The sequence below is a fragment of the Primulina eburnea genome, chromosome 11 (genome assembly GCF_022965805.1).
Source record: "Primulina eburnea isolate SZY01 chromosome 11, ASM2296580v1, whole genome shotgun sequence".
NCBI lineage: Eukaryota > Viridiplantae > Streptophyta > Magnoliopsida > Lamiales > Gesneriaceae > Primulina > Primulina eburnea.
The window spans coordinates 11,579,332-11,651,420 of NC_133111.1; the positions used below are offsets into that span (position 1 = coordinate 11,579,332).

Sequence of the window (72,089 nt, forward strand, 5' to 3'; positions counted from 1 at the left end):
GAGTTGAAATCAATTCATTGTTCTCATTTTTCACTACAGTTATTCCTCCCTTCTTAGGCACTACTTGTACTGGTGAAACCCATGAGCTATCAGATATAGCATAAATAACACCAGCATTTAACAATTTTAACACCTCAGCCCTCACAACCTCTTTCATTGCAGGAATAAGCCTTCTCTGATGATCAACATAAGGTGAATATGACTCCTGCATCAAAATTTTATGCATACAAACAGTAGGGCTAATTCCCTTATATCAGCAATTGTCCATCCCAGAGCATATTTAAATTCTCTCAACACCCTCAACAATTTTCTTTTTCAGTACAAGTAAGAAAAGAAGAGATGATTACCGGATATGTTGAATTTTCACCTAAAAATGCATAACAGAGGTGACTTGGAAGTTCCTTCAATTCAGGGGATACTTTTGGTACCTCTATAATTGCATCTTCAAGTAGTTCTACATTATGCACATCAATCTTTTCTTTAGGCAATGTATCGAGAGCAAGTAACTCTTCTTGCACGTCCCAATCATCTTCATCCAATATAGACGCCGATTCCAACAAGCATCTTTCCAAAGAATCTTTCGTCAATCTACCTGCACCAACATGAGATACACATGAATCAATTACATCAATACTATTACAAGTACTTACCACATTTGGTTCCTTGATTGTGTTGTAGATGTTGAACATGACTTCTTCTCCACCTACTCTCAATGTAAGCTCACCCTTGTGCACATCGATCAAAGCTTTTCCAGTGGCCAAAAATGGCCTTCCAAAGATAAGTGGGGTGTCCTGATCTTCTTCTATATCTAGAATGACAAAATCAGCAGGAAATATAAATTTGTCTACCTTTACCAGAACATCCTCCACTATACCCCGTGGATATGTAAGTGATCTATCCGCCAGCTGCAAGGTAATAGTGCTAGGCTTCACCTCGCCAAGCTCTAAAGTCCTGTAAATGGAAAAAGGCATTAAATTAATACTGGCACCCAAATCACATAAAGCTTTATTTATTCTAGAACCACCAATAACACAAGGGATAGTAAAACTCCCTGGATCTTTGAGTTTCTGTGGTAGTTTCCTTTGAAGTATGGCGCTACACTCTTCTGTCAATTTCACTGTCTCAAACTCATGCAACTTTCTCTTCTTTGACATCACATCTTTTATGAACTTTGCATAGTTTGGCATTTGTTCTAACGCATCAGCAAATGGAATGTTGATGTGAATCTTCTTGAAAATTTCCAAAAATTTGGCAAATTGCTCATCCAATTTCTTCTTTTTGAACCTCTGCAGATATGGAAGAATTGGCTGAAATACCGGAGGTTGTTCAACTTCAGCTTCAGCTTTGGAACCCTCAGTTTCGACTTCTTCAACAGTTACCTCCTTTTCATCCTTATCATTGGAATTTTTACCATCAAGTTCTTTTCCACTCCTCAAAGTTACTGCCTTGCACTGCTCTTTTGGGTTCACCTCTGTGTTACTGGGAAATTGCCCCTTGTTCTGATCTTTTAGAGCATTGGCCAACTGTCCGATTTGCGTTTCCAAAGATTTCATTGTAGCACCCATGTTTCCCATGTGAGTCTCCATATTGTCAAGACGAGATTCAGTTCTCGCCATCCTTTTTCCAGACTCAGCAACAAATGTACCTACCAAATCTTCAAATGAAGGCTTTCCCTCCCCCTTTGATGTATTGAACCTCGGTGGAGGATTCAACACATTCTTATTATTAGCATATGAAAAATTTTCATGATTTCTCAAACCAGGATGATACGTGTTAGAGGGAGGGTTACCTATTGTTGATATAATGAGCCTCATCAGGAATATGTGGTTCTTCGGTGACAACAGATGCATTTTCAACCTCTGATGAACTAGCCTTGTTCATTGCTGCAATTTGAGTTGTTAAAGCTGAAACTTGAGCTGTGAGTGATGTAATAGGATCTATGGCATAAATTCCAGCTTGCTTCTTCACTCCTGATCTTTCAGTCGGCCACTGATAACTGTTAATGGTCATCTGTTCAAGCAAATAATATGCTTGATCGGGTGATTTGGCAAATATCGTTCCACCAGCTGCTGCATCAACAGTGCCTCTTGTCTGTCCATTCAAACCATTGTAAAATAATTCAATCTGTACCCAATCTTCAAAACCATGGTTTGGACATCTCCTCAACAATTCCTTATATCTTTCCCATGCCTCATATAGTTGCTCAAAATCAGTCTGCCTAAAAGTACTTATCTCGATTTTTAACTGTGCAGACTTTGCAGGTGGGAAATATTTTGCAAGAAACTTAGTTGCTAAATCCTGCCAGGTAGTGATACTCCCCAAAGGAAGCGATTGGAGCCATCCTCTTGCTTGGTCCCTAAGAGAAAAAGGAAACAAACGCAATAGAATTATATCATCAGAAACACCATTTATTTTTACCGTATCAGTAATTTCAAGGAATGTTCTGAGATGTAAATGAGGATCTGCAGTAGCGGCTCCCCCAAACTGATTCTGTTGAACCATGTTTATCAACGCAGGCTTGAGCTCAAAGTTGTTTGCATTAATCGTTCCTCGTGCTATACCAGAATAATGAGCATTCAATACCGGCCTAAAATGATCTCGGATGGGTATTGCAAGGGGTGGATTTTCATTGTCTCTGTTTTCAGCCATTGCTAGAATCTCTTCTCTTCTTGCCTTTCTTAACCTTCTTGCGGTTCTTTCAATCTCAGGATCAAAGATAAGCAAGTCAAGATTTTGCGATCTTCGCATGCACTGTCAAACAAAAATAATAAACAAATCAGTGTTTAATGTAGTATAATAAAAATAGCTCTAAATTAAAATCTAGACTAATTGGTAACAATACTAATATAAATTCAAATTTTACACTCCCCGGCAACGGCGCCTAAAAACTTGTTGCGTGTTTTCTTTAATGCTCGCAAGCGCACGGCGTCAAGTTATAGTAAAATGTAATTATGAGTACAAGTATCGATCCCACGAGGAATGTAATTTCTAAATTTATATTAATGCTTGTAATTAGAATAGTCTCGATTTTATTTAGAATAATCAAATAACAGATTTGTTCGTATCAATGACTGAATTGTAAATAAATTTAATTTTAATACCAAATAGAGTTGAACAACAATGGAATAAAAGATCTAGAGGTCCGATTTCACGCAACTATCCACCATGTGTTATTTTGTGTAGCTATATTATAATTGTCCTTCTTATTCATTAACCAAGAATTCCATAATTATCTACTCCCTCTCTCGAGTGCTAAGTAGATACTAATTATCTAACAAAGGATTGCAACGTCTCCGTCAACAATCGATAATTAAATAACACAACAAGCGCTAAATTCTTTTAATGGATTCCATAGCAATATATGTGCTCTCGAACTATATAAATACCATCGATGTATTTTTCCCTTTCTTGATTATAAATTCCCTTTTTCAAGTGATAATTTATAAACATACAAATCATTCAAGATATGGCCAATAAAATGAAAGCATTAAGATTGGAAAAACACAAATGAACAATAAAGACAAATTATATAGCATAAATCATGAGTCTCAACACATGGTTTCTAGTTTTGTTCCATCATTCCTCTAGAATTAAGATTTAGTTCATAATAATAAAAATAAAACAACAACACATAAACATTAAACAAGACATATCAAAATAAGAGTAAAAATAAAGAAAGAACTTAGAACAAGAGTTTTGGAGTGTATGAAGTTTTTGTCCAAAGATGTGCAAGAACTTGTTGATGATGATCTTCTTGATCTTCAATCTTCTTCCTTGTAGCCTCCACCCTTTTCCTAGCTTCTCTCCATACCCTAGATGATGAAAAAGAGATCCCTTTTATAGTCTAGACAAGATATCCCACGTAGCACACCATTCTCCCCTCCTTTTCCTCAAAGTCTACAAAGTTTCACAATTTCCGGAGGAATGTTTGTGCATGACCGCGGGTGCGGTAGTGTAAGCACCGCGGGTGCGGTGTCTTTTCGCCAAAAATTCTGTTGCTGCATAGGTGACACCACGGGTGCGGCGCTTGCATGACCGCGGGTGCGGTCATGCCTCGGCAGTTGGCGCGGGTGCGGTAGCATAGGCAGCGCGGGTGCACTGTTGCTTCGTGTATCTTTGTCCTTTGCACCTTCTAATTCATCACTATATCACTCCAAACTCTCATTTCTAAGCTTCCAAACTACAATAACAAAAACAACAACATATCAAATAAAACCTGCTCAAGAATCACAAAATTCCAAGTTAAAAACAAGTAATAAAAGTACAATAAATTGCACTTATCACATGATCAAACAATTCAAACTGACTCAATCTACCCTGTTCCCAAATATCTTACGCTCTGATACCACCTAATGTGGGGTCCCCGGGTCCTGATATCTAATACTAATAATTTTAAATGTAATCAAACCAAACGATTTAATAAAATACATAATTTCTTGTTCACAAACTGACATAAAACATCGTAAGAATAATTTAAATGTCTCAAATGTTTGAAATAAAATTTTCAACATGCCAAACTAAAGTAGTGAACCAAAGAAATCCAAACATCATCACATAGCTCCTAAGACCCGAGAATCCCACTCTAACTCGTATCTCCTCGCCTGGAGCTGGACTCTGGCATCCCAAGCCTCGCCTCACCTACCGTCAAGCACGTGAAAACAAGAGGTAGCCGACATGCCGGTGAGTATAAACCCAGTATGATACAATCAATAACATATGAGAATTAAAATTTTAAATATCTCATATACAATTCATAAAGATGCAATATAATGCAATGCATGATCAGAAGCTGTGGGCTATCAATAAATCTCAAGATCAAGTGAATCATCTGGTCATAGAGTACCCAAGGGAATAGAATCACCCAACAACAACCACCGACTCATCCGCTCGAGGTGGTGTGTTGTGTTCTACAATCCCAAGACTATGGTGCGCCTATAGAGAGTGTTCAGGCCATAGCAGCGACCTCCGCATACACTATGCCAACTCAACTATAGCCCCATACGTCTAACAAATCAATAAATCAAGGCGACCTCCGCCATATCAAATCTGAATAGACAAGTGGCTCAATATGCAATGTAATGATGCAAATCAATATCATCATTTCGATATAATAATAAACTCATCTCAAGGCCACAATCATCATCAAATCACAAATAGTTCATCGAGTCATAGAGTTTTCAATTTTAAAATAAAAATGATACTTTTACCTCGTATGTTATCGACCGTAACATACCTTTCTAATATTACCAAAAGAAGATCGAAATGTGTAGATGAGAAGTCTTCAACCTCTGAATTCTACTATAACTCAAGAACTCGGATCATTTATCAAAACAGAGTAGTTTCTGTTCCAAAATTCATAATCAATTCAATACGGCTTCAAATCAATAACCGCAATTTAGATATTCAAGAAAACTAAAATTCCAACAATTGCGTAAAGAAATAATCCATATCATTTCTTAACCGTAATATGAGATAAAAATATTCATTGAATCATTTTGTCAAACACTTGGCGTGCATGCTAAAGAGTTAGCTCCTCTTCAATTCCATTTCTTATCAAAAATATCAATACATACAATGCCATCAACATCTCAATAATCATCAACCCATATCAATTAATCCATAAACCAACACCATCAACAAACCCATAACATCTCCAACACCAAAAACTAAGAACAAACTAGACCAAAAGCTTACCTTAGCTTCCTTGAACCCAAAACTATCTTGATCTCACTTCAATAATCCAACAAAATGCTTGAATCAAAGGAAGGAAATGAAAGGAAAAGGAACCCTAGCTCCCTTGCTCTGAAGAAATCGAGAATGAGGGAAAGAAATGAGGGAAAAATAAACCAACTCATATATTTAAGAACTTAAATCCAAAAACACGACTTTACTGTTCACAGACCGCGGGTGCGCTAAGCCTTGGACCGCGGGTGCGCTGTGCTCTCGGCATCACAAACAAAATTCCAGGGCAAGGACCGCGGGTGCGCTCGAAATTGTACCGCGGGTGCGCTCATGCTTCGGTCCTGCCACCGCGTACTCTGCGCACTGCTTCTTCAAAGATCGCCTCCGAAACGCCTCTTCCCGTCCGAATTAGAAAAAGTGGTAAACTACCAAGTTGTAGCTCTATGTCTTATCTTGACTCCCTCAAAATTGCAGATCATTTGTAGGTCTAAGCAAAAAGTTATGCCAATTCTCCCAACACGTGTCATTGTAGGAACGACGGTACGCACGACACACTTCGGGGCGCTTTTGGCTCGTCTTCCCTAATGATTTGAACAAAACTCAAAACTGGAAAGTTATAGCCTTATGTCTCATCTTTCTAATGGAAAAGGCCTCACATCAATTGGATCAATATACAAAATATTATGCTAAAAACCACAACTACTGCCACATTTTTCATATCGTTTCTGCACGTCCATTACCTATATAGCTCAAATTCAACCTTTGATTCTACCCACCCATTATCTATTCCATTCTATAACATCATTATCATTCATACCATAACGTAAAGCCAAGAACCATCCCAACTACTGTCATATTATATCAAAATTCGGGTATTACAACAACTGGGCGTATGTTTTGTTATATTTTGTTATAATTTGAAATTATGGTATTGTGAGAATTGAATAGAATTCATATATGTTGTTCTTGTGATATCAGACATTGTATAATCGAAACCGGATTGAAGAACGGATGCCGTATATAATTGTTATGATTTTTGGAGTTAATATTATTGAGAATCAATATCAGAATTGTATCATCGTTGAGATTATGAGTTGTATCGATATTGATTATGAGTTCTTGTATTATATCTATGATGTTGGAATTGACGGGGTTACTGAAGACTGTACTGTTATGCCGTCGAAACATCTGTGGGTTGATATTGATCAGATTCAGTAGTGACTTCGATTATATCATGATATCGTCGATATGGATCAAATTGTATCTTGATTCGATATAGATCAGAACAGGCTTTGAGTTAAGAGATATATTGACACGGTCTATTTGATACTGTTATTTCAGATTTGATATGGACAGACTTGACTTCGATACTTCGACTTCGTCAGACCGTGAAGATAAATGTATAAATTAATGTTGAGTTGGGATTGCACAACTCAAGTGACGTTTGAACTTGAGTTTCCCTAAATCACATACTATTTGTTATAATTTGCATTGACTTGATTTGATATGATTGTTCTATGGATTTATAGAGAGCATGTGCTAGACGAGTCTCGACGAGTAATCTTGTGACAGAAGTGCCTGATAGTGGCGGGATCGCCACGGGCACATTGCACGATGTCACAAGATAGTATAGGAATCTTGGGAAATATGTGCCTGATAGTGGCGGGATCGCCACGGGCACATTGCACGATGTCACAAGATAGGATATTGGCGATAGGGCCACAGTCCATGACGGTTAGGTCAGGACACTGGATGTTTGGTTATATTGACGTGAATAGAACTAGAGTCTTTTCTATTACTGTTGGTCGATATAGGAATACCCACATCTGGAAACCGGGATCCCTAGACTAGGATTGAGTCTAGTCTGAGTCGTGGAGTCACGAGTACGATTGATAGTTTATATTGAATTATGTGGGTTATGTTCCTGAATATGGTACATGTTGATATATGTTCCTGATGTTGGTACATGTTTAGAATAAGATTTATTCTTGATATGGATTTATAATCTGATTTGGATACATGTTATGAATGTCTGTTATATGCGTTTGTATTAATTATAATATTGCATGTATACATGATTTATACTGAGAATGTAATTCTCACCGGAGTTATCCGGCTGTTGTCTTGTTTGTATGTGTGCATGGCAACAGGTGGGATGGGATCAGGGTCATGAAGAGAACGAGGCTGGACTAGATAGCGTGAAGATCCGGGCTCCAAAGCAACTTAGGATTCAGCACTAATACATAGTTGAACCTAGTTGAATTCTTGTAGATAATACAAGATTTGTATGTTTATGTTTGATTTCACTACGTTCCGCATTTTAAAAAAAAAAATTAAACCATGTTTCTAATAATAGATTGATTAATTCCTAAGAATGATTAAAATTGGAATTAGCGTCCGGGTCTCCACACCACCCCAAACCCCACACTTTCACACAGCCACTTGCTGATTTTCTTTCACCCCAAATTCCCCTCAAATTATACACGACACATACACACATCAATTTGAAGAGGAAAATTCGAACAAGCTTCAAGTAATTCAAGCCAAGATTCTTGCCCCATTCAATCGTCAACGAGAATTCGTGCGTTTAAAACACTAAGACACGCCATATTCTTCCTTTACTCATCATCACACCATAGTATTTGTTTAAACATGTTTTGCATGTAAAACAAGGGACAGTTTATTTTATTTTCGTTTATGCATCAAAGGTGATTTTCAAAACTTGATTTTTGTTCCAAAAACATGATTATTATGTGGTTTAAGGGGCTGCCATGATTAGAACTTGTTAGGGGCATGTTTTATACATTAAAAAGAGTCCTAGAACACCACCACAAGCTGCAATCGTAGAGAGCAAAAGCTGGAACCGAAGTTGCATGATTTAAAGATCAAGGTGCGGTTTATGGGGTGAACCAATGCATGGCTTGGCTTTGGCTCGACTGCATTTTTTATAAACGTAGAACTAGTAGCGAAAGCGGGAGGGATGGGGTTTCTCTCGCTTTTGGCATAGCGGGCCCCTAGTGGGAGGCTCGCCAAAGCTTGGCTAGGACGTGGTTGGGTTAGGAGAGGAGTCCTAACCACGCTAGGACTCGATTTAGATGGCTAGGGAAGAGTCCAAGTGCACAAGGACTCTTCCCCAAGCTACCCGAGAAGAGAGCAGCAGCGTGGGGGTTTCGTGGCTGGGGTCAGGGTCCGGGCTAGGCCGGTTAGAGGCCTAATAGGGTTCATAAGGGGATGGGCTAGGTGTTGGCTCAAGGGCGAGGGTCTAGGTTGGGGGCGCGAAGGGTCCTCGATCGCGTGAGAAGTTTCTCGGCTGCTGCAATCACCTGGTTGCAGGAAGCTTCGGCGTGGCTTAGGGCTAGGTTCTAGGGGTCTAGGTGGGTCCTATAGGGTCTAAGGATGATGTACCAGGGTTGGGACAGGGGCTGGTGTTGTGTGGTTCAGGGAGGGCACAAGAAAAACCTGCAAACGTGAGAGGAGCATGAGTCGCGCGCACTGCCTGTCTTTGGTTCAGTGGTTTGATGCTTCGGACCAGGGGCTGGGCTAGATGGGCTGGGTCTGGGCGTGGTCCAAGGAAGGTTAGGTTCATGAAAGGTCACGTGGTTCATGGCTAGAGGTGTCCTAGGTTGGCTAGGAGTCCTTATGTGCTTAGGAGTCTCACACACACACATGCAGATTTTGGATGAGTTTCCACAAGGTTTTGAGCGGGCCAGGGCTGGTTTTTTGGGCTGGGCTTGGTCAGTAGGGTCCCTAGATTGGTTGGCTAGGTTTTGGCTTGAGGTGGCTCGGGCATGGCTCGAGTAAATTAGGAGATGGCTCGGTGTATTCGATAAGGTGTTAAAAACTAAAATAATAAAGCTAAAATGGAAACCATGGGTCCAAGGGGGTGGTTTATGGCTCAAAAGGGTAGGATAAATCATAAAAATGTTATGTTTAAAATTTGGGATCAAAATAACGAGTTTTGGATTTATCTGGGATTTAATCGTCGCACGAAACGTTAATTAAAGAATTAATTGAAACGCCTAGTTATATGCTTTATAAAATTATGGAAATTTTTTTATCTAACCTCAAATAATTATTAAAAGTCTAAGTTTTTAATTTTGGAATTTTATATTAAGGTTTGGTTTAATTCGGGATTAAAAGCATTAATACGTCACATTTAAAGATTAATTTAAAAGTCCTCGATTTAAGCTAAATAAAAATAAGAGAAAATTCATGTAAGCTTAAATAATTATTTGGGACATGTTAGAGTCAATGAAATTAAGAAAATATCAAAAACGTGAAATTTTACGTCCAGGAGTAAAACAATATTTTTATGCCTAAAAAATTATTAAACGACATGGCAGTGTCCTGAATGCTGTTTTATATGCTAATATGATTATTTTCAATGATTATGGATGTTTATATGTTAATATATCAATTTTAAATGTGTATGGATTTTTAAGATGTTAATATGTTTAATATTTTATAATTTAATAGGCTAAAACATTTATTTTAAATGTTTATGACTTAAATGTTTATTTTAAATATTTATGATGTTAAAATATTTATTTTAAAGTGTTCATAGATGTTTATGATTTTTAATATGTTAAATTATGATTTTTAAAATGTTTATGGATTTTATGGTTTAACGTGGACATTTAAAAGACATGTTTCATGCTTGGTTAAAACGAAGAAACGATATTATATGCATGTTTTATTAAGTGATGTAAATATGAAATGTTGAAGGACGTGAAGGGATTGTGACTAAATACGATGATATGTTGGAAATATCGTGAGGGTTATGGTCGCAGTGGGAGCCCGACGATCGTGTTTCTTTGGATACAGATATGAATACGAATATGTTAATACGTTGGCCAAGGCCCAGTTGATCGGTGAGAGTGTCGCTGGTATCTCCGCCACCCAGTACTGTGATTTTCTCTAGATGGATCCATCTCCCAATACGTTTAAGAATACGAGTCACAATCACGATCTGAATTCAACAAACATGAATATGAATATGAATATGAATACGAATATCAATATGAATACGTTAATATGAATATGAATATGTTGACATGAAAGTATTTACGAAGAGTTTATGGGCATGTTTATGTTTAAAGTGATGCATCATTACGAAAATGTTTTTATTTAATGTTTATGCATCACGAAAATGTTTATGAAAATGGATTTGTTTAAAGTTTATGCATCTTCATGAAAACGATATTTTAAGTACAAGTATTTTTCACTGTTGTATGTGATCTGTATACATAGTACTCGTTATCGAGAATATGATATGTTGAGTCTTTAGACTCACTAGATGTGATTGATGCAGGTGATATTGATTATGAATATGATAATGGAGGTCTTGATGGATGATTTTGCTGGACTGAAGGTGCACATAACCCGATGACCGATGCTAGTTTTCCGCACTAGTTATGATTTATGATTTTAAGTTATGTTAAAGATATTTTTATGACTTTTATTTATTTATGAGTGGTTTTTGAGAGTTTATAGTATGAGCTATACTTTTCAAATGTTATTTTTAGGTTTAGAAAATGTTGGATGATTTTATGCTATTTCATTTGGTTTTCAAATTATAGTTGGTGAATTATTTTTAAAATGATGTCAAAGTATTTTTAAAGTATATATATGTATTCGGCCGATTTAGTAAGAGGGAAAAAAAATAAAAATTTTCTAGCACGTTTTAAGAAAACGAATAGTAGACGTTTCAGAACAATTAAATCTAACTTCTAATTATTCAAGCGACGTGAATTCTAAATTCGACCATCGGTTCTAATATCCTAAAACAAATATAACGCCAAAAAAAAAAAAAAACTACTTGAATTTGAGGAATAAACCTATGATATTATTTATATTTTCAATAAACGGTAGAAATTTACAAAACATAAAAATATAATACATAAAGTTGCTGAAATCTAAAACATGAGGAACTATAATGCTAGAAATATGCTGGAAATTTTGAAAACTAATACTTGAATACTGAAAATTAGCAGAGAGCTATTTGCATATTTTTGTGCGTAGATTTGTGTGTGTAGACCCCTGTGTCGTTTAATTCCTTTCTTCTGACTGCTGTGCATTTTACTCCACTCCCCCAAGATCTCCTCTTTCTGCTCCACTATATCCTCCTTGTTTCACGTCTTTTGACTTAATCAAACTAATTTAAATTATTGATGGGCTCATTCTTTTTTTCTTTCCTTGGACTTGGGCTTGTTTATTTTGGGCTTCTATAATTAAATTGAGCTTCCATTATTTAAATTGGGCTTTCATAATTTAAATATTTTAGCCTAAACATTTGCCCCCGCAAGCATTGGCCCATTGTGCCAAAATTCTTGTATGTAAGCCCGGTTCAACTCATTTATTTGTAGCGGCCCGCAATTGTTCTTCCTGTGAAATGGGCTCGCAGTGGTGGGCCAAGCACCCAAGCCCAATTTTCTATTGGACTTTAAGTCTCACTGCCTCTTGGAATTTCCTCATACGGATTCAAACTCAAACTCTTCAGTACCTTTTCTTCTTCATTTTCTTCCTTACTTGTCTACTACTCTTTGCTGCCACTAGAAGATAGCTGCCCCTTAGAGCTTGCTCGCTTTCCTTTCCTCGTCGTTTCTTCTACTCTATCTTGCATAATCCCGCACCCTCACTTTCTTCACTCAGTTTCTGGAGTTGAAAATCTGACCACAATCCCTCTTCACTCGTTTCTTTTTCCCAAACCACATCACGGCTATAGGCTCTTCTTCATAGCGCCTCCCTGGTTCGAACTCCGCGAGTGCATCTTCTACGCAAATCACCATCTCAGCTTCACCTTCGTCCCTTGTTTCTTCCACTACGCCGATCGTGCCAACCCATACGTTATTTTGATCACCATTGTGTCTCCATGGTGTTTGTGAATTTGCCTAAACAAGAATACATTAAAATTTTGTCATTGTCATTCTTCGCTAGACCGACGCTCCAACTGTCGTGGTTCCTCGGTTCACCACTGCCCTTTATTTCTTTTCTAGTATCGAGTTCCTGTGGGGATTTGGGTGGTTTTGTGTACCCCACTGACAAACAACTTATTCAAGCCATGTGTTGGCATAACTCCTCGCTAGATCACTGGCTTTCTTGTTTAATAAACGTGCATATGACCATGAATTGGCAGCCAAGAGGTAACTCTAATATTTTCTTTGTGTATTGCACATCACTTGGGTCACATTCCCTCTACCCAAGCAGCCATTTGCATGCATTGCACTTTAGTTGGACCCCTTTCCCGTATACACGTTTACTTGTTGTTCTTGCATGTGGTGGCTCCGCTTTATATTTGTTGACTCTTGGTTTGGTGTTGTGGTTGTTGGGTGATGGATGTAGAATGAAGATGAGTTTGTATGTGATGTTGTATATGAAGGAGTTTCTATTCGTTCTTAATCCAATTAGCCCAACTCACTTCAATAGCTTCAAGCAAAACCATAGGTTGACTTAAAACTCCCCGCTCATGATTATTTCCTCACCCGAGTCCCTAATGAAACCAGATACCTCCAAAATGATGAAAGTGGCCTACTGGCCTACTTCATTTGATCAGTTTCATTATTGAACCATAAACAACAAATATTTACATCAGTGACCCTAATGTCTACATCACATGAAGTCTCAAAATAAATAACTACACATATACAAAAGTGGCTAGTAAATAACTACTCTTATATCAAAACATAACTTCCACGCCCTTCTGTTGTTTGCATTGTGTTCTCATTCTGCTCGGCTATTTCTTCATTCTTTGTTGTCTAGTTTGGTAAACTTTAACTCCCCATTATTTGAACTCTTTCCAGCCATATTTTAGGTGGCCTAATGGTCTATTTCCCATGTTCAAGATTTCTTTTCAAGAATCCAGAGATCCAGCTCTCGATGTGCTACTATTCTAACCATAAATTAACTCACAAAAGTGGCTCTGGAGCTTATTCTCGCTACCATATTTCAAAGTACGCAAGAGAGGATAACCAAAAGGAAGAATATGCTAAAATGGCCATAAGGCCAACTCTCCGCGGAATAAAAGTTCATCTCGAACTGATACTCGCTTTCTCACAAGCTGATCAAATCTTGCTTAATTCCTTCTTCCATCAATGTGATCACATATACCATCTTAGGATCATCAAGCTCCCCTAAGTTGATCTCTTCTATTGGGTCTTGTACCTCATGTTGGCCATCTTCCACTTGAGATGAGGCCATCAATAACTCGTCAATTTGAAGTAACATCAACTGGGAGAACCCCAATGGTCTTGGTGGGTTCCCCTATAAATGCAGCAACATAAAATTCTGTGGGATTATGTCTTCTTCACATTTGCTCAAAATTTTCTACATCGTCACTGACAAGACACACTGTCGAGCCATTGTCGATTAACACTTTGGACACTAGCTTGCCATTCACTTGAGCCTTGATGTATAAAGGCCTTATGTGCTTAGTCATAGTGGCTGATGGCTTTTCAAAAATAACCTGCTTAGGCTTGTCAAGGTGATTTTCTCTGATGATAAATCCTAAACCTCCTTTGGAGAGTTTTCTGCCAACCTTGACCTCTTCAACTACTACATCTGACATTGACTCCTCACACTCTTCCTCAACAAGTTTAAACCTTTCAGGTAGGTATCACCACTTCTGTGGCACAATCCACAGTGATGTGAAACTCCCCAATACAAAAATTGATTGTTTTTCTTCTTTGATCATCCTCCTCACTTGACAAATCATCGTCTAACTAACTTATCCTCATTAGCTGATCTTCCAAAATTGAACTAACTCCCCACGTGATCTCCGGTGACTGGAATATCAATTGTGGGTACATTTCTCAACTTTGCAGACTCTTCTCTCATTGCTTCCTACAAATCAATAGAACAACATATAATGATCAAATCAATGCATACAATAACAATAAGTATGTGATTTAGGGAAACCCAAGTATATCCTACTTGGGTCGATCTCTCAATACCATATTGACTTATACTCTTGTCTTCTCGATCTGACGAAGTCGAAGTCTCGAAGTCAAATCTTTCCATGTCAAATCTGGAATGATAATATCAAATAAACACAATATCAATATACAATTCAATTCACGGCTTGATATGATCACTAAACAAATCAAACATTATCTGATTAATGTCACGACAGAACGATACAATCATAATCAATACTGAATCTGATTAACACCAATCTACTGATGCTTCGACGGTATGATAATACAGCCTTGATAACCCCGTCAATCTCAACATCACAGACATACTATCACGAGACATAATCAATATCAATACAACTCATAACCCCAACGATAACATATCATAATCTCAAATCGGTACCATCTCAGTCATCTCACTTCAGAAAATCATAACAATTATATAATCAGTCTGTTCTTCGATCTGATTTCAAATATACGATGTCTACTATATCAGAAACACCATATATGATTCGTATTCAATTCTGACAACATCATAATTTCAAACAATATCAAAACGTAACAAAACTTACGTCCTGTTATAGTTGTCGTCGCTAAGAACTCGGTACTGTACTCAGATTCAAAATCAGACGAGCGGATTTTTCGTAAATCACGATCAAAATCAGAACTTGCTTCTTTCGTTCCTTTCTTTCTTTTGCTTCTGATAAGAATACTGCTTATTCTTTATATATATATATATATTATATATATATATATATATATATATATATATATATATATATATATATATACACACATGCGTTGCTTACGGTTATGGCAAGTGGCTTGTTCTTGTTTTGCATGCCGCGCGCATATGCGTTGGAAGTTCTATCCGGAAATCAGCTGCTGGACTGCTCGCACATATGCGCGCACATAAGTCGCGCATATGTGCGAGACCTACTGCCTCGTGCATTCTATTCCGCCGGCGCATATGCGCGAGGTCCTCTGGACAATCACTTTGGTTACTGGACACCTCGCGCATATGCACGCCCTCACGACGCGCATATGCGCGGGGTCTTCTTCCAAACCCGCGCATGTGTGCGCACCAGATCGCGCATGTGCGCGGATGGCGTCTCCCTCGCACATATTTCGCGTCTTTTCTCGTCTTTCCCAAGTCTGGTTCATTTTGTCTATAATCACATCAATTAATCACTAAATCATTTCAGATTAACAAGATAAATTTCCCGGGCCTTACATACATACTTGAGCATACATAACATCATTTTGCGTAGAAATATGTTTCAAAGCAAGTGACCCATACATAAATACGTCTGATCAGACTAAACCACAGTATTGAGCTGACAGGGAAGATCCACTGTCACATACATGAGATCCATGTTCATAATTTAATGGGTGGATTGGTCCCTGGTCATACTTTACCGCTTTCCAACCCTGATCTAAACCCGTTCATAATTTAACGGGGTGGATTGGTCCCTGGTCATACTTTACTGCTTTGCAATCTCATACATAATTTGGTCAAAAAACATTTAGCATACCTCAAAAACTTAAAAGTATTTTCTTTGCACGTCATACTTACTTGGTGTTGAGGGATTCGTTGGATCTCGCTTGGGGCCACTGCTGCACATACTAACATGAATTCGAATCCTTATCTTGCATAACTTAGACGTACATTCATGCTCACAACCAAGAATGACAAAACATTCTAAATCTCTCGGGAATTGACCTCGTTTAATCATTGTACTAATTCATAACATCAAACCCCAAGCCAGGGTCCGGGAAAGGGTCCGGTACCCTCTGGACTTGCAAACTCGCGAAAATCACTAACTTATTGATTCATTCTTCCATTCCAAGCCTATGGACCATGAACTAACACCTCAAGACTCATCCTATGATGCTATTACATTGATTCAAACCCGTACAAACACCTCAAACGTCCTCAAGCATCGACAAGCACTTCAATACAACAATAACCCGTAATTCGACATCATTTAGCTTCCTACGATTTCTATTACATCCCAAGCCATTCCCGACCCAAACGAACTACCAAATAAAACCTAAATACATCCCATAACATATAAAAATGTAGTAGCACAAGCCCGGCGGTGCCCAACAATGCCTGCAACAATAAAACTTCAAGAACACATCAACAACACATTTTCAGAAAACGCAGTTTGAGCAGTCCCACGAAAACTATCATAGCTCACTCATTTCCTGAAAACCGACCGAAAAATCGAAGTAGTTAAAACGACAGCAAATTCGTGTTTTGAGATCCAAAAACAGTTTCAAAAGTCATCCAACTATATTTGCTAAAACTTATTCATAACATACACTTGTTTTTTCATACAATACACATAAAAATCATTACTATGACAAGATCGATTCAAGAACGAAAGAATATACATGCCTTTTGATATTAAAATTTACCGAACCGACGATACCAAAGTGGGGATGAATGAGGGTTGATCCAGGATGAACGTGGCACTATTTCCTTGAAGAAAAATAGGTGAAACTTAGCTGGAAAAGTTCAGAGGGAGGGGCGGCTACTGATAGCTTAAGAACCCTAAGCTTTTCTCTAACAAAAATGAAATGAAGGGCAAGGGAAATGTGTGTGTTGATAGCCGAAGTGCGTGTGTGTAAATGTGGGTGTGCGTTGAGTTTAGATTTAGTTTAGGGAAAATTTGTGCTTAATTAGCTAATTATCATGCTAATTAAAATACTAACTAAATTATCAAATTAATTAAAATACTAACTCCTATAAATCTTGAATAAAATCTCCTAGCTTAAAATGAAATGCACAAGTTCTAAATCTTTAAATTTTGAAATCATAAAAATCACCTAATAAATAAATTAGGCTTTTAAAACGCTATAAACTAAATAAACCATTTAAAATTCTCATTTCTAACTTAAAATAAAATAACGCATTTTAAAATTACCAACATCGTCGTCGGTCTCTAATTATCGATCCCACGTCGAATAATCGTCTGAAACATGAAACTCAAGAAAATATTTTAACGTGTATCATATACACGTAAATAATTCAAAATAATGCAATTGTATAAATCATGCATCGCTAAGAAAATCATTTTTAATTAAATAGATGATTTAACATTTAAATAAATGCATGTGTTTTACGTGTACTGAATTTGGGCTCTACACTAAGTCTCCCATTGTGGCAGAGGAGTTGGAAGAGTTGTGGCAGAAGATGAAGATTTTGGAGGGGCAGATGGAAAGCCAAAATAATGCTCGGGTAATCAATAAGAGATGCCCTTTTGTTGATACCATTGTCCGGGAACCTCTGCCCGGGCATTTCAAATCTGCGAAAATAAAGGATTATGATGACAGTGTTGATCCTGAGGAGCATTTTGTCTGATTTGAGAATATGGTCATGCTGCATTGCTATGGGGATAGAATCAATTGCAAAGTTTTCTTAACTACTCTGGTGGACTCGGCCCTTTTGTTGATACCATTGTCTGGGAACCTCTACCCGAGCATTTCACATCTGCGAAGATCAAGGATTACGATGGTAGTGCTGATCCTAAGGAGCATTTGGCCTGATTTGAGAATATGGTCATGCTGCATTGCTATGGGGATAGAATCAAGTGCAAAGTGTTCTTAACTACTCTGGTAGACTCGGACCTTTTGTCGATACCATTGTCCGGGAACCAGAACCTCTTCCCGAGCATTTCAAATTTGCGAAGATCAAGGATTATGATGGCAGTGCTAATCCTGAGGAACATTTGGCCTGATTTGAGAATATGGTCATGCTGCATTGTTATGGGGATAGAATCAAGTGCAAAGTGTTCTTAACGACTCTGGTGGACTCGGCCCAGAGGTGGTTTGAAGGATTGTCCCCTCAAAGCATTCAGTCTTTCGAAGAGTTTCAAAAAGTGTTCGTACACCACTTCAGCATCAGCAAGAAATATAAAAGAACTGCTTTCAGTCTATTCAAAGTGAAGCAGAGCCCGCAAGAAAGCTTGAGGGCTTACATCCAAAGGTTTAATCGAGTTTCTTTGGATGTTCCTTCCTGTGCTCTCGAGACCAAGACTACTACATTGACTCAGGGTCTGTGCGATGGGGATTTTTTCCGATCTCTAGCCAAGAGAACACCCGTGGACTTTGAAGATCTTTTGGCTCGGGCGGAGAAATACATCAACATGGAAGCCAGGAGCATAAGAGGGAGGATTTGAGGAGGGAGAAGGGTGACCGGGTGTCTAGACCGAAGAAAGAGGACATATAAAGGTCGACCCTAGGAATTTTTCTCATAATGTGCCATTGAAAATTATCAGGGGCCGAGATGTTCAAGAATGGAGCGTAGAAAGATCGCAAGATCTGAATCGCAATCCGTAACCTGTTAGACCCGAGAAGAAGGGATATTGTATTCTGCATAAAGTGTGTTTTCATGACACATAGGATTGTCGAATGTCGAAAAGAGATAATGTCCCGCTTGCTCCCTTGGGATATAGTTCATCAAATAAGAGGCCAAGATTGCCACCTTGGGTACCTCAAAGCCATGACCTAGTGCCCGGGAAGACTCAAGAGGTGCCCCTAGTAAGAAGGGGAATCAAGAGCCTGAGAATAAGAAAGCCTCGCCCCCTGTCATTGGGGGTAATAAAAAGATCTCTGGAGGCTCTACCAATGGTGATTCCAATCGAGCTCGGAAGTCGAGAGTATGGGAGTATGTATGGAGGTTGTGGGAATGAGGAGGAATGGGGTGGTTATCAGCTTTGGCCCAGAGGACCTCCAAGGTGTCAGTCTTCCTCATAATGATGCACTGGTAATCCAAGCTCGTGTAGTCAATTATGATATCATGAGGGTTTTTGTTGATTCTGGCACTTTTGTAAATATTATTTTTCAGGAAGCCTTGATGCCAATAGATTTACAAGGGTACGAGTTGGAGACAGTAGAACTGCCTTTTTTGGCTTTGATGGCCACGCTGTCTACCCGAAAGGAGAGATTATCTTACCCTTAACATATTAAATCATAACATTTAAAATAAAATTTTTACATATTAAATCATAATAATTTAATAAACATTTAAAATAAACATTTTAGCAAATAAAAATCCATTAACATTTTACATATAAAAATCCATAAACATTTTAAAATAAATTTTTGGCATATTAAATCATAAAACATTCATAAACATATAAAATAATCATATTAGTATATAAAACAGCATTCAGGACACTGCCATGACGTTTACTAATTTTCAGGTGTAAAATTACCGTTTTACCCTTAGACATAAAAATCCTCGAATTTGAATTTTTCTTATTTTCAGTGAATCTAACATGTCCCAAATAATTATCTAAGCTTACATTAATTTTTCTATATTTTTATTGTGCTTAAATCGATGACTTTTAGATTAATCTTTAAATATAACATATTAATGAGTTTTAATCTCGAATTAAATCAAACCTCAATAGAAAATTCCCAAATTAAAAACTTAGAGTTTTAATAATTATTAGAGCATAAATATAATTTTCCATTATTTTATTAAACTTAAATTTATGTGTTTTAATTAATTCTTTAATTAACGTTTTGTGAGACGATTAAATCCCGAATAAATCCAAAACTCATTATTTTGATCGCAAATTTTAAACATAACATTTTATTACCTAAAATACCCTTTTTAGCCATGAACCACACCCGTGGACCCATGGTCCAATTTTAATCTTTAAAATCTCATTTGGATACATGTAAGGACACACCAAGCCATCTCCTAAAATACTCGAGCCATGGTCGATCCACCTCGAGCCAAACCCAAGCCAACCCACCTAGGAACCGTACTGACCAAATCCAGATCTAGCTCGCTCAGATAACTTCAGACCCCACACCCGATTGCATGCATGTGTGTATGTGAGCCTCGTAGCATATCTAGGACTCCTAACCCAACTAGAACACTTCCAGCCGAGCCACCACCGAGCCCATTCTTGACCAGCCCCTCTAGGTACCTTCCTGGACCGTTATAATACATAGGACCTGACCTTAACTCCAAAACCGAAGCCCTACATAAGCTGCAAGAAACAGCCGAGACCCACCTAGACTACCCTGGAACCATGTTTGTTTTTTTCTCGAGCCAAGCCCGAACCCTCATGATCCAACCTCGACCCAGACCCCCTATGGACCCTTTGAACCCTTAGGAACCTACCATAGGCTCGAACCGAAGCCACACCCAGCAGGTGCAAGCAGCAGCTGAGGAAACCCATTTGACATGGACTCTATGTTTCTGTTGCTAGGACCTAGCCAATCGTCCCAGACCTTGAACTAGCCCCTTTTGCCCCTTCTTAGGACTCTAAGGACCTAACCTAGCCCAACCCAAAGCCCCTGGCCGAGCCAACAAACCCTGCACAAGCTGTTGCAACCTGCGCCCCTCCTTGATAACTCTCTTGGGTGGAGTCCTAGCTTGTTGGGACTCCTCCCCAGCCTCTTGTCTCGAGTCCTATTGTGGCTAGGACTCTTCCCTTGACCTCTCATGGACCCGACCCAAGCCCTGGTCCCAACCGAGCCCAAGCCAAGCAACCAAACCAAAAAATGAGCCCCTATGATCAAACATCACACGATGGGTTCCAGCTTCTGTTATTCAGGTTGTGCAATGTTTTTGGTGTGTTCTAGGCCTCTATATTTCGTGTAAAACCATCCTTAATAATTTTCTAATCATGGCAGCCCCTTTCTAACACATAAAAACATATTTTTGGAACCAAAAAGCAAGAGTTAAGAACATGTATATGCATGGTTACGAAAATAAAAGGTTGTGAGACTTGTTTTCATGCAAATTCATATACAATTACATGATATGGTTTGATGATGAGTAAAAGGAAGAGTATGGCGTGCCTTTGCGTGTTTAATGCACGAATAGACGTTGACGAAGAACGATGGCACGAAGACGATGGCTTGAAGATCCCTTGAAATTTTGAAGCTTTTTCTTAATTCTTCCTAGTGTGTGCCGTGTGATTTTGTTGGGAGAGAATTTGTAAATTGTTGGGGAAGTGGGGCGTGTGGTTGTATGGTTTAATGGGGGTGATTAGCACTTTAAATATTGCTAAAATCCTAATCAAACTCTAATTGCTAGCTTAGGCCCATGAACAATGTTAATTAGGCCCATTTAGCCCATTAGTGTTTAATTAAAATATTTTGTTTAACAAAGTTTGTGAATTTATTAGCCGGGTTTCCAAAACGTTCGTATTTTTGTTGAAAATCCAACACTGATAAAAATTACGTCCCGGCGTATAAAATCACCTCAAAACTCCTTATTTTCAAAAAATAATAAAAAACATCAATCATATTTTAAATATTTAGAAACAATTAACCAATAAAAACATTTTATATTTCTGAGCCATCGGTCTCCGTTCCTCGATCGCAACTCGAATAACTTTTAAAAATAAATTTTAATGCAACCATGTAGAAAAATATATTTTAAACATGTCAATATGCACAACATAATTAATTAATATAATTAAAATAATTAATTGAAATACACAACGAATTTAATAACTCGTATGCATGTGGTTCTGTTAATTGTCTCACATCAGTTGAATAAATAACCTTTGAGTGGTATATATGGGATTGGACAATCCTCCCCCTTGAGCTAGCTTTTGGGGTTGAGTTAGGTCCAAGTTCCAATCTTAACATGGTATCAGAGCCCGGGTTCCACCGTTATGTGTTGTTGGACTACCTATAATTAGGCCACCCGTTCTGCCCATAATTAGGTCATTTGTAAACTCCACGCTCCAGATGTTCATTTCTGGGCGTGAGAGGGGTGTGTTAGTTGTCCCACATCGGTAGGATACATAACCTGGGAGTTGCATATATTGGCTTGGACAATCCTCCCCCTTTGAGCTAGCTTTTGGGGTTGAGTTAGGTCGAAGTTTCAATCTTAACATGGTATCAGAGCCCGGGTTTCACCGTTATGTGTTGGACTGCCTATAATTAGGCCACCCGTTCTGCCCATAATTGGGTCATTTGTAAACTCCACGCTCCAGATGTTCATTCCTGGGCGTGAGAGGGTTGTGTTAATTGTCTCACATCGGTTGAATAAATAACCTTTGAGTGGTATATATGGGATTGGACAATCCTCCTCCCTTGAGCTAGCTTTTGGGGTTGAGTTAGGTCCAAGTTCCAATCTTAACAGGTTCTCATGGACCTTCGAATTTTCGAGGCGTTACAAATATAATGGGATTCTTTAGAATTAGCATGAAAATGTGTACATAAGCAAACTGAAAACATGATGTCTAGCTGGCTAGCGGTTAGATTAATCCGTTGTAGGTGGTCATATCTACTAAGATTCTCCATTTATCTTTGTCTAATTTGATTGATGAGCTCATATGATAGCAACAATTGCATAATTATCCATGCCAAACTTCTTTAAAAATTATTTGGTATATTTGTCCCGGCTGATGAAATTGTAGTGTCTAGCTACTTGACTTGTAGACCGAGAAAGAAATTAGTTCTCATGTCATACTCATTACAAACTTTTTCTGCATGAACTTGGAGAATTTATCACAAATTTTGAAATTAATGGAATCGAAAATATTGTCATCAAAATAGATTTATACTAATAAATTATGTCACCCTTGATAAACTTAAATAGAGTTGTATACACAGTTCCAATAACAAAGCCATGGTCAAGAAAAAATTTATATAGAGTATCGTACCATACACAAGTGGGTTGTTTCAGTCCATACAAAGCTTTATTGAGTTACATATAATTATAATTAATATGACTAGCAAAGCCAAGTGGTTGTTCAACATTTTTTTTGTAAATTTAGTGTCAGTCTCACTCTTTATACGATATATCACAAAGGATTTCTCATTTTGAAGACGTTTTAAAATATTGATCAAATGGACAGTAGTATGATCTTTTAAAGGCAATAAATTACTCAAGTAAATCTGGAGTAATCATCAACAATTACCAGTGTGTATCTCATTCCCCTAAGCTCTTTACGGGTATAGGACCAAAGAGGTCCATATGCAATAAATCCAAGCATTTGGTTGAAGAGTTATACCTTTTGTTTTTAAAAGTTGATCTCCCTTGCTTACAAATATATATGGCATGTTGTGCATATCTTATCTTTGATAAAAATCAATTTTAGGTACTCTAGAAACCAACTCTTGTTTACTTAGCCTGACAATAGACTTGAAGTGTAAGTGATTAAACCGTTTATATCATAACCAGTTTTTATTACCATGAAATTCAATAAAACAGGTAGGAGAAGGAAATTTATCATCATTCCAGCTAACTTTATGGTATTTTTTTCTCTTAGTTCGGCAGATAGAATCATTTCGTATTGTGTGACAAAGAGACTTCCTTTTAAAATAAAGAAATAAAAGGCACTAATTGAGTTACTCATGGAATCACAAATATCTTTCCAGTGTCCTAGAAAATTCCAAGAGTGTCTGGCGCCTGATATGCCTCTGTTCTTCCTTGGCAGAATCAACGCTTAAACTACATTCATCGCTTTCGTGAGAATAGTTAGCATTATATCTCAATTTACAGACTTGACAGTAGATGTATTTGTGAAAGTCAACATAATATTCATGATCACGTAGTTGACAAATACTAATCAGGTTGAAACATATATTTTCAACTAGTAATACGTTTTTTTATAATTATCTTGGCCGTGATAATCTACCTTATCAATAGCCTTATCCATATATTTGTCTACATATTTAATTATTGGTCATTTATAGTTGATGATTTCTGAGAGAATATTCATATCACCTGTCGTAAATCTGGATCATCTACTATCCAGATAACAGATTGATTCTTTGATAATTTGTTTTTCAAGTCCTGCAATCATTCGAAGAAAAAAAATTTGTTACCTAAATATATTTGGGCATTGATAGGATTAATGGACCCACACTTGAATTAGCCTAATTGGCTTACTAATATTTGATCCCAAAGAATGTGAGCTTGTGCATAATCTTGTGAAGTTGTGTTTGGTGTTACCTTTTTCACCAGATGTTTTTTAAGTCATTATTCCTTCCCATTCAATCTGTATCCTTTTTTAACCAGCTTGCAATTGTGGTAACGACTATGTTTTCCCTTTGTAGAGTGTTGTCTGGATAGACTCGGTTTTTTGCAAGATCGATTTGAGATAGTGTGGCCAGCTTGACTTTGTCTTCATTTTACCCAAGTCAAGTTTGACTTAAAACTCTCTGGTTCAATATCTCTAAGACCTCTATGCTTTGCCTTGTTCTCAAAATTTGCGTTTTACCTAGGTTGGACTTTTGGCTAATCATGTTCATATCGTGCTAGACCGAAGAAAGTTCACCATCTTAGACTTGTTTTTGTCTAGACACGATTGAATACTAGCTCTAGAAAAACTGCATTCAATTTTGCAAAACCCTAAGTCAGTATTGTCTTTGGCTGGTTTTTTCAACTCATGCATCATCTCAATGGAAGCCGAAGACTTGTTCCAAGAGTTCACTAATTGTGTCAATCGTCTGTTCTTATTAATATTTACTTTGAACATTCTTCACAAATCATCATTCTCAGCTGCTATTAGATTGAGATTCACCATCTGGCTGTTAAGTTCCTTTCGCTATGAGAAACTAGAGTCACTTGTTTGTATATTAGGCTTTTGTTATCTGCTTTGACTTCTTAGAATGATTGTTAAAGTCTTTTATACTCATCTACCATGTTATGCAGTTCCATGACTAGATCCACTCGTGTAAATTCGTCAGAGTCAAAGTCAAATACCATATCATCTGAAGTCTCCAGCTCAACATCTGTGGTCTCCGACTCAACACCTTCTACGAGACACTGGACCTTCTCTTGATCACTCTCACTAGATGAAATTTCTGAGCATAAAGGCCCTAATTCTAAATTTTACCACTTGATTTTGTTATCTCATAAACATGCACATTCTGGTCCTTATTTTTTTTCTTGAATGATATCTTATCATCCTTGGTCCTCTTCTTCTCATATGATTTCTTATCATATTTTTTTAGCATATTACAATCTGCAATGAAATGATCCTTCTTTCCACAATTGAAACAAGCTTGATTATCACTATCTTGATTTTTTTTATGATAAGAATTAAACTTGGATTGATATTTCTCATAAATTTGCTAAATTTATTTAAAAATAAAGACATTTCTTCATTTTATCTATGGTCAGCAGATTTCCTGCTAGAAGATTCTTCATCATTGCTTGGAGTAAGGGTTGTGCCAGATAGAGCTTTGGAGTGTTGAGGAGTGGAAGACTCCTCTTCTGTCCGGATCCCCAGCTCGAACTCATATGCTTTCAATCTGCAAATAAGTAATGCAACTCGAGTTTGTTGAGATCCTTAGACTCTCTCATTGCCACCGTCTTTACATCCTACTCTAGGCAATGCTCTCATCACCTTCAGGGCAAGTTCAGGGTTAAACTGTTCTTTTCCAAATGAAGCGAGTTCAATTACAATACTACTAAATCATTAATCAAACTCATTTAACATCTCGTCGGGCTTCATCTTTGTATTGTCGAATTTTTTAATTGACACGATCAGCTTGTTCTCCTTCGTTTGATAATTACCTTAGCTTAAGTTGGGTCAAATTTTCCCATATTTCTTTGGCGGTAGAGCAAGTCCTGATCTTTCTAAACATATTCTTATCAAATGTCTTCTAGAGAATGTCTTTAGACACGTTATCTAGATTGACTTGATTTTATCCTCAGCGGTCCACTCTGACCGATGTTTTTCTACTAGTTGAGGGGCACCTTATGATATGGTTATAGTTATGTTGGATTAAAGAATCTTCATTGAATCGTCAGTAATGATATATCACATGTCATCGTCATGCGTGACTAGCAAGTCTGCATGCATATTTTTCAATTATCATAATCTTTCTTTGAGATCATAGGTGTCACGCCCCGAGCCCGGGCCCGTGCTTGCGTGACTGCACAATGGGCCCCTATAGCAACTACTTCGTATTCGTCCTCGCTTTACGAAAATGATTAACCCAAGTTGCTATAGAAGTCCATTGTAAGCCATTATAAACTCATTTTAAATCTTTGATTTTTTCGATGTGAGACAAGGGTATCACAATCACCCCTCCTTCAGAACGCGACGTCCTCGTCGCGGCCTGACCACTCGATCCACCAGCACCGAGAATCTAGAGGTGGCTCCTACAGGTTCAAGAGGTGGCTCCCGTCATGTAGCACTTTGCCCCGCAGGCTCAAGAGGTGGCTCTCATGCACGTAGCACTTTGCCCCGCATAGCACTTATTTCTCGGTGTTCCATGCCGGTAACCTGCTCTAATACCATTCTGTCACGCCCCGAGCCCGGGCCCGCGCCTGCGTGACTGCACAATGGGCCCCTATAGCAACTACTTCGTATTCGTCCTCGCTTTACGAAAATGATTAACCCAAGTTGCTATAGAAATCCATTGTAAGCCATTATAAACTCATTTTTAAATCTTTGATTTTTCGATGTGGGACAAGGGTAACACAATCACCCCTCCTTCAGAACGCGACGTCCTCGTCGCGGCCTGACCACTCGATCCACCAGCACCGAGAATCTAGAGGTGGCTCCTACAGGTTCAAGAGGTGGCTCCCGTCATGTAGCACTTTGCCCCGCAGGTTCAAGAGGTGGCTCCCATGCACGTAGCACTTTGCCCTGCATAGCACTTATTTCTCGGTGTTCCATGCCGGTGACCGGCTCTGATACCATTCTGTCACGCCCCGAGCCTGGGCCCGCGCTTGCGTGACTGCACAATGGGCCCCTATAGCAACTACTTCGTATTCGTCCTCGCTTTACGAAAATGATTAACCCAAGTTGCTATAGAAGTCCATTGTAAGCCATTATAAACTCATTTTAAATCTTTGATTTTTTCGATGTGGGACAAGGGTATCACAATCCCCGAGCCCGGGCCCGCGCTTGCGTGACTGCACAATGGGCCCCTATAGCAACTACTTCGTATTCGTCCTCGCTTTACGAAAATGATTAACCCAAGTTGCTATAGAAGTCCATTGTAAGCCATTATAAACTCATTTTAAATCTTTGATTTTTTCGATGTGGGACAAGGGTATCACAATCACCCCCTTCTTCAGAACGCGGCGTCCTCGTCGCGGCCTGACCCCTCGATCCACCAGCACCGAGAATCTAGAGGTGGCTCCTACAGGTTCAAGAGGTGGCTCCCGTCATGTAGCACTTTGCCCCTCAGGCTCAAGAGGTGGCTCCCATAGGGAACATGAATGAACCGACCCACACGGGAATGAATGGATTCCGAGACTGTTCAATGTAATGGACTGTACAGTTGAAGAGGGCTTAAAAGATTTGATTTGTACTACTCATATCACGAAGGTGCATCTTCTTTTCGGTAGCTCATCACATAAGAACTTCAAAGTTAAGCGTGCTTGACTTGGGGCAATTTTGGGATGTGTGACCTCCTGGGAACTTTCCCAGGGTGCGTGTGAGTGAGGGCATAAGCACACTGGAAAGACTCGTCTTGATACAGTGAGGACAGTCGTCGAATTTGGGGCGTTACAGTGGTATCAGAGCCGACCTCTCTTAGTACGGTGTGGTTCGGGGACGAACCAAGCGGAAGCTGGTGGGCATGTGAGGCCCAGGGCCGAAGAGGGCTGGGGGTGATCGCCGGTGCCATCAGTTGCATGGACAATGAGCGGCTCCTGGCAGGCTTCTAGGTGGAGGGAACATGAATGAACCAACCCACACGGGAATGAATGGATTCCGAGACTGTTCAATGTAATGGACTGTACAGTTGAAGAGGGCTTAAAAGATTTGATTTGTATTACTCATATCACGAAGGTGCATCTTCTTTTCGGTAGCTCATCAAATAAGAACTTCAAAGTTAAACGTGCTTGACTTGGGGCAATTTTGGGATGGGTGACCTCCTGGAAACTTTCCCAGGGTGCGTGTGAGTGAGGACATAAGCACACTGGAAAGACTCGTCTTGATGCAGTGAGGACAGTCGTCGAATCTGGAGCGTTACAATAGGGATCTTATTAAAGAATTTTATTTGAATATATGAATATCAGAGTTCGAGAAAAACCTTGTTCTGATGCCACTTGATGGGATCAGAACAAAGTTTATATAAGGTGAATAAACTTTGTTAAAATATTTTGTTAAATTTGAGCTAGCTTTAATAGTTTGTAGTTGTTAATACTTTTTCTTTAATAGTTAGATTGAATTGAACAACTAAAAAGAATTAAGAGTAAGGAAACAGTCTTCTGATATTTTATATATTCAATGAATGTGACCAATTAACTCAGTAGATAAAAAAGACAAGCAAACAGAAATAAGTGTGTATATAATAGAAACAAGATTTTATGGATGTTTAGAGATAACAACTCATATGTCACCCTTTCCACTAAGAAAGGAATCTACTGAATATTTTGATCAGTATAACCCTTATACAATCCCACTTCGATTAGGACTTATCACTTCTTAAATTGAAACTCTTAGTCATAGCTTTACTACAAACTTTGGCTATTTAAAAACCCTCGTTGACCGGGAACAATAGATTTTTAAACTGATAGCATGAGCGGCTAGAGTTGGTAATGGTAGCATAAGTCGCTCCTTGAAGATATAATATGAAAAGGTAACTGAAAGGATCTATTAAAAGGTGATAAGTGTTTAGAAGGGGGAGTTGAATAAACATTCAGGGATTATAAATTCTTTTTGAATATTGGGTTCAGTTTAATAACAAACTGACACTCGATATCTCGTCAGTCGATAACAATCAGTTTAACTGAAAAACAGTTGCGGAAGTAAACTGGTTGAAAGATAGAATAACTGATAGTAACTGAAATAAAATGCACACGATTTGTTTCTGGATTTTTGCAGAATAGAATAACTCCTACGTCACCCCTTCTATCACGAAAATAGGATTTTCACTAAAAGTCTTTGATCGAATACAAAAGTTGTACTGACCCACTTCAGTTTGGACTTAACACTGCCAAAACTGAAACTCTTAGTTCACAATAACTTTTACAGTACTTGACTGAATATAATACAACTGAATGAATCTAACAAAGATTTCAAAGTGCTAACAAACTCGTAAATATAGTCTTGATTGTTACTGATATTGTGACACCCTAAAAACGAAGGTGCATAAATGCATTTCTATTAGTATAAATTTTACTATTTTCATTTTTAAAATTTTATCACATTATTTTTCGGTACAAATTTTATTTGTCCAAAGTATCTAGAAATACATTAAAATACATCACAATACACTTAAAAATTCATTAAGCTCTATGAGGTTCCCATTCCAAAATTCAATACCCAAAATATAATAAAATATTATAATTGAGCTCAATATAAATGTTAAGTAATTAGGTACAATAAATTTAAGATAATTTATAATTAGGTTCAATACATCGGTTTAATAATTAGATACACGAATATAATAATATTAAGTTTGGATAAACATAACATTTTTTATATTTAATAAATAAATAAAAAATAAATAATAATAATAATAAAAAACGAGGGACAAACTTGAAGTTCGGCTATAAATAGCTGAACCTTTTCCTCACTTTCCACGAGACCAGCCGAGAGAAGGAAAAAAGAGGGAAGAAGGAAGAGGAAAGGAAGGAGAAGAGGAAGAAAGAAATAGAAAGAAAAAGCTATACTCTTTCCGAAAAATCTCAATAAATCACCAAATGTTCACCTCAAATCATAAAGCAATATAGCCCTGAAGGTGACGAAAAAGGATCGCTCAAAAATCAGAAAAAATCAAACAGAGATATTCCGCAACGGCATCGGTATCTCGTATTCAAGCTAGGTACTTTTCATTCATTTTTCTTATAGCTACACACCAAACTAGAGGTCAGCTTGAATATAAAGATTGTACCTCTTGTTGCATAGATGAGGTACATACCGTCCTTCATCCCAAAATATTGCCGGAACTAACATTTTCAGAATGCCGGAGTACCCTAGTTCACCATAGGACGATTTTTAAATCTGTTATTGATCGGTTAGGAATTTGACAAAACTTTCAACTGGAGAATTAAAGATCTTAAAAAGATACATATCCTGGAAAAACACCGGCCGCGCGTGGCCGCCGGAAGGCCACACACGCGCCTAAATTCACACGCGCCGTAGTATCGCCGGTTTTCCGGCGGCCGAACGTTGCTGAGGATATTTCCGACTTTTTGGCCAACTTTCGTAATGTTTGGATATACCTTCTAATTAATATGAATTTTTGAAACTTAATTAAAATCAACCGGATTAAATTTTGAACAAAAAATAATCTGGAAATGATCAACTAGTTACTTAAAAACTCTAACATATAAATATCATTCATAATATATTTTTATGACTTGCTCCAGCAACTCGGATTATTAATCAAGCCTAAACTGTAAGTTAACAGGTGAGGAAATTACTATTCATTCTTCTATTAAAGCCTTTGGCATTTGGCCTAGGAAATTTAATTAGGATTTATTTAATGTTCAAATATCATCCACAGTTCATTTCAATTACTGATATATTTTCTTGCATATTTATGAATGGATTGATATATCATTAATGAATGGAGTCATGGACAACAGATTTCGGTCCGGAAATTGAGTCCACTGGACAACGTGGCTTCGGCCCAGAAAATGAGTCCAATGAACAACGGGTCAAAAGTCTCGGGTATATGGTTCATCTGAACAATGCGCACCGAATATTTCGGTCCGGAGAATGGTTCACCCGGCTCGTAAAAAGTGCTCAATTAGAGCCACCTAATGTTAATTTATGGAATTTTCATTTATCTATTATTTCATTGCATATCATTCATAATATATAAATTGTTATGCCTATTATTTCATGCAGAATTATAATAAAGTGTTATTTAAAAGCCATATGCTAATTTAAACTCACTAAGTCCTCAAAGACTTAACCCTCTGTTTCTTTTCGTCTATTGTAATTTCCAGACACAGGAACCCCCGAATTGGAACAAGTGGAAAATAACTGAAGCTGAAATAAGAGCATTTGAAAGTTGGGATGATCTGTTTATAAATTAATGTTAAACTTCTGCTGTAACATAATTGTATATATGAATGTTAAACTTCCGCTGTAAAATAATTGTACATATTTGAAATAAGAATGTAAATATTTGTAGATAATCTTTAAATTATAGTTGAAAATATTTAAATTTTTATCTACAATATCTTTCTAATAATAATAATAGTAAAAATAAAAATAGAAGTTCAATAAAGAAATATTGAAAGAAAAAAATGTGGCACTTAGTAAGGGAATAATTATGAATTCCTAAATCGGGCGCCACAGAGATGGTATCAGAGCCAGGTTTCTTAGAGCCTAGAGTTCTAGAGACAGGAGCCTAAGGTTTATTACCATTATATTTGTATGTTTTCCTCATAATTGAAATGTCTCTTTTCAGGATGACAAATTCTAGTGGGACATCAAAGAAAAAACAAACTATAATCATCAAACAAATGGAGGAAGAAATCTCAGTTGTACAAGAATTTCCAGAGGTTTTTCCTGAATAGATCAATACTTTACCTCCTCAGAGAGACGTAGAGTTTTCCATTGATCTAATACCTGGAGCACAACCCAGATCTAAAACTCCATACAGAATGGCACCTTCAGAGTTAAAATAATTAAAACTTCAATTACAAGAGCTCATGGACAAGAAGTACGTCCGGCCTAGTACATCTCCATGGGGTGCTCCTGTATTATTTGTCAAAAAGAAATATGGAACTCTAAGGATGTGCATTGATTATCGAGAACTTAACAATGTTACCATCAAAAACAAATATCCTCTCCCGCATATCGAAGAATTGTTCGATGTTTTACAAGGATCTCAAGTATATTCAAAACTTGATTTGCGACAAGGATATTACCAATTGAGAATTAAGGAGGATGACATCTCCAAAACGGCTTTTAATACTTGTTATGGACATTATGCGTTTGTGGTAATGCCATTCGGATTAACCAACGCTCCTGCAGCTTTCATGGATATGATGCATCGAATATTTCAATCATTTTTGGACAAATTCGTTGTCATATTCATAGATGACATTTTGATATTTTCAAGGAGTCACGAGGAATATGCTCAACATTTACGATTGATTCTCAAAACTTTGAAAGAGCATCAATTATATGCCAAATTCAGTCAGTGTGAATTTTGACTAGATAAAGTGTCATTTCTTGGCCACTTTATCTCTAAGAAAGGACTAGAAGTAGATCCTGCAAAACTAGAAGCCATATCTCGCTGGAAACAACCAATCACCATCACAAAAATTTAGAAGTTTTCTCGGCTTAGCAGGATACCACCGAAGATTCATTAAAGATTTTGCGAAAATTGTTGTTCCCCTTACAAAGCTAACTCGCAAAGACAACCCTTTCTTGTGGAATGATGAGTGTGAGAAAAGTTTTTGCAAATTAAAAGAAATGCTTACCAGTGCACCTGTCTTAGCTTTACCAGAAGGAACAGAAGGATTGTGGTTTACACAGATGCCTCAAAAGAAGGCTTTGGATGTGTATTGATGCAAAACGATAAAGTTATTGCATATGCATCTAGAAAATTAAAGAATCACGAGTTAAATTATCCCACTCATGATCTGGAATTAGGAGCAATAGTGTTTGCATTAGCAAATTGGAGACAATACTTGTACGGTTCCTCTTTTGATATTTATACAGACCATAAAAGCTTGAAGTATTTATTTACTCAAAAAGAGCTGAACATGAGGCAAAGAAGATGGATTGAATTTTTGGAAGATTACGATTGTTCCATTCTTTATCAATCAGGTAAAGCTAATGTAGTGGCTGATGCTTTAAGTAGAAAGATTAGCATGGCTTGTTTGGAAATGAAAGAAAAAAGAGATTGGGTACACATCCATTCACGTGGGCACTTGGCCGGATTGAGAATCGAACCTGAATTTCATACCAGAATTAAGCAAAATCAAGAATTGGACCAAGAAGTTTCAAAACTCCGTACTGATACCAATTTCGTCACCAATTCACAAGGAATACTATGCTATCATGACCGTATTTGTGTGCCAAGCTCAATGAAAAAGGAAATAATGGAAAAATCACATCAGTCTCGGATCAGTATTCATCAAGGAGGATCTAAGATGTACCAAGAGATTAAAAAACACTTCTGGTGGAAAGGAATGAAACGAGATATTGCAGATTTCATTTCACAATGCCTAGCTTGCCAAATGATAAAGGCTGAACATCAAAGACCAGCAGGTCTTTTGCAACCACTTCCTATACCAAAATGGAAATGGGATCAAATAAATATGGACTTTGTGACCGGATTACCCCAGCTCCCAGGAGGTTTTAATAGCATATGGGTAACCGTTGATCGCTTGAACAAGTCAGCACATTTCATACCCATAAGTCACAAATATGGGGTGGAAAAACTGGTTGAACTCTATCAGAAGGAAATCATACGGTTACATGGTATCCCCACTACCATAGTATCTGATAGAGATCCGAAGTTTACGTCAAGATTATGGAAAAAACTTCAGGAATGCCTTGGTACCAAATTAAATTTTAGCACGATAGCACATCCACAAACCGATGGTCAGTCTGAAAGAACCATTCAAATATTGGAAGACATGCTTCACGCATGTGTGCTGGATTTTGGGGCAAATTGGGGAAAACATTTGCCTCTAGTTGAATTTTCATACAGCAATAGTTATCAATCCTCAATAAAAATGGTCCCATATGAAGCATTATATGGAAGAAAATGTCGCTCTCCTCTTAACTGGGATATGGATGAATGGAGAGGCACAAAGAATGGACAAGAACGAGCAATCAGGCCTGACATTATACAAGAAGCTATCGACAAAATAAAACTTATCAGGCAACGAATACAAACAGCTCAAAGTCGACAGAAGAGTTATGCAGATAAGAGGCGGAAAGATTTGAAATTTGAAGTCGGAGATTACGTATTACTAAAAGTATCACCAAGAAAAGGAATCAAGCGTACTAGAAAGAAGGGAAAGTTGCATCCTGGATTTGTTGGACCCTTTGAAGTGATAGAATGAATAGGCACTGTGGCTTATCGCCTATCTCTACCTGAAAATACCTCTGGTATACATAACGTATTCCACGTATCACAATTAAGGAAATGTAAAGTAGACTCAGCCCAATTGATTGACCACCAACAGATAGATCTGGAAGAAAATCTAACATATGAAGAACAACCTGTGAAGATTTTGGACCAAAGAATAAAGGAACTTCGTGGTCGACCAATTCAGTTGATAAAAGTCTTGTGGAAAATCCACAACATTGAAGAAGCAACGTTGGAAACAGAGAAAGATATGAGATGTCAATATCCTCATTTATTCCAATAACTCTTAAATCTTGGGACCAGATTTTTGAAAGGAGGAGATATTGTGACACCCTAAAAACGAAGGTGCATAAATGCATTTCTATTGATTTTTGAAAGGAGGGGATATTGTGACACTCTAAAAACGAAGGTGCATAAATGCATTTCTATTAGTATAAATTTTACTATTTTCATTTTTAAAATTTTATCACATTATTTTTCGGTACAAATTTTATTTGTCCAAAGTATCTAGAAATACATTAAAATACATCACAATACACTTAAAAATTCATTAAGCTCTATGAGGTTCCCATTCCAAATTTCAATACCCAAAATATAATAAAACATTATAATTGAGCTCAATATATATGTTAAGTAATTAAGTACAATAAATTTAAAATACTTTATAATTAGGTTCAATACATCGGTTTAATAATTAGATACACGAATATAATAATATTAAGTTTGGATAAACATAACATTTTTTCTATTTAATAATAATAATAATAATAATAATAATAATAATAATAATAATAATAATAATAAAAACGAGGGATAAACTGAAAGTTCGGCTATAAATAGCTGAACCTTTTCCTCACTTTCCACGAGACCAGCCGAGAGAAGGAAAAAAAAAGGGAAGAAGGAAGAGGAATGGAAGGAGAAGAGGAATAAAGAAATAGAAGGAAAAAGCTATACTCTTTCCAAAAATTCCCGATAAATCACCAACTATTCACCTCAAATCATAAAACAATATAGCCCTGAAGGTGACGAAAAAGTATCATTCAAAAATCAGAAAAAATCAAACAGAGATATTCCGCAACGGCATCGATATCTCGTATTCAAGCTAGGTATTTTCATTCATTTTTCTTATAGCTACACATCAAACTAGAGGTCATCTTGAATATAAAATTTGTACCTCTTGTTACATAGATGAGGTACATACCGTCCGTCATCCCAAAATATTTCCGGAACTAACATTTTCAGAATGCCGGAATACCTTAGTTCACCATAGGACGATTTTTAAATCTGGCATTGATCGGTTAGGAATTTGACAAAACTTTCAACTGAAGAATTAAAGATCTTAAAAAGATACATATCCTGGAAAAACACCGGCCACGCGTGGCCGTCGGAAGGCCACGCATGAGCCTAAACCGTCGGTGCGTGTACTGCACGCGCCGTCGTATCGCCGGTTTTCCGGCGGCCGAACGTTGCTGAGGATATTTCCGACTTTTTGGCCAACTTTCGTAATGTTTGGATATACCTTCTAATTAATATGAATTTTTGAAACTTAATTAAAATCAACCGGATTAACTTTTGAACAAAAAATAATCTGGAAATGATTAACTAGTTACTTAAAAACTCTAACATATAAATATCATTCATAATATATTTTTAGGACTTGCTCCAGCAACTCGGATTATTAATCAAGCCTAAACTGTAAGTTAACAGGTGAGAAAATTACTATTCATTTTTCTATTAAAGCCTTTGGCATTTGGCCTGGAAATTTAAATAGGATTTATTTAATGTTCAAATATCATCCACAGTTCATTTCAATTACTGATATATTTTCTTGCATATTTATGAATGGATTGATATTTCATTAATGAATGGAGTCATGGACAACAGATTTCGGTCCGGAAATTGAGTCAACTGGACAACGTGGCTTCGGCCCGAAAAATGAGTCCAATGAACAACGGGTCAAAAGTCTCGGGTATATGGTTCATCTGAACAATGCGCACCGAATATTTCGATCCGGAGAATGGTTCACCCGGCTCGTAAAAAGTGCTCAATTAGAGCCACCAACGTTAATTTATGGAATTTTCATTTATCTATTATTTCATTGCATATCATTCATAATATATAAATTGTTATGCCTATTATTTCATGCATAATTATGATAAAGTGTTATTTAAAAGTCATATACTAATTTAAACTCACTAAGTCCTCAAAGATTTAACCTTCTGTTTCTTTTCGTCTATTGTAATTTCCAGACACAGGAACCCCCGAATTGGAACAAGTGGAAAATAACTGAAGCTGAAATAAGAGCATTTGAAAGTTGGGATAACCTATTTATAAATGAATGTTAAACTTCCGCTGTAACATAATTGTATATATGAATGTTAAACTTCCGCTGTAAAATAATTGTACATATTTGAAATAAGAATGTAAATATTTGTAGATAATCTTTAAATTATAGTAGAAAATATTTAAATTTTTATCTACAATATCTTTCTAATAATAATAATGGTAAAAATAAAAATAGAAGTTCAATAAAGAAAGATTGAAAGAAAAAAATGTGGCACTTAGTAAGGGAATAATTATGAATTCCTAAACCGAGCGCCACAGATATATCTGATAAGAGTGAGCTCTTGATATTTGAATACGATTGGTGATTTTAGCAGAGTAACAGCAAGCTTGAATAGAATAGTTGTTCGTGTTGTTGTTTCTCAGCTGCCCTCTTTACCTATTTATAGGCTTCTCTCTCAACGGTAAAATTTAATAATATTTGAATCCATATATCCGTTGATTGCCACATCAATATTATCTGACATTCGTACACTGCAATCTCTGAAATACGACGTTCCACTATGAGTTGCAGTCTGTTGTAATATTTGTTGGTTGTCGTTCTCAATTGATGACGTGTACAACTGAGAGATCGGCTAAAAGATACTTTGCTGGAAAACTCATAACTGATTGTTTCAACTGATCAGTTCCCAACTGATCAGTCAGTTAGATTCTGCTTCAACTGATCAGTTTCCAACTGATCAGTTCGACGTAGATAAGATTTAGATGGTACACATTAATCTTCAGCTAATGAAAACTAACAGTTGTAAGATTTTAGTCAGTTAAGCTCATTTGCCTTTGATCAGTTATTCAAATAAGTTCGATGTTTAGTATTTCAAATCACTGAAATTTAGTTTCCAACAGTAACCATGTATTAGGTGAGAAGCTTGATATTTCGAATAGTTGGAGTTCTCTAAATCTTTTATGTTGCAGATTGGAAATATTTGAAAAATTGTTGTTGTCTATTAAATGTTCCGAATATGCCTATTTATATCCAAAGTTAGTGTCGGAAATTTTACAATGATCATATGTAATATCTTGCAATAACATGGTATTGTTAATTTCTCTTCATCGTACACAATATTAAATGCTCATTTAATACTCCTTTGACTCTTTTAGCTTTTTAAAAGTCGATTGACTATTTGATATTTTAGGAAACATTCTTGTTAATCGAGAGTTGGTAGGATATTGCGTGTGACACTCTATCTGATTGCATTAGACGACTTAAGCTTATTGTATCCATCTTAATATGCTATAGCGTGACCGATTGAATTGTAGTTAGAGTTTTAAACGATTGATTCTGGTTATTTTTTCGATAAAGCAGTCTGTTTAAAAGCAAAACTAAGTAATGATTTGATATGATATTTGCAGTTAGAGCTTCTAATAATGCGACGAGTGGTTTGACTTATTCAACAACTAAAAACCTGTAAATACATAAGATCACCAGCTGAACACCAAAATAAGATGTTGTTTTTGTTGTTACCAAAAGTTGGGACATGTTATATTTCAACATGGAGAATGATGGAGCAAGGTGTAGAAGAAAAAAGTAGGTAGTCCCTTGTCTTCTTAAATTTCTTTTATATATATATATATATATATATATATATATATATATATATATATATATATATATATATATATATATATATATATATATATATATAACACTATTAGGATGTAGGTACTAAATATTCTAAATAATTAAATTAAATTTTTGATTAAATATAAAATTGTGTGTGCAGGTAATATTTAATTTTATTTATATATAAATAACACTAGAAGGATTTTGGTGATAAATAATTAAATTAAATAATGTAGTTTTGATTAAATATAAAATTGTGTGTGCATGTAAGATTTAAGTTTATAATATCTACGATGTTCAAAAAAGTTTATAATATCTACAATGTTATTTACTAAACTACGTTTTTTACTAAATTATCTTCGAATTATAAAATTCGTCGGTACTAGTTTTATAACATGATTTTTAGATAATAAAAATAAACGAACAATATTTTAAAGTGAAAATTGACCAACTGGATGATGTGCAATGACGAGTTCAAGACAGAATGATGTGCTAAATTTAATAAACACTTTCAATAATAAGTGTTGGAACATTTCATGAGCAATATTGATTTTGATGTTAACAAAACTTGTTTATTTGTTTCTAATGGGTTTACCTAAATACGCAGAAAATGAAACTGATCAGGCTTCGAACTGATCAGTTACCAAGTTTAAAACAGAAGCTATCGAGACGCAAACTGAAAGTGTCAACTGATTGATCGAATTGAACCAGTTCAACTGAAGTATCAAGAGCAGTTTAACTGATTGTCCAGTTGATAGGTGGTTCAGCAGAAGACCTTCAGAAGCCCGACTAGCTAATGAAGTGTTCAACTGATGAAGAGCCCAACTGACCAGTTCAATTAAATCGGTGAAATCAGTTCAGCTAACGAGTCAACTGATTTCACCTCACCAGTTCAACTGACCAGTTCAAAACATCAGTTAGGAGCAAACCAGTTTGCAGATCGACAAGCTTAATCCAGCTGTGCACAAAGGTACAAAAGCTATTGTACGATCAAAGTACAATAAGAGATGTTGCATCAGAGCTTAAAGCCAAAAGTTCCGGAATGGATTTCGAGGAGTAGATTCAAAATGCAACGGTCACAATAATTGAGTCACTGTACGTTCAGCCAAACACCTATAAATAGAAGCGGAATCTCAGTGAAGACGATGATGAGAGTTGACTAGTGAAAAAATAAAATACAAAGAGGGCACGCATGTTGCATATCAGCTTATAAGAGAGAAGAAATAAGCATAGAGGGAACACTTCAATGTGTTATCAGCTTAGATTAGAAGCCTATTCCTCTCAGTGTATGAGAACACTTTCGGATAGGTTTCAGAGATCATTTCTCACACACACACACACACTCACACTCACCACCACTGAAATCCCATCTTGCACACAGACGTAAAACATGTGTATGTAGTCTTTCTCACATAGACATGAAAGAAGTGTTAGCTGAAAGGAGCTGCCTTCAGTCTAGACTAGGATTTCAGTTAGGCAGTAGGTAAGTCCTAAGCAGGGTGGGTTTGTCCAAGTAGTTGTATAAACCAAAGTCTTCTAGTGGATCTTACCCGAGGTGGTAGAATGGGTGACGTAGGAGTAGTTGAAATCTCCGAACATCCATAAACATATCTTGTGTACTCTGACTGTTAACCCCTAGCTTTAAACTGACTTGATCAGTTCGAGTATCTATCAATTCAGTTCTCACCATAACTGAACTGATACATGCGAGAACTGACCCCTCTTATCTTCAGTTAATTAGTTACACAATATTAAAAGCTTTAATCGATAAGTTTTCTTAACAAAAGATTACTTCGAGTATTTTCCGCTTGAATTTAATTTCAAACTTGATCTAATTCATTGATGTAAACATTCTTAGAACACGGGCTATTGCAGCTCATCATGTTTTAGAGGATTTCCCCATCCAAAAAATAAGCATATAATGATCAAAAGTTTCAATAGATATTGACACTGAAATACAAAAATAAAAAGTTCTGAAAAGTTAGATCCAATAAAATATATAACAAAAATACAGAACTCTACACAAGACCTCTCGAGAACCATTTCTGGTATTATGATATATCAAGGGAATTTATCATGTCGTAGATGGAGATGAACCGTGACTGCTTGGGTATTATCATGTCGTAGATGGCGATGAATCGTGACTGCTTTTACCAAGCGGGGATGGACGTGGACTTGGAGACTGCTTTATTTCGAGTCCTTTTCCTCTTGATCTTGGGCTTCTTTCGGTTCTTATTTCAGCCAGCCGAGGTGAAGCCATCTGAGATAAACGTGGGCTGTAGACAGATCTCATCTCCTCGTGGGATGATAGGGTGGAACTGGTTATTTTCGGGCTATGAGCATGCCGTATCTCACCACGACTTCGTGTGACAATTTCATCTAATACCTCAGCACTATCAATAGTTGGGGATCGTCCATGTGTGCCTTGATCCTGTACATTCGTAGCATAAAGTTAAATGCATAGACATATAATCCATCAACATATACGGGGCAGATATTGCAGGAGCGTAGGATGATAGGAAGGGATTGTCTCTCAAATTTTGTACGTTATAAAAATTTAAATCTCCCCACCAAGCTGCCGGTCCAGTCTCGTATGCATCTTCGATCCACCCCCGTATACATAATACATGTGGTATAGATATATGCATAAAAGCTTACTTCAAATGATAAGTTATAAGTTATGGCAGGGGCTTCTTCATACTCTGCAGCATCCAAGTCTGTTAAATGAGCTCCTTTGAAAAATTTAGGAAGTACATACTGCCGTACGGGAACAAGAAGCATAATCAACAAGGGGAAAAGGACACCAGCAATTGGGATCCAGGTTAGTCCAAAGCAGAGAAGCAAGTACACCGTCTGGAACAAGGTGAAAATGGCTATTGTTTTAAACGGTACTGTCTCCACGAAGGTTGCATGATACTCTTCCAACACCCTGCCATGTTGCAAGAATATGCAGAAAATGCTTGATTACTGTGGCAATGGAAAGATACATACAAATTAACAATACAGAAGAATTATACAGTAAACATTTACTTGTATCGTCGACTAGGAGCAGTAAAAAGCAGCAATATTCTCTCCCAGAATTGGTTTCCAGGCAAGCTTTCTATAGCCATGAAGGCGAAGTAACCCCAAAGGACTGAAGTTGGAATCCTTTTTAGAAGGGGCATCGCAGCAACACAACCTCCGGATAACAATGATTGAAGTAGATTGCTTAGGCGTTGTTCTTTAACTTCCACAGGTAAAAGATCATCAATATCCTTGTCCACGTCGAAAACCGACTGATCCACTGGGGCATCTATGTAACCACTTGTAGAGGCTTGTTGGATTGTTGAATCTTTGAACTCTCTCAGTCCCTGCTTAAAGAGTTGAATTTGAGAAACATGCTAAGGTTTACATATATGCAGATGGTTTTGTCCACTCCAAAGGCTAATAACATGAGTAATGATTCAAAACATACCAGAGCAGGTGGAGTTTGAAAAACAAGAGGTGTTTGCATTTCATTGTAAGCTTCTTTCATGCTCTGATACAGCTGAGACAAATTTGAATTTTTCTGAATGCTTTCTCTAGCTGTTGAAGATAGTTTGTTCCGCAAAAGCTGGTTCAGTAAGAAATTGAGACGAGTTCTATTATTTCATATTGAAGTGTAATCAACACTACTAGCACCATAACCTTTATGGCCAAAACATAATGGTTAGATGAGATGCTGTTCAATCAGCCAATATTTTCACGATATCACAAAGAATCCTCTATCGTTTCTAAATCTAAAAGTTTCGTCAGTACCCCAGATCAGGTTTTTCGTTTTTCACTTCCATACCATACCCAATATCACATTTTAATATATTACCTGATGCTTCAAAGTGGCCAAACTTTTGGTATGCATTGGGGATTGTGGAATAACGCCATTGGAAGGAGGAATGCCAATAAGACCACATAATATGACCTGACCAAGAATATTCAGAATAAAAAGCTATAATATGAGGTGCACTCAAGTCCAGTATGCAAGTTTGCCATTAACGCTGGGTTTAATTAATGAGAGTGAGGAAATTACTCACCAAAAATCCCAATAGAAGAAGATCATAGTGATAAGACGAAGGCTTCTTTAAATTGAACTCCTTTTGTTGGGAAAGCTGAGATGCCACACTATGATCAAAGTAGTAAAGTACAGCAATCATTGTGGCTGGAATAAATGCTCCGAAAATATAAAGTATAGGAACATTCATCATATCCTGTTAACAATCCAAAAATATTTTTAATGCTTCAAATTAGAAACCAAACAAAGTGCAAAAACTAATCTTTCAAAATATGGGAATCTAATCCGAAGCACCTTTATGACTGTCCAATTTGAGTAGGCACCTGCAGACCATGGATTTGGGCTAACAAGGCGACGTGGTATTCCTCTTGGAACATCATTAACTGGTATATATGATACAGCTGTCCATACAAGCACCATCAGCGGGACACCATAGTCTGCAATAAATCCTCGCAACGATCCTTCATAATATCTGAACTAGTTAGTGACTAGGAATATATGAAGATAAATAACGAAATAGCACGCTTATCTATTATATGGGCACGGAAAAAGAAAACAAAACTTGAATATTTTTTATTGAAAATATTGATTTTTCCTATGGTAATTGCATTTAAAGTGTCTAAACAAACCTGCTCCATACCGCCAGGACCTAGCTTTACGACTCCTCAGCGCAGTAAGAAGAAGGCCAAAGGACAGTACCAGTGCAAACATTCCATTTCCGAAGCGCCAGGAAGGTGACAATGCAGTTTCATTTGCATTTTCTCTTTGAGGAATGCCAAATTCTTCCACAGCTCCCTAAAAGAAAATTCAAGAAGGCTGCTAAGAACTTTCCACAAGTTGACAAAACTGCAGATACGATCAATGGATTTGGTTTTGATAAGTGATTTTCAGTGAATAGATTCGGAATGATTATTTTCTAAAGAAATTATGAAGACTGTGATATAGGGCCTACAAATGTGTTAGCAAGATCATTTAACAACTTTTTTATTCCGGATATTAAATATATACATCAAATCCATTCATCCAAACTCAGCCTAAGAGAGAAAATCAGTAAATTGTCACAAAAAGACCAAGATTTCAAGCTGCACAAAGCAACACTTTTAAATGAACCGACCACCAACTATTGCTTTCTGATCTATTTGGTCAAATCAAAGGTACACGACATTGTTCAGATCATTAGGTTGACTTAAAATGGGATTCTGATTCTAACTTCGTTTGAGGAAGTCAATAATTTAGAAATTTTCTTGTAGAATCCCTGGTGCAACAGTTCTTTTATTTTCAGAATAATGTGAATATGTTCAACCAATCAACTAATGGGCTTCACGAAAAAACAAAACGTAAAAAAAGAAAAGAAAAGGAAGATGAGAAACTTTCACTGATACTCACGCGAATAGCCTGCTGCATGAAAAGCATTGCAATTAAAAGGCCAAATAATTCACCAGCCACTCGAGTAAATCGATTGATCAGTGAGCATGCCCCCAAGATTGCCAGCAAGAAAAGCAAAAGTGCTGTCCAAACGCAGACCCTAAACACGAGAAGGTTGAGCATCATAATCAAATACAAATAAATACCTGAGATTCGAAGAGTTTAAGTTTATTACCATCCTGTCCAAGCTAAAAAAAGCTTTGGCCCCAAATCTTTGCGATCTTTGGCAAAATTGAACATGAAAGTGTACATTAAAACTGTTGGCTCAGCTACGCCCAGTATAAGCAGTGGTTGTCCTCCAAAAATTGAGTGAATCACACCACAAAGTGATGTTGATGCAAGTGTTTGCACTGCAGTCAAGGTTCCATCTGCAAAATTGGGTGTCATCAAGGATCACAACTACCTTATACGAGATAATGGCAAAGCAATGATATGAAGTAAAAATCAAGCCTACCCGTGTTTCTTTCTAGTTGCTCCCCAAAAGATATAACTGGAATTGCTGATGCAAAGAATATATATGTTGTTGGGGCCAGAATCCTTCAAAACCATAATATGTTAGTAACTTACATGCATCCATTCAAGTATTACAAAGAAGAATTCAGTCACTGATGGACCTAGGAATTCCATAGAGGGAAGCCTAGACAAGAAAATATCCGATCTCCGTGGGACCAAACTTGAACTTTTAGAAAAAGTACGTATCAAATTTCATTTCTTTCACTTAAAAGGATGACCACGGGCTTCATTCTTCACTTTAGTAGATATTACTTAAGTTAACCACAGCAATATCTTATCGCCAAATTGATACAAGAATAAAAGAATATTCAAATCAGAAAACCTCAAAGAATCATTTCTCCAAGAAAAATTACAGAGCATATAATGAACTACTTATACATCTCTAAAGATAACAACTAGCGTCATTGAGATGGATTTATATTCGAGATATAGCAAAGTACAGGTACCTGATACCGGCACGCAATCCACCACTCCAATCTTGTTTATAGCAGAGAAGCCTTCCTTTAAGATCATTTTTTATTCCTCGTAAAGGAACAAACGTTTCCTCCATGATGATTCCAAATTCACTCTTACAGGAGCAATTCTTTTCTCTTTTTTATATGACAAAAAGGAGTCACTAAAAGTGACAATAAAACACAAATTTGAAGGGACTCGAGAGGTCAATATCACCCAAGAATACAAAGATGTGTTGGTATAAATACAATACCTATTTGATCATTCAAAAAATGACAGTAAAGTAATTAAGGATGCTTTGGACATTTCAAGATGTCCAAATTCAATACTGTGTAAAAATCAGAAAGTTTACATTTTTTGTATGAGTTTGGAAACTAGAAAGAACAAAAGAATTGGGTTAGCAATGAATTAGCCTTCGGAGAAAGGATCCTGGCCTACTTGCATCACCAAAGAAATGAACTAAAAGATGATCAAGAAATCAGATTAACGAAATGAAAAGATTCCTTGCATTATTTTAGAAACTTAAACTAACGGTTGACTTCAAAAAGGCTCAGATCCATCGATTCAACACTTTTTTTACATTAGAAGGAGCAGGCTTTCTACTCATCAACTACTCTCCGCAAAGTTATCACAGAATGAGAAGAAAAAAGCAAATATTGAACACTTGAGATCAGTTACATGGTAGAAAAAATTATTTCTTACAGCAACAAACAGTCTCAAATTGTGCAAACTGGGAAGGGACAAGAGTGAACTCCAGAAATAATTAGCGAGACCACATTTATTAAAAGGCTGAATTCAACCCTCGAGCACAAATCCAAGAAGGCTGACACAACAAGAAAAACCCAAATATGAAAAATCAGCTAGAGTCCATAATAAAAAGAGAAATCAAACTATTTAAACCAGTTTTGAATAAATGGGCATTAACAGAAAAGAGTAAGATCTCCTCAAAATCACAACTCGGAAACAAAGACCCTTTTCATGAAACGGACAGATCAAACAACACCAGCTGTAAGAACCATAGATTAAATGGGATTTGGCAAGTTTCCAAGAAACGAAAGCCTCACAATGTACCCACCAGAATAAATGAAGCTAGGAATGAGCAAATCAAGGCAAAGAGAGAGAAATGCGGCAAGTATTACTATTTTTGAGAGAAGAAACAACTCTGCAGGAGAGGAGGGACAATTGGTGTGAATGATCAAAGGTAGTGGAGCGGTGAGTGAGAATAAATCACAGTTTTTGATTCCCAAAGCCAGCCAGCAAGCAAGCAAACAAACAGGGAAATAATTGAAGATGGAAAAAAGTAGTATTTTGTAGGGGAAAATGGCGTGTGAGTGTATTAGTACTATCTGTGTTTCTTCATGGTCTAAAGGAAGAGAATATATATATACATGCAGAATGTAGAGAGGGAGACCCGATTATTAACCTTATTTTTTTTTTATAAATAAATAATATATTTTTTTTCTCCCATGTATAAGTCAAGCGTATGTATTTTTATTTTTTACAATTTTTATGTAAAAAATAAAAAATATATATATATTTAAGACGAATTTAGCGAATAATCTATAAATTCGAGGTAATGAATAGAAAATCAAGATTAAGATAATATCATCTTTTGTATAATACATAAGTATTTATATGAAATAAATATGATTTCAAATAATTTTTTATTTTATTTTATTTAATTTAACTAATAGTTTTGTGTACTTTTTCAATAGATTTTAGTTAATTTTTAGGTTTTAGAAAATTAGAATGCATGTGAACAGATTACCTGTGTTTTACACACGCTCTGGCCCTTGTTTATTTATATCTATACCTATATATATGTATATGTGTGTGTGTGTGTGTGTGTGTGTGTGTTGGGCTAGGCGAAACCTAGACATTAGACATCTGTGGATGAAAAAATGCTAGTCGGCCGGTCTAGGAGGTTTTAGGCGATTAGGGTTTTTAAGGTTTTTTTTTAAAAAATTGGTCTTCTAATTGAAATTAAAAGTTCAATTAGGAAAATAAAAGGTAATTTCTTTATAGAGGATAAACCAAAGTCCAAGGAGAATCGTGATTATAAAGTCGTATTAACTATTAACACATCAAATTATTAACTAGGGCAAAAACTTGTATGAGACGGTCTCACAGGTCGTATTTGTGAGACGAATCTCTTATTTGGGTTATCCATGAAAAATTATTATTTTTTATGCTAAGAGTATTACTTTCTATTGTGAATATGAGTAGTATTGACACGTCTCACATAAGACCCACTCATTAACAAGAGTAAGAGAAGAATTTTTTCGTGATTTTTTTATCCGAAGAAGATGAGGAATATAATAATGATATTGAGTTAATATCTTAAAATAAAAAATATCATCTTATTTTTTCATATTCTCTCCATATATATTAAAAATGATTTAATAATCTAAAATAAAAAATAATTTAAAGATATTAATATATAATATTACTACATATTATAAAAATTCATTTAAAAAAACCTTCTTTCAATAGTAGTCTGTCTAACACAGATCGTTATCCTTGCGGCATTGGTGAAGAATTATAACTTCTAAACAATAAGGACATAATCTGTTCTCTCCTCGTCGAGAGTTTTCTTTCTTTCTCTCCTCGTCGAGAGTTCCCTTCACTTATCTCTGATTTTAGGATCTCAATGTCGATTCTTTGATTGTCTCTCAATGGAAAAGCCCGTGGAAAACTTGACACTATCAAAAGATGAGGATGAGGAAATTATTATCGAAGCCGACTCTAGCTCTCAGGAAGGTTCTAAAATGGGATCATGTTTGATTGGACGACTCCTTACAGACCGATCTATCAATTTCAATGCTATAAAAATAAAATGGGGAGCATATGGCGACCAGGTAAGGGCATCTGCATCAAGGAACTAGAAGGAAATCTATATCTATTTCATTTTTTCATGTTATCGATTTAAAGCGTATTATGGATGGTGGTCCATGGTCATTGGATAACCACATTCTTGTTCTTCATAAATTGGAATTGGGAGAGGCACCATCTATGCTCTCTCTTCACAATGTGGATTTATGGGTTCAAGTGTATGATTTGCCGATAGGTTTTATTTCAGAACATATTGGTAAATTACTTGATACTTTCATCGGAAAGTTTGTTGAATATGATGATAGCAATAATTCATCTATATGGCGTACTTTTATGAGAATTCGAGTTACACTTGATGTACGGGAGCCATTGAAACGTTTTAAAAAGATTAGGAAACGAGGAGATTGGTTGAGTGTTAACTTCAAGTATGAAAGATTGACACAGTTCTGTTTCATTTGTGGGTAACTTGGCCATATAGATCGTTTCCGTGACAAGCTTTTCAGCACTCTTGAAGCTGATATTAAAAAAGAGTGGGGAACATGGCTTTGTACGCCAACAAGAAAAAACACAAATACAGAGGGAAGTCGATGGCTTCGGGATGCTGTTTCCGCCGCTGAATCAACCAATCATAATGCTGGATTACGTCCGAGCCATGAAAACCGATGCAGTGTGAATGATATGGAAAATTTGGAAACAAATCTTACTGAAGCGTAGAATGCACAAAGATTGGGTATTTTGAATTTAAATCACCGAAGAACTAGGGCGGATAACAAGGAGGATTTCTAGGAAAATTCAAAAGGATGTTCAAATCAAAGTACACAGTATGATTCGGAACCTATGATCGTTTTAAGTTGGAACTACCGAGGATTGGGAAACCCTAGGGCAGTTCCTGTTAGAGTAGGTGCCCGTCGAGCCAAATGTTAGCCGAGTGTTCACAATGAAACTTTATGTATAAGCAGTCTTTATTTTAATAATATTTGAAATTATCGTTTTGGCAAATCTTTATCTGTATACCCATGCTAATTGCATAGATAAAGCCCTTGAATATACAAATAGTAGAAAGAATATGAGATGCTCATATGATGAGTATCATGAAACTCATATTTGGAATACTGTATATTCTAAACAGTTCCTAGTCGATTCAGCCGCCGTTAAGAAGGATATAGGCCGCTAGAGTTCGAGACTAGTATCTGCGATGCGAGTACCATGTTTCATTGGTAAGGGACATTGTGATGTCCGAGCATGCAGATAGGTGCTCCTGGTAGAGTGCACTGAACAACCCTCCATAAAGGACTTTCCAAGTGGTTCTCACTTATCGAGTGGAAACATCCTAGTTTATGGTTGTACACCATTAGTCTTTATGACCCGGGACAACATTGAGACTCTATGTGCTAGAATTACACTTTGACTTGTTTATCGACTCTCATGGGGTCATCAGGTGGCAAGGTTGGGTGTTCTGTCGAAACATTTAGGAGTCGATGCATTGTAGTCGGGGATTCACCGCTTACCTTCGGGTATGGATATCCTATGTGTTATCATGTGTAAGTAGGTTGAAATCTCTGATCAGAGTATGGTGGTAATTATGAAAGGGGTTTCATAGATTACACCATCGATGCAACTACGACATGACACATAGTATCGATTCATTGACAACTCTCGATATACCAATGGTTGTCGAATCGGTCGGGATATATGAGTTGAAGAGACCGTACTGTACGCTAACCATAATTGAATGGTTCTTGCAGGCACTATCATTTGATACCTAGGGAATCATGTAAGCGATGCTGCTAGGCGTTTAACATGATTGGTTGGGTACTATCAGACTTGAGTTCTGACGTTCTTGTTATCAAGGAGTTGATAAGTAAGAATGGAGCAATTGGGGTATGCTCATATAAGGACATGTTTAGTCCGAATCACTTGAAGATGTGAACCCACGGCTAGCTGTATCAATGAACCATTGAGGGCCACACAAGTACTAGCTTTCTAGATCCCGTTGAGAAGAGAAATAGCTCAATGTGTTGAACGGCTTATAAAGGAGTTTATAAGCGTAAGGAAAATTAGAAGTATGACTTCTATAAAGGAGAAATTAGTTCAATGTGTTGAACGGCTTATAAATGAGTTTATAAACGTAAAGAAAAATAGAAGTATGACTTCTATGAGAGAAATGTAAATTTTAATTTATGGAAGTGTTCCTAAATTAAAAGTTGGCCAAGTGAATAATGTATTTGAAAATTGTGATTTTCATAAACATTATTATGGACTAAATTAAATTAATTCAATTGATGAATTAATTAAACACTAGTGGACCTAGTAGAGTCCAAATAATTAAATTAATTCAAGTGTTGAATTAATTAAATCCTATTGAGTCTTGTAGAGCTCAATTTAAATAAATTATTTAACTAGTGGACTTGAGTAAATTCAAGTAATATTTAATTTATCTAAAAAATATTTGAGATAATAAAATTAAGTCCATGGGTTTTTAATTTGTTAAAAACCATATAATATATGCATGCATGGGAGGTGAAGGGTTGGAGACTACTTTTTGGGTTACCAAGGCTTGGCATGCAAAAGTTGGTCTCTACTTTTTCACAAACCAAGACAACTCATTCACTCTTCCTCCCCACAAGCATGGCCGAAATTTCATCTAATTCTCTCCTCATTTTTCTCCATTTTTCTTCTTCAAGTGTTGAGGAAAGAAAATAATTCTCATTGAAAAATCCTCTTAGTTTTCTAGTGCAAATTAAGATGGGATCTACCTAGTTGGTGGTGGGCTTAATAGTTGAGCAATGAGTGCTCAAAGGAAGCTTGAAGATAGTTTCTACCATTGAAGAGCTAAGGCGTTTACACCTTAGTTTGAGCCATACATCAATCTTTTAAGATTGATAGGTACATTTCTTAACACACTATGAATGTCATTTTGTGTTTATTGTATTTGCTACAGAAAATAATGAGGTGGCCGAAAATTTTCTTGTCAAAATTCGATTTTTAAACTTCCGTTGCGCTTCCGGTCACCGTAACCGATCCCCTTTCAAGTGGTATCCGAGCTATGGTTACGATTTTGTGTAGCAATTACAAGATATTATGTTGAGATCGATTTTTAACCGCATGAGAACAAAATTTTGCATCGAATAAAGGCCGGTTTCGGGAGAATTTTGGGCAGCTAGTTGCTGCCCATTTCGGGCAGCTTGGGCTGCCCGAGGGCTGCCCGAAACGGGCAGCTAGTTTCGGGCAGCCCCTTTATGATATGTGATATTATGCATGAAGGATGATCAAAAGCCCAAGCCCAATATGCTAGGTGTATGCTAGGATATTTTGTGTTGAATGATTGTAATAATTATCAATTTATAAAGTGGGCTTGGTTTATGGCCCGTTCCCCACCCCCATGAGATGTATCCCTATTTGCCATGGATATTTATTTGTAAATATTAGTATAGTGGATGATCAAGATTGGAAGATGGTGGCCATGATGATTATGAAGATCGAAGACATGTAAATATTGGAAGCTAATGTAATAGTTGCATTTGTATCCCTTGCATTACCCTAGGATTGGACCTAGGCCCGTGTTTAGCTCACACGGGCCATTAGTATTGGGGTGATTGATCATTCTTGTTTTGTTTACTGTTTATAATATATGCATGATATGTTATAAATAATGAGTATGTGCGTTATTATTATGATAATAACAAAGTTGCATGAATCCGGCAAACATACGATCAAACATGGCGAGCTTTTAAATAAAATTAATGATGAGACCTTTCAAAATTAAAAACCCTCATTTTGAATAAGATTCAAAATTAATATCAAGCCCAAACGGGAATTATAAATTTGTTTATAATTTCCATGTCTTCCATCAACAATGGGTGCATGATGAACGCTACCCGTGCTTGGGGCTCGGCTCATATTATTGGGGGGGCCCTGGGTGCCGGAAAGCTGTGACATCCATTGACATGGTGATGTGAACTACGTAGAACTCCCATGATTTCGGCTCATATTATTGGGAGAACTCATGGCGACCGTCCATTAAGGTTCAACATCGATGGGTAAGGCTTGACACGTGAAGATGAACGACGTCATATTATTGGGTCCTAATCAAACGTGAGACAAAAGTTTACGTAGAGGGTTGCATTGTGATGCAATTGGAAACTACCTTTTAGGAATTGTGATTGGCTGATATTATTCGGGATCATAATTCGCTAATTGGACCTTACGTACCTACTGAGGAAAGGAGTTTCTCGTTTTCATAGAGGGTAGTGAAAGATGTCAAAACAGTGGGAGCAAATATTTATAAAGTAAAAGTCCAAACTTCATATCTTACTAAATATTTTAAAATAGTCATCAACATTTATCTGTTTTTACTTTTCAGTACAAATTGACAATGTCTTCGATTCGCAATCCGATATCCGTAATACTCGACAAACACATAATAACTGGACCTAATTACCTCACTTGGCTAAGAAACCTGAAAATCGTCTTGAATTAATTCGGAAAGGGTAGCATATACACTGACTGAGTCGCCCCCTGTTGAGGCTCCGACTGACTGCACTCCTGAGAAATTGCAGGCTTACAAGGAATGGTGTGACCATGACTTGATAGCCAGTTGTTATATGCTGACTTCTATGAATGATGAGCTGCAGAGGCGTTTTGAGGATGCAAAGAGTGTTGCTGACATTCATATGCATCTCAAGGAGCTCTTTGGTGAGCAAACACGGCCTCTTAGGCATGCTACCGTCAAGGAGCTGATCACTTTGCGCATGCGAGATGGGGCCTCGGTCCATGAGCATGGCCTGAACTTGATTGGGCTCCTGGACAAGCTCGTTGGCATGGGTCTGATCTTGCCTTCGGAGTTGACCACCGACGTGTTGCTGTTATCATTGTCTAGCTCATTTGATCCTTTTGTGGTGAACTTCAACATGAACAAGATGGAGCCGACCCTTGAGGAGTTGGTGATTATGCTTGTTACGTTTGAATCAACCATCAAGAAAGAGAAGTTGGTTCTTTATGTGGGTTATTCATCTGGTACGAAGATTGATCCACATGGGAATGGAAAGAAGCGTTCTTTCCAACGTCCCAAGAAGAACGTGCCCTTGATGAGGCAATCTCCGAATCCCGTTGAGGCAGCCAGACCAGTTAAGGCTGACAAGACTGATGATGTATGTCATCACTGCAAGAAACCTGGACATTGGAGGCGTAACTGCAGGGAATATCTTGCTCAGAAGAGTTCTGGAAACGGTATGTTCTACATTGAAGTAAACATTTCAATTAACTCTACTTCTTGGGTATTGGATACCGGTTGTGACTCACATCTCTGTAATGAGTTACAGGTGATGGGAAGAAGTTGGAGGCTCAGGGAAGGTGAGACCTTCTTGAGGATGGGCAATGGGGCAAGAGTTGCTGCCAAGGCTGTTGAAGATGTTTACTTATTATTGAACAATAGTTCTAAGTTAATTTTATGAGATGTTTTGTTTGTACCTAATTTGAAAAACATCGTTTCCATTTCTATGCTGATAAAAATGGATATTCTTGTTTATTTTGCAAAGGTGTTTGCAACATTTACATGAATGAATGTTTGATTGGTACTGGTGAACTTGAAAACGATCTCTATAACTTAAAATTGAAAGATATTCCATTAAATGTCCATTCAAAGGGAGACACCATATGAGATATGGATGGGTAAGCCTCCCAAATATTCTTGTCTTAGAATATGGGGAGCCCTGCTTATGTGAAGCAGGTAGTGGGAGATAAATTGGATAGTCGATCCATTTTATATTTCTTTGTGGGATATCCAAGGAATTCAGTTGGATATCATTTTTATCATCCCCAAGAAACAAAGGTGTTTGTTTCTAGGAATGCAACCTTTTTGGAAAAGGAATTTCTATTGGATAGAAAAGGGGAGATGATAGAACTCGAAGAGGTTCGAGAGACACCCACAATTATAGAACCCACACCCGAAGAGCCAAGAGAGGAGATACAAGCTCCTAGAAGATCCGAGAGAGTCTCGAGACCACCTATGAGGTATGATCTGCTTCTTGAAGAGGGCCATGATGAGCCAAATCTTGGATGTGATCCAAGGACCTTCAAGGAAGCATTATCTGATGCCGATTCATCCAAAGTGGCTTGAAGCAATGGAATCTGAGATGAATTCCATGCATTCGAACCAAGTGTGGAATCTCGTGGATCCACCTGAGGGAATTGTTCCCATAGGGTGTAAATGGATTTAAAAGAGGAAACTTGGGGCGGATGGGAAGGTTGACCTTCAAGGCACGATTGGTGGCAAAATGATATACTCAAAGACAAGGAGTTGACTTTGAGGAAACCTTTTCACCAGTTGCAATGTTCAAGTCTATAAGGATATTGTTAGCCATAGCTGCATGGTATGACTATGAGATATGGCAGATGGATGTCAAGACAGCCTTTCTTAATGGGGATATTAAGGAAGAGATTTACATGTCTCAAACCTGGAGGGTTTACATCTATCGGAAGTGAGCATATGGTATGAAAACTTCAAAGATCTATTTATGGTCTAAAGCAGGCATCTAGGAGTTGGAACCTCAGATTCGATAGTTTGGTTTTGATAAGAATCCTGAGGAACCCTGTGTGTATAAGAAGGTCAGTGAGAGTGTTGTGACATTCCTGGTGTTTTATGTTGATGACATTCTAATCATTGGGAATGATGTAGGAATGTTGTAATCAACTAAAATATGGTTAGCAAGTGAGTTCTCGATATAGGACTTGGGTGAAGTATCTTTTGTATTGGGAATACAGATCTATAGAGATAGATCAAGAAGATTGCTTGGTCTCACCCAGTCCACATACATTGATACCATCGTGAAGCGGTTCTCGATGGATGAGTCCAAGAGACGACATCTACCAATGTGTCATGGCGTATCCCTATCCAAGTCTATGTCTCCCAAGACTGATGCAAAGATAGCGGCAATGACAAGCATTTCTCATGCATCTGCGATTGGTAGCATCATGTATGAGATGATATCTACACGTCCTGACGTGACTTTCGCACTAAGTGTAGTGAGTAGATATCAATCGAACCATGGTCTTCCAAACTGGAAAGCTGTGAAAGACATCCTCAAGTAATTGAGAAGGACCAATAAATTGTTCTTGGCCTATGGGGTGCAGAACTGAAATTGGAAGGCTATACCGACTCTAGCTTCCAAAGCGATATCGATGACTCGAAGTCAACCTCTGGGTTTGTATTCATGCTCAATGGTGCTGCTGTCTCTTGGAAGAGTTCCAAGCAAGACAATACTGCGGATTCCAGCACAGAGGCCGAATACATTGCTGCATCAGATGCAACAAGGGAGGCTGTTTGGATAAGGAATTTCGTCTAAGAGTTGGACGTCATTCCTAATGGAGTTGCTCCTGTCCCGGTGTTGTGTGACAACACGGGAGCTATAGCTCAAGCAAAGGAGCCCAGGTCTCATCAGAAATCCAAACATGTATTGAGAAAGTACCACATCCTCGGAGAGATTGTGGAAAGAGGAAGAAGTGTCTTTTGACATAGTCGGCTTCACAGATAATGTTGCTGATCCACTAGCTAAGCCTTTACTTGGACCATTATTCGAGATGCATCGCGAATCAATAGGTTTGAAGCATATGGGTAGTTGGCTCTAGTGCAAGTGGGAGATTGTTAGAGTAGGTGCCCATCGAACCAAGTGTTGGCCGAGTGTTCACAATGAAACTCTATGTATAAGCAGTCTTTATTTTAATAATATTTGAAATTATCGTTTTGGCAAATCTTTATCTGTATTCACATGCTAGTTGCATAGATAAAGCCCTTGAGTATAGAAATAGTAGAAAGAATATGAGATGCTCATATGATGAGTATCATGAAACTCATATTTGGAATACTGTATATTCTAAACAGTTCCTAGTCGATTCAGCCGCCGCTAAGAAGGATATAGGCCGCTAGAGTTCGAGACTAGTATCTGCGATGCGAGTACCATGTTTCATTGGTAGGGGACATTGTGATGTCCGAGCATGCAGATAGGTGCTCTTAGTAGAGTGCACTGAACAACCCTCCATAAAGGACTTTCCAAGTGGTTCTCACTTATCGAGTGGAAACGTCCTAGTTTATGGTTGTACACCATTAGTCCTTATGACCCGGGACAACATTGAGACTCTATGTGCTAGAATTACACTTTGACTTGTTTACCGACTCTCATGGGGTCATCAGATGGCAAGGTTGGGTGTTCTGTTGAAACATATAGGAGTCGATGCATTGTAGTCGGGGATTCACCGCTACCTTCGGGTATGGATATCCTATGTGTTATCATGTGTATGTAGGTTGAAATCTCTAATCAGAGTATGGTGGTAATTATGAAAGGGGTTTCATAGATTACACCATCGATGCAACTACGACATGACACATAGTATCGATTCATTGACAACTCTCGATATACCAATAGTTGTCGAATCGGTCGGGATATATGAGTTGAAAGGGACCGTACTGTACGCTAACCATAATTGAATGGTTCTTGCAGGCACTATCATTTGATACCTAGGGAATCATGTAAGCGATGCTGCTAGGCGTTTAACATGATTGGTTGGGTAATATCAGACTTGAGTTCTGACGTTCTTGTTATCAAGGAGTTGATAAGTAAGAATGGAGCAATTGGGGTATGCTCATATAAGGACATGTCTAGTCCGAATCACATGGAGATGTGAACCCACGACTAGTTGTATCAATGAACCATTGAGGGCCACACAAGTACTAGCTTTCTAGATCCCGTTGAGAAGAGAAATAGTTCAATGTGTTGAACGGCTTATAAAGGAGTTTATAAGCGTAAGGAAAATTAGAAGTATGACTTCTATAAAGGAGAAATTAGTTCAATGTGTTGAACGGCTTATAAATGAGATTATAAGCGTAAAGAAAAATAGAAGTATGACTTCTATGAGAGAAATGTAACTTTTAATTTATGGAAGTGTTCCTAAATTAAAAGTTGGCCAAGTGAATAATATATTTGAAAATTGTGATTTTCATAAACATTATTATGGACTAAATTAAATTAATTCAAGTGTTGAATTAATTAAACACTTGTGGACCTAGTAGAGTCTAAATAATTAAATTAATTCAAGTCTTGAATTAATTAAATCATATTGAGTCTTGTAGAGCTCAATTTAAATAAATTATTTAACTAGTGGACTTGAGTAAATTCAAGTAATATTTAATTAATCTCAAAAATATTTGAGATAATTAAATTAAGTCCATGGGTTTTTAATTTGTTAAAAACCATATAATATATGCATGTATGGGAGGTGAAGGGTTGGAGACTACTTTTTGGGTTACCAAGTCTTGGCATGCAAAAGTTGGTCTCTACTTTTTCACAAACCAAGACAACTCATTCACTCTTCCTTCCCACAAGCATGGCCGAAATTTCATCTAATTCTCTCCTCATTTTTCTCCATTTTTCTTCTTCAAGTGTTGAGGAAAGAAAATAATTCTCATTGAAAAATCCTCTTAGTTTTCTAGTGCAAATTAAGAGGGGATCTACCTAGTTGGTGGTGAGTTTAATAGTTGAGCAAGGAGTGCTCAAAGGAAGCTTGAAGATAGTTTCTACCATTGAAGAGCTAAGGTGTTTACAACTTAGTTGGAGCCATACATCAATCTCTTAAGATTGATAGGTACATTTCTTAACACACTATGAATGTCATTTTGTGTTTATTGTATTTGCTACAGAAAATAATGAGGTGTCCGAAAATTTTCTTGTCAAAATTCGATTTTTAAACTTCCGTTGCGCTTCCGGTCACTGTAACCGATCCCCTTTCAGTTCCTGTGTTACGTGGGTTGATAAGAACTCACACACTAGATATCATTTTCCTTTTTTAAACTCTTGTTCATGCCCAAATGTTAGAGGATATACGTATAAAGATTGGTTATGAGGGATGTTTTGCTGTAAATTGAGATGGGAGAAGTGAGGGAATTGGTGTCTTCTGGCGAAGTTCTTCTATATGTTCACTGATGTCATTCTCGAATAATCTTCTTGGAATCTTCTTAGGACTATTGTTACCACATCCACATTGTGGTGGTGTATAATTGGTGACTTCAATGATCTGTTACATATCGAGGACAAGCAAGGAATGGTCGAGCATCCAGAATGGTTGTTCAAAAGTTTCCGAGAAGCTGTGAATGATTGTGCACTCCATGAAATCTCGATGCAAGGATACAAATTTACCTGGTCTCGTAGTAAATGTAAGCCAAACGTAGTTGAGGAAAATCTTGATCGAGCTTTTGGAAATTCTGAGTTGATGATTCTTTTCTTAGATGCCCAATTTAGTAATCTGGTTGTTACTATCTCCGACCACTCACCATTGTTACTGAAGACTATTCAACCTGAAGTTTTTATCCAAAAGTGCAAGTTTCGTTTTGACAACAAATGGTTAAGAGAACCTGATTTTCAGAATTAGTACAGCACAGTGGGATGTTGGGTCAAGTCAAGATCTGCTTCACAGACTTGAGATGTGATCTGACTTATTATCCACTTGGAGAAAACAACGCTTTGCTGCATTCAAAAAAAGTATTAATCAGTACAAACAGAAGCTGGAACAACTCATAAATTATTCGGATCCCGAATCGGTGGAAGAATATGATACAATAAGAAAAAATATGATTGACCTCATAGTGCAAGAAGAAGATCATTGGCGCCAACGAGCAAAGTCATTTTGGTTGAAGGAGGGGGATTTAAATACAAAATTCTTTCACTCAAATGCAAATGCTAGAAGGAATAAGATTACAATCGAAAGGCTACAGGATGGAAACGGAATTTGGCATGATAATAAAATAGATCTATCTCACATTGTTATACAGTATTTTGCTGATCTTTACTCGGAAAGTAATGGAAATTATGATCCAGTGATAGATGTGATAAATAATAGCATCTCAGCTGATGATAATGACATGCTTCTGGATCCCTAGACTCTTGAAGAATTAAAGAAGCAGTGTTCCAAATGAACCTTGACAAATCCCCGAGACCGGACGGCTTCACCCCAATGTTTTATCAAAAATGTTGGCATCTTGTGGGTTCTGATGTTTATAACAATTGCAAGAAATGGATGATTTGCTTAGTAGTGAGAATTAACACCTGATGTTTTTATCCAAAAAGCGCAAGTTTCGAGATGGGAGAAGTGGGGGATATACGTATAAAGATTGGTTATGAGGGATGTTTTGCTGTAAATCGAGATGGGAGAAGTGGGGGAATTGGTGTCTTCTGGCGACGTTCTTCTACATGTTCACTGATCTCATTCTCGAATAATCAAGTGGACATTGAAATAGTGGATAATGCTATAGGTGGATGGCGCTTGAGTGGTTTTATGGTTTTCCAGAATGACACCGACGAAGAGATTCTTGTAATGTTCTTAGGACTATTGCTACCTCATCCACTTTGCCGTGGTGTATAATTGGTGACTTCAATAACCTGTTACATATAGAGGAAAAGCAAGGAATGGTCGAGCATCCATAATGGTTGTTCAAAGGTTTCCGACAAGCTGTGAATGAATGTACACTCAAGGAAATCTCGATGAAAGGATACAAATTTACCTGGTCTCGTAGTAAAGGAAAGCCAAACATAGTTGAGGAACTTGATCGAGCTTTGGGAAATTCTGAGTTGATGATTCTTTTCCCAGATGCCCAATTGATTAATCTGGTTGCTGCTATCTCCGATCACTCACCATTGTTATGGAACACTATTCAACCTGAAGTTTTTATCCAAAAGGGCAAGTTTCGTTTTGAGAACAAATGGTTAAGAGAAGCTGATTTTCAAGAATTAGTACAGCACAGTTGGGATGTTGGGTCAAGTCAAGATCTGCTTCCCAGACTTGAGATGTGCGCTGACTTATTATCCACTTGGGGAAAAAAAAGCTTTGCTGCATTCAAAAAAAGTATTAATCAGTACAAACTGAAGTTGGAACAACTCAGAAATTATTCGGATCCCAAATCGGTGAAAGAATATGATACAATAAGAAAAAATATGATTGACCTCCTAGTGCAAGAAGAAGATCATTGGCGCCAATGAGCAAAGTCATTTTGGTTGAAGGAGGAGATTTAAATACAAAATTCTTTCACTCAAATGCAAATGCTAGAAGGAAGAAGATTACAATCGAAAGGCTACAAGATGGAAATAGAATTTGGCATGATAATAAAATAGATCTATCTCACATTGTTATACAGTATTTTGCTGATCTTTACTCGGAAAGTAATGGAAATTATTATCCAGTGATAGATGTGATACAAAATAGCATCTCAGCTGATGATAATGACATGCTTCTGGATCCCTACACTCTTGAAGAATTCAAAGAAGCTGTGTTCCAAATGCACCCTGACAAATCCCCGTGACCGGACTGCTTCAACCCAGCGTTTTATCAAAAATTTTGGCATTTTGTGGGTTCTGATGTTTATAACAATTGCAAGAAATGGATGATTTGCTTAGTAGTGAGAATTAACACCTAAAGTTTTTATCCAAAAAGTGCAAGTTTCGAGATGGGAGACGTGGGGGATATACGTATAAAGATTGGTTATGAGGGATGTTTTGCTGTAAATCAAGATGGGAGAAGTGGGGGAATTGGTGTCTTCTGGCGACGTTCTTCTACATCTTCACTGATCTCATTCTCGAATAATCATGTATACATTGAAATACTGGATAATGCCATAGGTGGATGGCGCTTGAGTGGTTTTATGGTTTTCCAGAAAGACACCGATGAAGAGATTCTTGGAATCTTCTTAGGACTATTGCTACCACATCCACTTTGCCGTGGTGTATAATTGGTGACTTCAATAACATGTTACATATCGAGGAAAAGCAAGGAATGGTCGAGCATCCAGAATGGTTGTTCAAAGGTTTCCGACAAGCTGTGAATGAATGTACACTCAAGGAAATCTCGATGCAAGGATAGAAATTTACCTGGTCTCGTAGTAAAGGTAAGCCAAACGTAGTTGAGGAAAATCTTGATCGAGCTTTTGGAAATTCTGAGTTGATGATTGTTTTCCCAGATGCCCAATTGAGTAATCTGGTTGCTGCTATCTCCGACCACTCACCATTGTTACTGAAGACTATTCAACCTGAAGTTTTTATCCAAAAGCACAAGTTTCATTTTGAGAACAAATGGTTAAGAGAACCTGATTTTCAAGAATTAGTACAGCACAGTGGGATGTTGGGTCAAGTCAAGATCTACTTCCCAGACTTGAGATGTGCGCTGACTTATTATCCATTTGGGGAAAACAAAGCTTTGCTGCATTCAAAAAAAGTATTAATCAGTACAAACAGAAGCTGGAACAACTCAGAAATTATTTGGATCCCGAATCGGTGGAAGAATATGATACAATAAGAAAAAATATGATTGACCTCCTAGTGCAAGAAGAAGATCATTGGCGCCAACGAGCAAAGTCATTTTGGTTGAAGGAGGGGGATTTAAATACAAAATTCTTTCACTCAAATGCAAAATTGGTGGCCGGCCATGAAGCGAGATATCCTGCGTTTTGTGACTGGGTGTTTGACATGCCAACAAGTAAAAGCAGAGCTTCAAAGGCCAGCGGGAAGCTTAAGCCACTTCTTATTCCCGAGTGGAAATGAGAAAATATTACTATGGACTTTGTTGTGGGATTATCAAGGACTATCAAGGGATTTAATGCTATATGGGTGATAGTCGATCGTCTTACGAAATCAGCGTATTTTCTACCTATTAAGATGAAACTCACCATAATTCAGTATGCAGAGTTATATATTAGAGAGATAGTTTGCCTACATGGGATTCTTGTGTCTATTGTTTCTGACAGAGATCCGAGATTTACGTCATCTTTCTGGAAGAGTCTGCATACAGCAATGGGGACCAAGTTATTATTCAGTACAACATTCCATCCTCAAACCGATGGTCAGTCCGAAAGAGTTATTCAAATTTTAGAAGATCTACTGCGAGCTTGTGTGATCGATTTCCAAGGTAGTTGGGAACCGAAATTACCTCTAGTGGAGTTCACCTACAATAATAGCTATCAATCATCAATTGATATGACTCTTTTTGAGGCACTTTATGGAAGAAAATGTAGATCTCCTATTATTGAGACGAGGTTGGTGAAAGAAGAGAGATTGGTATGGACGTGATAGAAGAGACTGCGGATCTAGTAGTCAAAATTGTAGAGAGAATGAAGACTGCACAAGGTCGACAGAAGAGTTATGCCGATAAGAAACGAAAGGATTTAGAGTGTGCGGTGGGAGACCACGTGTTTGTGAAAATAGCACCTATGAAAGGTGTTATGCGATTTGGCAAGAAAGGCAAGCTTAGTCCGAAATTTATAGGTCCGTTTAATATTTTAGAGAGGATTGGAACACTAACCTATAGAGTGGCACTGCCACCGATGCTTTCTGGAGTTCACAATGTGTTTCATATTTCGATGCTGTGAATGTACATGTCGAAGCCATCACATGTACTAAATCAAGAACCTCTACAATTGACTGCAAATATGACTTATGAAAAAGACATGTCCAAATTTTGGGAAGGCAAGAAAGAAGACTCCGAAACAAATTCATTGCAATGGTCAAGGTCAAGTGGCTGAATCACTCGGAAGAAGAAGATACTTGGAAAACTGAGAGGGACTTGAGGAGTCGCTACCCAGAGCTATTTGGTAAGTTCTAATTTCGAGGACAAAATTATATTTAATTTGGGGAGGAATTGTAAGGTCCAAAATTAACACGACGTAATCCAACTGCATGCAAATCTAAGGAATATGTAATATGGTTAATTAATTTATTTTATTTTCCAAATTGGTTATGTGATATGTTTATATGATGTTTTAGTAGTTTTTCTACTCATATGCATTAAAATGTATTTTTAAGCGATATTCGAGTTGCGATCAAGGAACGGAGACCGATGGCTGAAAAATGAAAAATATTTTTATTAAATAATTGTTTTTAATTATTAAAAATATTGTTGATGTTTTTTCTTATTTTTGAAAGTAAAAGGTTTTCGAGGTAATTTTATACGCCGGAACGTAAATTTTATCGATGTTGGATCTTCAACAAAAATAGGAACATGTTGGCAACCCGGCTAATAATTTCACAAAATTTATTAAACCAAAGATTTTAATTAAGCATTAATGTGCCTAATTAACTCCCCTAATGAGCCTAAGCTTTGTTATTGTTTTTAATTAATATTTAAAGTGCAAAAATCCTACCCCATTTCATACGCCCCACACCCCTGAAACACTCCAAATTTCCCTTCAAGCTTACACGGCACACACACAAGGAATTGAAGGGAAACTATCGAAATCTTCATAGTTTTTCAAGCCAAGGTTCTCCTCATCGTCGTTCTTCAATCGTCAACTTTTAATCGTGCGTTACAAACGCAAAGGCACGCCATATTATTCCCTTTAATCATCTATCACACCATAGTATTTGTATTATCATGGATTGCATGGCAAAACAAGCCACACTTCTTATATTTTTGTAACTATTCATGAACATGTGTTAAACTCTTGTGTTTTGATCCATTTTTTTAATATGTGTTGAAGGGCCTGCCATGAACTAGGATGTTAAGGGGCATGTTTTACACAAGTTTAAGGGTCCTAGATCTTGCACAAAACGTTGCACATGAACATGAACACAAGATGGAACCACTTTTCTGTCATATTGATCAAAGGGCTCGGGTTTTGAGGGTATGGTGTCTAGGCTTGGTCTCAGTTGGGACCATGGCTGGCTAGGTTCCGTGAGGGGTCAGGGAAGGTCACCAAGCCACGATAGGACTCGAGTCGAGGGCTGGGGACTCCTACTCGAGAAGCAAAGATGCAGCGTGCTGGTGCAGCAGCCGCATAAGGGAGATTAAGCTCGGTCAGGGGGCTCTGGGATGGGCTAGATCAAGTGGTTAGGGTCCTAGGAGGGTGCTTGAGGGTAAGGGTCAAGGCTCGGTTGGCTATGTCCTAGACGCGCACGTAAAGTCCTAGCTCAATGGGAGTTCTCGGCCATGGCTGTGTTCTGGTTTTGTGGTTCGGTTTTGGGGCTAGGGTCAAGTCCTAAGGGTTCAGTAGGGTCCATAGGTTGCTCATGATGGTTCGAGCATGGCACGATAAAAATTTAATTTATGTTAGAGTCAATGAAATTAAGAAAATGTCAAATTCTAGGATTTTACGTCTGTTTTACACCTAGAAATTAGTAAACGTCATGACAGTCTTCTGAATGCTGTTTTATATGTTAAAATGATTATTTTAAATGTTTATGGATTTTTATGATTTAATATGGACAATTAAAAGATATGTTGCATGCTTTGTTTAAAAAGAAAAATGATATTTTTATGCAAGATTTTTTAAAAGTTATGATAATATAAAACATTGGAGGATGGGAAGTAATTGTAACTATTATGATGATATGATTAGGGATATCGTGAGAGAAAAAGCTCCAATGGGAGCCTATTTACGGGAGAAGACCCCACAGAGAGCTCATTCGTGGGAGAAGGCTCTAGAGGGAGCCCGACGATCTTATTTCCATATGATAATGATAGGCCAAGGCTCAGTTGACGGGTGAGAGTGTCGCTGATGTCTCTGCCGCCCACTACCGTGGTTACATGATAGATGGATCCATCGACCTTGTGCTATGAAAATCACAATTAACGATCCAAATTCAATAAAAGGAAAACATATATGCTTATGATTAAAAACAAGGGAAATGTTTATGATAAAATGATGAATGATATGGATTGATGAAAAGGAAAAATGTTATGTTTATGCATGATCATTGAAACATTATTTCGAGTAAAAGTATTTTCACTGTTGCATGTGACATGTATACGTATAACTTGTTATCAAGATTATGGTGTGTTGAGTCTTTAGACTCACTAGGTGATGGATGTATGTGATTATGTTAATAATGATAATGGTGGTCTTGATGGTTGACTTTGCTAGACTGAAGGTGCACATTACCCGAGGACCAGCGCTTCTAGTTTTCCGCATTTACGTTTATGATTAATGACTTTTAAGATTATGTTAAAAATATTTTACGACTTTTAATTATGCTTTGAGTGGTTTTGGATAGGTTTATAGTATGAGCTATACTTTTCAAATTAATGCTTTTATATTTGGTAAAAAGTGGATGGTTTTATGTTTTAGGATATTTCCTTTGGTTTTCAAATATTAGTTTGTTGTTTTATTATTAAAATGATGTCAAAAATATTTAATAAATATTGGGTATATTCGGCCGATTTGAATAAGTGAGTGTTTAAAAAAAATAAAGAAATAAACTAATACTTTTAAAGAAAACGAGTAGTGGACGTTTCAGTAGCATCTCCAGGACTACTAGCTCGACTCAAGTGCAAATGACCATTTTGCCCCTGGAAACCCTAATTGACCATTTTACCCTTAGACATCAAAATTTCTACTCGAAGCCAACCAAACTTATTAAAACACCTCAAAACATATTTATAATCATTTTCGAGAAGTAAACTCGAGCTCATGCATTAATTTCTATAATACATTTTAAAACTTGGACTAGGGTCCCAGTTTTAATCCGCATCAACCCGAAACTCAACCAAATATTTCCAAACTTAAACTGTGAAATAACAAATCCTAACTAAGCCTCGAACACCCAATTTCAGACCACACGAAGCCCTCAAAAACCCTTTGCAAGCCGCTAGAATTTTCTGCATGTAAGAACATTCGAACCTTAGTGCACATAGCCCCCAAATCTCGACCCTAGGACCAAAACCAACGTGACCAGCCCTTAGCCAATTATCCTAAGACCATGAACAAGCCATGAACTCTCTCGTGGACCAACCAAACCCACGCCTACAGCCTCTACATGTCGGATCGCTCGGCTCGTCCAAGAATCAACCTAACTCGCAACATAACCTTCGCATCGACTCCAACTTTGCGTCCAGCAGCTCATGGACCCTTCCCAGCCTTGACACGACCCACGAGGGACTGAACCAAGGCTTGGACAGAGCCCATGCACGCTGCTCTCATCCCTTTCACCCAATCTATCCATATCGAGCCCTAGCACTAGACAAAACCCATCGGCCCTTGCATGAATCGATCCCAAAGCCTATCTTCACTCCTAGACGCATTCTAACATGATGTAACATAGCCCATACACCGAGGTCTAGCAGCCCCTTACACGCACACAAGGAAACGTGAGCTTCATGTCAAATAATATGCATATTTTTTTTTTTGTAAATATCATGTAAATCCAATGCAAAATGATAGATCTATGTATTACCATACAAAAATCATTCAAAACACATATCATGATATAATTGATGAGAAAAAGAAGGTATAGGGCGTGCCTTTTCGTATTTACGCTCGAAAACCTTGACAGCAATCGCGTAGAACAGGTACCGGAGGGACGGGGAAGAGTTCCTATGAAGGTTTCTTACAAATTCGACCTCAAATGCTGTTGTTTTACGTGAAGAGGCTGCTGGAATTTTGAGAGGGAAGGCCGTGTGGTGCGGTGATGAGATTAGGGTTTTGGAAGGGTAGGGTTTGATATAATAAAAGTGTATATAGGCCCTTAATTAAAATTAACAAGAATGTATAGGAGTTAGGCCCAAAATATATTAAAATAGGCTAATTAAGCCCACTAACACACTCGTAAAATATTTTGTTTATGTACGTTTTTGTTGAAAACGTTATCGAACCCTCAAAAAGTTCTCTGTTTTGCAAAAAATTGAATATCGGTTTAAAATACGGGTCGAGTCGTAAAAAAACCTTAAAAACCCATTTACAAAAATCCATTATATTTACATCGTAAATTAAATATTTATTCAATAAAACATTTTTCCTTAAATGTCCCCAATCTCTGTTTCTCGTTCGAGGTGAAATACTGCTAAAAGCCTTATATCATGCAATCTTAATGAACGAAGAATTAAAAACACATATTCATGTTAAAATCATGCCTTTATTGCATGAAAAATAATTAAACACTCATTTTAACAAAACTCTATATTTGCATGCAGTCAGGTTACATCGTTCGAATTTCTAGACATTACAACGAGTCTCATATAAGTTTCTGTTTTTTTTATCTCAAATGATGATGATGATATTAATAATAATATTAAGTAAGATATTCTCATATCTAATTGTTTTTGTCCATAAAACATACAATATTTTTTTCTCCCATCAATGCACATCCCCGAAACTCTTATTTTTATAGGGGAAAAATTTAAAACTCAAACATATATAATATTGAATTTTTTTTAAAATAAAAAAAATATGTCTATATAATTACACTGTTGTAACATTTCATGTTCGCAATATTGATTTTGATGTTAACAAAATTTGTTATTTTGTTACTAATGATTTACCTAAGTGCGCATGAGACTGAAACTGATCGGGCTTTGAACCGATCAGTTACTAAGGCCAAAAGCTATCAAATACATAAACTGAAAAACCAACTGACTGCGTGAAACTTGAATCAGTTCAACTGATATTTCATAAACAAGTTCAACTGATTGTCCAGCTGATAGGTGGTTCAGCATAAGACCTTCAGAAGCCCGACCAGCTAATGAAGAGTTCAACTGATGAAGAGCCCATCTGACCAATTCAATTGAAAGAGTGAAATCAATTCAACTGACGAGTCAACTGATTTCACCAGATCAACTGAAAACCAGTTCAACTGACCAGTTAGAGCATCAGTTTGGAATCAATCAGTTTACAGAACACGACAAACTTATCAAGGTGAAATTCAGCTGCTCGCATTAAGGTAAACCAACTGTACTATCTATAGTACAATAATGGACGTTGCAGCAAAGCTCAAAGACAAATGTTCTGGAATGACTGTCAGAAAAGTCGAGACACAAATTTCAAGGAACACATTCAAACTGCAACGATCACATGCGATGAGTCTTGATTTACGGTCGCATTGCTGCTATAAATACAGAACAAGGCCATCCACAACAATAAGTTTGTGGAAAAACAAGAGATAAAAGAAAGGGCACGCTTATTGCATATCAGCTTACAAAGAATCAATCAGCCAAGTCGAGGGAACACTTCAAGTTATATCAGCTTAGTGTAGAAGCTTATTTTCCTCAATGTGTGAGAACACCTTCCGAGTTGTTTTCAGATATTGGTTCACACACACACACACACACACACCTCCACTCAAATATAGTCTTTCACAAAGACGTAAAACTTGTGTATGTAGTCTTTGACACACAGACGTTAAACAAGTGTTGGCTGGAAGTTGATGCCTTCAGTATAGACTAGGAGTTCAGTTAGGAAGTGGGTAAGTCCTAAACTAGGTGGATTTGTACAAGGTGTTGTATAAATCAAAGTATCTCAGTGAATCCTACCCGAGGTGGTAGAAAGGGTGATGTAGGAGCAGTTGAAGTCTCCGAATATCCATAAACATATATTGTGTATTAACTGTTTAACTGTATTTTAAACTGATTTGATCAGTTCAGCTGATATCAATTCAGTTAAGTCCATAGCTGAACTGATAAAAACCAGAATTGATTTTCCGTATTTCAGTCGATCAGTTACACAGTCATTAGATTTCAAAATCTATCAATTTTTATTAACGAATGATTATTTCGAGTGTTTTCCGCTTGATTTGAAACCAAACTCGATCTAATTCATCGGTGTATACATTCTTAGAACACGAGATTTTGCTGCTCATTGAGAATATTGTGTTTGAAGCAACCTCAAAGATGATTGAACAGATCCATCATACACATTATATTAATTGTAAGATTAAATAAATTAATACACGAATTGCGTGTCACTACAAGAAAATTGATCTATAGTGACGGGAAATGTCGTCATTAAATGTCCAAAACCGGTCATAAATTAATTTTAATGACGGGAAAATTCCCGTCATATACCTTCATTACTGCCCTCCTAGGTAAAAATAATTAATGACGGTAACGAGATCCCGTCATTATTGGTATAACATATTTAGTGATGAGATTATACCATCATTAAAATGAATATAAGTGACGAAATATTTCGTCATTATACTACCATTTGCCTCTCACTAAATAATATTTTAATGACAACACATCTCCTCATTATATCATTATTTACCTCTTACTATAAGTTATTTTATTGATGAAATTTACTATAATTATTAGTCATGAGCCCCTCACTAAAAATCTATTTAACTATGAAATTACCTCTCATTAAATCATTTATTACCCTCATTAAAAAAAAATTTAATTGTGATGAAATTTATAATAATTATTTGATATGAATTTGTTATTATATTAAAGATGGCATTATTAATAAAATATAAAATATGGAACAAGTAATTTTTTTGAACAAAATATTTTATATAAACAACGACATCCATGTCCATTCATATATTCAAAATTTACAGAATTTCGATTTGTTCCAAAACATGAGTTCCATTTTGATGGATACTTGAATTATTTCCTAATATCTACTCCTTGGAGTACAAAAATATTTGAGGACCATAAATGGTGATCACTTAGTAGTTGCTTCAAAATATCATAGACAAATTTCCTAATCAATGCTTGAATTCTTCTAATCTTCTTTGAAGCACGAATCAGATTAAGGCAGCGTGTCATCTGTAAAACATAAATAGAAAAAATCAATTAAAATAAAGATGTAATTCAAACAAAAAGTAAGAGTAAAAACTTTGTTGATGTCGAAAGAGCAGCTACATGGGCACTAGAATACTTCATACCTCATTAGCTCCACCATGAAGGGGACCATACAAGGCTCCAACTGCTCCAGAAAGGGCTGTATACACATCAACACCACTGACCAAGCAAGATAACGTTAGTTAAAAGTTGAAAGAATGATTTTCTCCATCTCAGGCAAGCAAGAAGATAGAAACCTTGAAGCTAGGTGCCTAGCAGCAGCAGTGGAGCAATTCATTTCATGTTCTGCATGCAATACAAAAATAATATCGAGGGCCCGAGCAAGTCGAGGATTTGGTTTATAAGTTCTGTTGCCCCTGTTCGTTGCATAATGAAAACCTCCAGTTATAAAGCATCTTAATCTTGAAAAATAAACATTTGCCAATGTATTTTTGTATTGAAGTGGATATTCTCTTGGTTTGAAAAAGAAAGTGAAAACAGAAAGTAAATCAAATATCATGAATCCAATATATATCATGAATCCAATATATTGAAACGGTTTGGAAAGAAGGTAGAAAATAGGTCGTACAATGAATCAAGCAAATATAAGAAGTTCTCTGAGTATGAAAGGTTGCCAGATGGTAGAACCGGTGGCCTACCAGCCATCCTCAAATAAGCGGCAGTAGCTATAGTTGGCGCCTGCATTATTAGAATGTTTGTTAGTGCTGTCACCACAAGAGGTCATGATAAATATGACAAAGAATGCAGAAACAATTGTCTCTCTCACAAGAATGTCAATATCTAGTCATGAACTCGGTAACAGAGTTGTTGTTAGAACTGAAAAGTAAAGAACAAAGACATCACCTTCCCCAGTATGCGTACTATTTGTTTGGCTCACACTTGTTTAGACTTGTATAAGTCTTGCCCCTAAACAAAATACAAAACAAATCATCCAACTTGCAGATTATTGATATAAGTTGAAAAACATCAAGGAAATAAGATGTCTAGCAATAGGATGATGGTCTACCAGACTCCAAGAGACAAAAAGATGGCCACTTTTCTGAAGGATGCAAGCAGCTTAAGAACTTTAAGAAAAGGAAATGTTATTCAATCTTGATTCTAGCGACATTTCTAAAAGCCCAGAACGTCACAAAAACATTCTATGTAACCAAAAGTTAGTATCTTCAACGTGTCCATGCCATGGTATGGAAGCGGGGTCCTGGAATTCATGCTAAAAAAACCCACACTTTGAAGTGAGATTGGTCTCTTAGCTTCAACTTCCAAAACAAGGACAATTGTGAAAAACAGATAAATTAAAGGAGAAGTAGGGCAGTAAGAAACTAGGATTCTCAAGCTAATGGCTTACTCTTAAAGCTGGATTAGCATCTGGATGAAAGACAGAAAGAACACTCATTGCACTGACAAGGACACCCATTGGGTGTGCATCATGGGGCATCGACTGTATAATATCCTGCAAAACATCGTGAAATACATTGAGCAAACATACCATCTCTTTCTAACAGGAATTAGATTGAGTAACAGAGGCAAAAAATATGGGTGGTTAAAAGAAAAGAGTGATTTATAAGTGATTCTCCGCCATAGATGAGCATGATAGAAAGAATTTCAATAAATAATTTGTTCTTATTGAACATCTGTGGAGGGGAAAGACAAGCGTACCAATATCCCTTGAGTAACAGCTGAATGCTGTGAAACGGTAAATTCCCAATCTGCCAACTGGCTTTCAGATGGTAAATTACCATACACTGCCATAGAAAGGGAAATAAATTTATTATAAAAAATAATGAGCAAATGTTCAAAAGGTAATTAGTTCAGAAACGAGAGAGAACCGAAAAAATAAAGTAAATTTCAGATTCAGAATGAGCGCAAACCTCTCTCGGAGAAACGTGATGGCGGAGTGCAAATCGACTTTTCACTGGGAGAGGCAACCTTACACGTCTTACACAAACCCCACCGCTGGGATTCTTCTTCTCTCAGTCGCACCGATTATGAGAGAGAACCGAGATTGAGAGATAAGCGATTGTGAGAGGCGAGAAAAATCAGTATGTGAGAAAAAACGTCGAAGGGGGAGGGGAGGGGAGGGGAGAGGAGGGTTTACACAAATTAACTGTTGAAAGTGAGAAATATAATTGTATTTGGGGTAAAAGATATTTTTAATTTTTTTAATAATGAAAAATAAAAATACATTGTGTAGGCGTCTTCTGTAGGAGTAATGAAATAATTTTATACATTGCGCCTAAAATCTGTAGGCAATTATGAGGGGAATTTTTTTGTAATCAAATAATGACGGGATTAGTTATCTATAGCTACGAAAATGAGAATTCGTTACTAATAATTTAAATATTTAATAATGGTTTTTTTTACCCTCATAATAACTTCAAAAATTATGTTTTTAGTGACCCATTTTTCATACCCTCATTAAATTTTTGTCATTATAAACCAATTTTCTTGTAGTGTGTCAAGAGTGGTATTTATTTATTACTCTCAAAAACAATGTCGTCATTTTTAGTAAATTTATTAGGCAGTAACATATACCGAATACACAGCCGTGAATTAAATAATCTTCTTGAAAGGCTTTATGAAATTGAAATTTCTAATAATCTTATTTATAATTAATTAATTACATGTCGGTGAAGGAGCTAGCATAAGGTAGTACACTCACAACAAATACAATGATCCAATTTTAATTCTCGGTGATCTCACATGTCCGAATTAATTTTAAACCGTTGATCTAACACGAACTCCACCAACCAAGAGTAACCATTTCAGGTACAAATAACCCCCCCTTGGGTAATGTTGTCTGTTTGGGTCAACAACTGAAGTTAGATCTACA

General features: G+C 37.0%; 6 protein-coding genes across 8 annotated transcripts; 4 read left to right on the plus strand and 2 right to left on the minus strand.

The window, feature by feature from the left end:
- The first annotated feature begins 18,346 nt into the window (after positions 1-18,346).
- LOC140805393 (uncharacterized) lies at positions 18,347-18,778 on the plus strand. The gene has a single exon (XM_073161665.1). The coding sequence runs from the start codon at positions 18,347-18,349 to the stop codon at positions 18,776-18,778; it is 432 nt and encodes a 143-aa protein (XP_073017766.1).
- Positions 18,779-40,385: 21,607 nt separating this feature from the next.
- Positions 40,386-46,239, minus strand: LOC140804660 (probable boron transporter 2). Of its 3 annotated transcripts, none has more exons than XM_073160746.1 (12): positions 44,878-46,239; positions 44,373-44,455; positions 44,094-44,286; positions 43,880-44,018; positions 43,123-43,288; positions 42,788-42,954; positions 42,516-42,689; positions 42,308-42,403; positions 41,921-42,058; positions 41,497-41,816; positions 41,125-41,395; positions 40,386-40,897 (listed from the first exon to the last, which is right to left on the minus strand). In XM_073160746.1, the coding sequence occupies exons 1-12, from the start codon at positions 44,979-44,981 to the stop codon at positions 40,583-40,585; spliced, it is 2,166 nt and encodes a 721-aa protein (XP_073016847.1). In that variant the 5' UTR covers positions 44,982-46,239; the 3' UTR covers positions 40,386-40,582. The 3 variants fall into 3 exon arrangements, with proteins under 3 accessions (XP_073016847.1, XP_073016846.1, XP_073016850.1); XM_073160745.1 differs by having other exon boundaries at positions 41,497-41,819; XM_073160749.1 differs by lacking the exon at positions 44,878-46,239 and adding an exon at positions 44,533-44,852 and having other exon boundaries at positions 41,497-41,819.
- Positions 46,240-57,808: 11,569 nt separating this feature from the next.
- LOC140805394 (uncharacterized) lies at positions 57,809-58,135 on the plus strand. Its single transcript, XM_073161666.1, has one exon. The coding sequence runs from the start codon at positions 57,809-57,811 to the stop codon at positions 58,133-58,135; it is 327 nt and encodes a 108-aa protein (XP_073017767.1).
- Positions 58,136-59,244: 1,109 nt separating this feature from the next.
- On the plus strand, positions 59,245-59,739 carry LOC140805395 (uncharacterized). Its single transcript, XM_073161667.1, has one exon. The coding sequence runs from the start codon at positions 59,245-59,247 to the stop codon at positions 59,737-59,739; it is 495 nt and encodes a 164-aa protein (XP_073017768.1).
- Positions 59,740-60,529: 790 nt separating this feature from the next.
- On the plus strand, positions 60,530-61,293 carry LOC140805397 (uncharacterized). Its single transcript, XM_073161668.1, has 3 exons — positions 60,530-60,584; positions 60,714-60,883; positions 60,979-61,293. Exons 1-3 carry the CDS (start codon positions 60,530-60,532, stop codon positions 61,291-61,293), a joined length of 540 nt encoding a protein of 179 aa, XP_073017769.1.
- A 7,692-nt stretch (positions 61,294-68,985) lies between these two features.
- Positions 68,986-71,343, minus strand: LOC140805047 (citrate synthase, glyoxysomal-like). The gene is made up of 8 exons (XM_073161231.1): positions 71,128-71,343; positions 70,916-71,001; positions 70,605-70,709; positions 70,103-70,165; positions 69,828-69,937; positions 69,496-69,615; positions 69,343-69,418; positions 68,986-69,223 (listed from the first exon to the last, which is right to left on the minus strand). The coding sequence occupies exons 5-8, from the start codon at positions 69,902-69,904 to the stop codon at positions 69,062-69,064; spliced, it is 435 nt and encodes a 144-aa protein (XP_073017332.1). The 5' UTR covers positions 69,905-69,937; positions 70,103-70,165; positions 70,605-70,709; positions 70,916-71,001; positions 71,128-71,343; the 3' UTR covers positions 68,986-69,061.
- Positions 71,344-72,089: the final 746 nt, after the last annotated feature.

Excerpts from the sequence above, each read along its gene's own strand:
- LOC140805395 (XM_073161667.1), top strand. The coding sequence starts at position 59,245 with ATGAAAGGATACAAATTTACCTGGTCTCGTAGTAAAGGAAAGCCAAAC.
- LOC140805397 (XM_073161668.1), top strand. The coding sequence starts at position 60,530 with ATGGTCGAGCATCCAGAATGGTTGTTCAAAGGTTTCCGACAAGCTGTG. Across the intron at positions 60,585-60,713 it reads CCGACAAGCTGTGAATGAAT|ATGCCCAATTGAGTAATCTG; the intron begins GTACACTCAAGG and ends TTGTTTTCCCAG. Across the intron at positions 60,884-60,978 it reads ACAGTGGGATGTTGGGTCAA|TACAAACAGAAGCTGGAACA; the intron begins GTCAAGATCTAC and ends AGTATTAATCAG.
- LOC140805047 (XM_073161231.1), bottom strand. The coding sequence starts at position 69,904 with ATGGCTGGTAGGCCACCGGTTCTACCATCTGGCAACCTTTCATACTCA. Across the intron at positions 69,616-69,827 it reads TTATATTTGCTTGATTCATT|GGGCAACAGAACTTATAAAC; the intron begins GTACGACCTATT and ends TGCAACGAACAG. Across the intron at positions 69,224-69,342 it reads TTCATGGTGGAGCTAATGAG|ATGACACGCTGCCTTAATCT; the intron begins GTATGAAGTATT and ends TATGTTTTACAG.
- LOC140804660 (XM_073160745.1), bottom strand. The coding sequence starts at position 44,981 with ATGGAGGAAACGTTTGTTCCTTTACGAGGAATAAAAAATGATCTTAAA. Across the intron at positions 42,690-42,787 it reads CAAATTGGACAGTCATAAAG|GATATGATGAATGTTCCTAT; the intron begins GTGCTTCGGATT and ends GATTGTTAACAG. Across the intron at positions 42,404-42,515 it reads TTCTTCTATTGGGATTTTTG|GTCATATTATGTGGTCTTAT; the intron begins GTGAGTAATTTC and ends ATTCTTGGTCAG.
- LOC140805393 (XM_073161665.1), top strand. The coding sequence starts at position 18,347 with ATGGTCATGCTGCATTGTTATGGGGATAGAATCAAGTGCAAAGTGTTC.
- LOC140805394 (XM_073161666.1), top strand. The coding sequence starts at position 57,809 with ATGGTCGAGCATCCAGAATGGTTGTTCAAAAGTTTCCGAGAAGCTGTG.